General features: G+C 47.7%; 1 protein-coding gene across 1 annotated transcript; it reads left to right on the plus strand.

Annotated features, from left to right (window-relative positions):
• The first annotated feature begins 2,092 nt into the window (after positions 1-2,092).
• Positions 2,093-31,369, plus strand: LOC130130729 (RING finger protein 150-like). Its single transcript, XM_056300521.1, has 6 exons — positions 2,093-2,663; positions 22,676-22,926; positions 27,341-27,495; positions 27,739-27,835; positions 29,302-29,569; positions 29,822-31,369. Exons 1-6 carry the CDS (start codon positions 2,210-2,212, stop codon positions 29,938-29,940), a joined length of 1,344 nt encoding a protein of 447 aa, XP_056156496.1. The 5' UTR covers positions 2,093-2,209; the 3' UTR covers positions 29,941-31,369.
• Positions 31,370-72,089: the final 40,720 nt, after the last annotated feature.

The following is a 72,089-nucleotide window of genomic DNA, read 5'->3' on the forward strand; positions in this document are numbered from 1 at the left end:
GCTCACTGCTCCTAGCCACACGGCTGGGATGGCTGAAATCCAGGGAGGGAATGTCATTGTATGTGTAGCATATATACAAAGGACAAATAAAGACTCTCCTATTCTGTTGCAATAAAAGTCCAGTTCACAAACACCAGCGCTAGCAGCCACATGCAGGTAGAGGGAAAACCAGCGTCTCCGGAGAGCTGATGGCCACTGACGCCCAGACTTCCCGGGGATCATGGCAGCAGTGACCCTAGCCAGCTGCAGGCATCGTCATGCCAGGCGTGCCCGTCAGCGGATGTTATGAGGGAGAACGTCACTTTGGCTGAACTGAGAGCGAAGCCATCGACGGATGACAGCTTGCCAGGCCGGACAGTTCTTGCGACACTTGATGACGTCACGGATGGCGTTGAGCCTGCCTACTGTGTTCTTGGCACAAAACCATTCCCATGATTTTCTGTTATCCAAACCGCTTATCCTGCTGTCAGGGTCGCGGGGATGCTGCACTCTATCCCGGCAGTCACTGGGCAGCGGGCAGGGAGACACCCTGGACAGGCCGCCAGTCCATCACTGTGATGGACTGGCGGCCTGTGACGGTCTGGCACAAAGCCACCGTTTATAATGTGCCACGTGGATAATTTCAATCAGAAGCAAAACGAGGGCAAATTGCACATGGCTGCAAAACCCTGTGGTTGTGTTTACACCGTAATGTCATTTGTGCAATATCGCTTGTGAATTGGACCTTGAGACGGGGCAGATAGTGGTTGCACGTGATGCACAATTCATGGTTGGCCACATTTCCTTGGCAACCTGCCGGCCAATACGGAGCCAGTTAGAAAGTCGAGACATCCGCACATAGAAACGGATGAAAGAGGAGAGGGAGTCAAGTCCATCTTACTTGTGTAGCCCAGTGTTTTTCAACCCAGTCCTCAAGGAACCCCTACCCTGCAGGTTTTCATTGTAACCCTGCATAGGTAGCCCTGCTTGTACTTGACCAATCATCTCGCAGCACTTAATTATGCAAGGTGTGCAACATCTGACAAAATTCATTGCTGATTGGTTGAATAACTACAAACAGGTACCTATTCAGGGTTGCAAAGAAAATCTGCAGGATAGGGGGTCCTCGAGGACTGGGTTGAGAAACACTGGTGTAGCCCAATATCACAAATGGCACATTTGCTTCCAGGGGCTTTACAGCAACACAACATCCTGCCCTTAGACCCCCCCTCACCGGGTAAGGAACACCTCCCTGAACCCTCAGCAGGGAGGGAAGAAGCAACAGAGGAGGGAGCTCACAGATAATTAGAATAGGTAAGTTAAGTTCTCTTTCAAATCAAACATCCCAAAACACGAGCGGAAAGGGTCGTTCGTGCCACCGCGTTTCTACCTTCGTTTTACTGGAGCGACGCTTCGCCGCGTCATGTGACCGGGTCATGTGACCAGGTCATGTGACGTGCTACTTCCGCACAGCACTAACGACGCATATTGCTGGGAATTCCTGGATACTCGTTGTTCACCTGCACGTTTCTGGAGTCATTTATTCGGATAAAGGGTAATGGATGACAGACACCACGACTGACTCCGTCTGCAACAAACTGGCCCCAATGTGGAACACTGGCCCTACCCGGGCCAGCCGGATGCCGGGCTTTTATGCTGGCTGTTCTCGGCCTTTTTGGGAGGACGGCGTCGTTCTGCCGCCAGGCCGCCAGGCGGCGCTGTCTCGGCGTGTCTGCCCCTCCCGGGTAGGCTGACTTCCCCCCCACACACACACACACACGCACAGCTCCGTCAAAACAAGCCGCTCCATCTGCTCCGCGTCGAGGGACGTGCGGCTCGTTCGACCAGACTACCGCGCGCGGCCCGTCCGCGAGGCTTCGACGCGCCGTCCGAGCGTCTCGAGCGGCGGGGGAGGTGCGCCGCGCCGCGCGGCGGGCGCTTGTTTTGTTCTCCCGGAGCGCCGGGAATGGGAACGGCTAACGCTAACGCGTCGTCCGCTGTGCCGCGGAGCCGAGGGGAGGCGGGCGGGAGGGAGTGAAAACACACGGGAGGGGGGGGGGGGGAAGAGGGCAGCGAGGGGGAGGAGGGGCGAGAAACCAGCAAACCTCGACGGGCGGCTGGTCCCGCATGGTGGGGTAGACGCGCCGCCGCCGCCAGGGCCACCAGGGCCGCAGCCGACGGGGACGGTTCCGTTAACCGAGCGGGGCGGGGAGAGGAGGGCGGGGGGATCATGGCTGCGTCGCTGACCGCGGCGTGCCGCAGCCTGGCCCTCTCGACGTGGCTCCTCTCCTTCTGCTTCGTGCACCTCCTGTGTCTGGACTTCACCGTGGCCGAGCGGGAGGAGTGGTACACCGCCTTCGTCAACATCACCTACGTGGACCCGGCCACCGCCGAGTTCCGCACCGAGAAGACGGAGTGCGGCCGCTACGGGGAGCACTCCCTGAAGCGGGACGCCCGCGGGGTGGTGGCCCTGCCCGCCGCCCCGCACGACAGGCAGGCGTGCGACGCGAACACGCGGTTCTCGGTGCCGGCTCCGGCCGGCCCGTGGATCGCCCTCATCGCCCAGGGGAACTGCACCTACAAGGACAAGATCCGCCACGCCGCCGGCCAGAACGCCTCCGCCGTCGTCATCTTCAACGTGGGCTCGACCAACGCCAACGACACCATCACCATGCCACATCCAGGTACCCAGCACTGACGAAAACACGCCTGATAAGATGGACGGACGGACGGATAGGCTGACAGACCGAGAACTGCATAGATAAATGGACTGACAGGTCAACAGACGCGTAGATGAACAGACAAGACAGCCAGATGGACAGATACAGATTCAGCCAGTGATGGCTAGACAGACAGATCAGTTGAACGATGGATAGACAGACAGATCAGCTGAAAGATGAACAGCCAGATAGACCAACTAAAAGATGGACAGCCAGACGGATCAGCTGAAAGATGGACAGCCAGATAGACCAACTAAAAGATGGACAGCCAGATAGATCAGCTGAAAGGTGGACAGACAGATAGATCAGCTGAAAGATGGACAGCCAGATAGATCAACTAAAAGATGGACAGACAGATAGATCAGCTGAAAGATGGACAGACACATAGATCAACTGAAAGATGGACAGACAATCAACTGAAAGATGGATAGACAGACAGATAATCAACTGAAAGATGGATAGACAGACAGATCAGCTGAAAGATGGACAACCAGATAGATCAACTAAAAGATGGACAGACAGAAAGATCAGCTGAAAGATGGACAGACAGAAAGATCAGCTGAAAGATGGACAGACAGAAAGATCAACTAAAAGATGGACAGACAGAAGGATCAGCTGAAAGATGGATAGACGCATAGATCAACTGAAAGATGGATAAACAGATCAGCTGAAAGATGGACAGACAGATCAGCTGAAAGATGGATAGAAACAGATCAACTGAAAGATGGACAGACAGATAGATCAGCTGAAAGATGGACAGACAGATCAGCTGAAAGATGGATAGAAACAGATCAACTGAAAGATGGATAAACAGATCAGCTGAAAGATGGATAGACAGATCAGCTGAAAGATGGATAAACAGATCAGCTGAAAGATGGACAGACATAGCTCAACTGAAAGATGGACAGACAGATAATCAACTGAAAGATGGACAGACAGAAAGATCAGCTGAAAGATGGACAGACAGAAAGATCAGCTGAAAGATGGACAGACAGAAAGATCACCTGAAAGATGGACAGACAGAAAGATCAGCTGAAAGATGGATAAACAGACACTGACAGATGAATCGATCAACAGCAAGACAGATAGACTGAAAGATGGAGAGATGAATAGATTGGCAGACTAGCAGATCAATAGATTGAGTAATGATAGATGGATGCATACATACAAACTCAGCCAGCCAGATAAGAGGATAGGTAGATAGATAGATGGATGACAGGTGAAACGACAACTGACAGATGAAAGTGCAGACCTACACTGATCAGCCAAAACATTAAAACCACTGACAGGTAAGTGAATAACGTGGATTATCTTGTTACCATGGCACCTGTCCAGGGGTGGGACATGTTAGGCAGCAGGTGAACAGTCAGTTCTGGAAGTCGATGTGTTGGAAGCAGGAAAAATGGGCAAGTGTAAGGCTCTGAGTGACTAAAGGCCAAACTGTGGTGGCTAGACGACTGGGTCAGAGCATCTCCAAAACGGCAGGTCTTGTGGGCTGTTCCTGGTATGCAGTGGTCAGTACCATCCAAAAGTGGTCCAGGAAATGACAACCGGTGAACCGTGACAGGGTCATGGGTGCTCAAGGCTCATTGATGTGTGTGGGGAGTGAAGGCTAGCCCGTCTGGTCCGATCCCACAGAAGAGCTGCTGTAGCTCACATTGCTGAAAACATTAATGCTGGTGCGTCCGGGTGGCGTGGCGGTCTGTTCCGTTACCTACCAACATGGAGATCGTCGGCTCGAATCCCAACGTTACCTCTGGCTTGGTCGGGCGTCCCTACAGACACAATTGGCCGTGTCTGCCGGTGGGAAGCTGGATGTGGGTATGTGTCCTGGTCGCTGCACTAGTGCCTCCTCTGGTCGGTCGAGGCGCCTGTTCGGGGGGAGGGGGAACTGGGGGGAATAGCGTGATCCTCCCCTGCGCTACGTCCCCCTGGTGAAACTCCTCACGATCAGGTGAAAAGAAGCGGCTGGCGACTCCACATGTATGGGAGGAGGCATGTGGTAGTCTGCAGCCCTCCCCGGATCAGCAGAGGGGGTGGAGCAGAGACCGGGAAGGCTCAGAAGAGTGGGGTAATTGGTCGAATACAATTGGGGAGAAGGGGGGGGGGGAGAAAAGGTGTCCATGATGACCCCTGTCCACCACCGAAAGCTCCTACAATGGACACGTGAGCACCAGAACTGGACCATGGAGCAGTGGAGGAAGGTGGTCTGGTCTGATGAATCACGTTTTCTTTTACATCATGTGGCTGGTCAGGTGTGTGTATGTCGTTTACCTGGGGAAGAGATGGCACCATTATGGGTAGAAGGCAAGCTGGTGGAGGCAGTGTGATGCTCTGGGCAATGTTCTGCTGGGATACCTTGGGTCCTGGCATTCATATGGATGTTACTTTGACCACGTACCACCTACCAACACATCACTGCAGACCAGGTACACCCCTTCATGGCAGCGGTATTCCCTGATGGCAGCGGTATTCCCTTCATGGCAGCGGTATTCCCTGATGGCAGTGGTATTCCCTGATGGCAGCGGTATTCCCTTCATGGCAGCGGTATTCCCTGATGGCAGTGGTATTCCCTTCATGGCAGTGGTATTCCCTGATAGCAGTGGTATTCCCTTCATGGCAGTGGTATTCCCTGATAGCAGTGGCCTCTTTCAGCAGGATAACGCTCCCTGCCACACTGCACACACTGTTCAGGAAGGGTTTGAGGAACGTGATGAAGAGTTCAAGGTGTTGCCTTGGCCTCCAAATTCCCCAGATCTCAATCTGATCCAGCATCTGTGGGATGTGCGGGAAAAACAAGTCTGGTCCAAGGAGGCCCCGCCTCGCAGCTTACAGGACTTAGAGGATCTGCTGCTAACGTCTTGGTGCCAGATACCAGAGGACACCTTCAGAGGTCTTGTGGAGTCCATGTCTTGACGGGTGAGAGCGGTTTTGGTGGCACAAGGGGGACCTGCACAGTATTAGGCAGGTGGTTTTAATGTTTTGGCTGATCGGTGTACCTAGATAGACCGACGGAGACATACATACATAGTGTCTTGTCTTCACGAGGAGCCCCTCATCTTGTAAGCTATGCAGAGACCCAACAGAGACGCAGGATAGTTCCAGTACAAAACCAGAATCATAAAAAACAGTAAACCGCCACCTGCTGGTGCCCACAGCAGCCCTGTAAAACAAAGCTCTGCCTCGGTTAGTGGAAACAACCCTTCACACTAGAGACGGCTCTGTAGGTTCACTGGCAGAAGGTCCAAAACGTCTTTTACAGCCGACTGGTTCACACCAGAGGGACTTCCCTCTGCCGTGAAGTGTTATTGATCCAGGACGGAATTGTTTGCTCCGCTGCAGGAACAAGTCACGGACATGTGTGATAGGATGTGATGACAGAAACCTTGACCCTTGTGTTGTCCACACATTCTGTAGCCGCCCTGGTCTCGAGGGTCATTTATGACCAGCCTTCCTTTAACCTCTAAATTAAAGCAATTTAATTTTAAACCCCAAATCTACTGGGGCGGCACGGTGGTTAGCACAGTTGCCTCACAGCAAGAAGGTCCTGGGTACGAGCCCCAGAGTAGTCCAACCTTGGGGGTCGTCCCAGGTCGTCCTCTGTGTGGAGTTGGCATGTTCTCCCCGTGTCTGCGTGGGTTTCCTCCGGGGGCTCCGGTTTCCTCCCACAGTCCAAAGACATGTAGGTCAGGTGAATCAGCCATACTAAATTGCCCCTAGGGGTGTGGGTGTGGGTGGTGGTGGTGGTGGGGGGGGGGCTGTGTGATGGTCTGGCGGCCTGTCCGGGGTGTCTCCCCACCTGCTGCCCAATGACTGCTGGGAGAGGCTCCAGCATCCCCGCGACCCTGAGAGTAGGATGAGCGGTTTGGATGATGGATGGCTGGGTGGATGGATGGATGGATGGATGGATGGATGGATGGATGGCTGGGTGGATGGATGGACCCTAAATCTATTTTGCATGAAGAACCAAGCTGTCTATCATCACAAACTGTGACTATCTGGAGTGTCCCTCTTCACAGTGCAGAAAGACTGCATTTAACCGGTGGACACCCCTCGTTTTTATAGGGTCACACGTGACCCAGCCATGCCTCAGCCCCCCAGTGGTGAACAGCTCTCATGGAATATGAGGAACAAGGGTGTTCCCCTCCTTCTAATGTTGGGGTGGGTCGTCGGTGTAGGAGAAGTCGTCCGGTTGAAAAAAAAGATCACGTGGCGTCTTTTCTCTGCTGGTAAACACTGTTGTGGGTCCCTCTGACCCAGAAGACGACAGAACGGGTGTTGTGAAAGTCAAAAATCCCCCCAAAACAGACATGGGTGGTGTTATCCCCGGACACCTGGTCGCGTGGTGGTGCGACGTTACAGACAGGAAGTGCGTTTGTGCAGAAGAGCCGTCAAGTGATGTTGATAAGGATAAGCTAGCGTTACGTGAAGATGTTCGTATTCAGACGGGTGCTGTGGTTTCCTGAAGTAACGCTGTGAGCGGCACCTCCGCCACAGAATGAAATAGAAAGGACCTGCAATGGCTACCCTGTCATAACAGAGTGTGTGTTTGTGTGTGTGCTATAACACAAGTCAAGCCCGGTTCATTACATTTGGGCCACGTCTGGCCCACACAACGGTTGCTGTAACCCAAGTTAGGCCCGGCTTATGACATTTGGGCCACGTCTGGCCCACACAACGGTTGCTGTAACCCAAGTTAGGCCCGGCTTATGACATTTGGGCCACGTCTGGCCCCCACAACAGTTGCTGTAACCCAAGTTAGGCCCGGCTTATGACATTTGGGCCGCGTCTGGCCCCCACAACAGTTGCTGTAACCCAAGTTAGGCCCGGCTTATGACATTTGGGCCCATCTGGCCCACAGAACAGTTGCTGTAACCCAAGTTAGGCCCGGCTTATGACATTTGGGCCACGTCTGGCCCACACAACAGTTGCTGTAACCCAAGTTAGGCCCGGCTTATGACATTTGGGCCACGTCTGGCCCACACAACAGTTGCTGTAACCCAAGTTAGGCCCGGCTTATGACATTTGGGCCACGTCTGGCCCACACAACGGTTGCTGTAACCCAAGTTAGGCCCGGCTTATGACATTTGGGCCACGTCTGGTCCACACAACGGTTGCTGTAACCCAAGTTAGGCCCGGCTTATGACATTTGGGCCACGTCTGGCCCACACAACGGTTGCTGTAACCCAAGTTAGGCCCGGCTTATGACATTTGGGCCACGTCTGGCCCACACAACAGTTGCTGTAACCCAAGTTAGGCCCGGCTTATGACATTTGGGCCACATCTGGCCCACACAACAGTTGCTGTAACCCAAGTTAGGCCCGGCTTATGACATTTGGGCCACGTCTGGCCCACACAACAGTTGCTGTAACCCAAGTTAGGCCCGGCTTATGACATTTGGGCCACGTCTGGCCCACACAACGGTTGCTGTAACCCAAGTTAGGCCCGGCTTATGACATTTGGGCCACGTCTGGCCCACACAACGGTTGCTGTAACCCAAGTTAGGCCCGGCTTATGACATTTGGGCCCATCTGGCCCACAGAACAGTTGCTGTAACCCAAGTTAGGCCCGGCTTATGACATTTGGGCCACGTCTGGCCCCCACAACAGTTGCTGTAACCCAAGTTAGGCCCAGCTTATGACATTTGGGCCCATCTGGCCCACAGAACAGTTGCTGTAACCCAAGTTAGGCCCGGCTTATGACATTTGGGCCACGTCTGGCCCACACAACAGTTGCTGTAACCCAAGTTAGGCCCGGCTTATGACATTTGGGCCCATCTGGCCCACAGAACAGTTGCTGTAACCCAAGTTAGGCCTGGCTTATGACATTTGGGCCACGTCTGGCCCACACAACAGTTGCTGTAACCCAAGTTAGGCCCGGCTTATGACATTTGGGCCACGTCTGGCCCACACAACAGTTGCTGTAACCCAAGTTAGGCCCGGCTTATGACATTTGGGCCGCGTCTGGCCCCCACAACAGTTGCTGTAACCCAAGTTAGGCCCGGCTTATGACATTTGGGCCCATCTGGCCCACAGAACAGTTGCTGTAACCCAAGTTAGGCCCGGCTTATGACATTTGGGCCACGTCTGGCCCACACAACAGTTGCTGTAACCCAAGTTAGGCCCGGCTTATGACATTTGGGCCACGTCTGGCCCACACAACAGTTGCTGTAACCCAAGTTAGGCCCGGCTTATGACATTTGGGCCACGTCTGGCCCACACAACGGTTGCTGTAACCCAAGTTAGGCCCGGCTTATGACATTTGGGCCACGTCTGGTCCACACAACGGTTGCTGTAACCCAAGTTAGGCCCGGCTTATGACATTTGGGCCACGTCTGGCCCACACAACGGTTGCTGTAACCCAAGTTAGGCCCGGCTTATGACATTTGGGCCACGTCTGGCCCACACAACAGTTGCTGTAACCCAAGTTAGGCCCGGCTTATGACATTTGGGCCACATCTGGCCCACACAACAGTTGCTGTAACCCAAGTTAGGCCCGGCTTATGACATTTGGGCCACGTCTGGCCCACACAACAGTTGCTGTAACCCAAGTTAGGCCCGGCTTATGACATTTGGGCCACGTCTGGCCCACACAACGGTTGCTGTAACCCAAGTTAGGCCCGGCTTATGACATTTGGGCCACGTCTGGCCCACACAACGGTTGCTGTAACCCAAGTTAGGCCCGGCTTATGACATTTGGGCCCATCTGGCCCACAGAACAGTTGCTGTAACCCAAGTTAGGCCCGGCTTATGACATTTGGGCCACGTCTGGCCCCCACAACAGTTGCTGTAACCCAAGTTAGGCCCAGCTTATGACATTTGGGCCCATCTGGCCCACAGAACAGTTGCTGTAACCCAAGTTAGGCCCGGCTTATGACATTTGGGCCACGTCTGGCCCACACAACAGTTGCTGTAACCCAAGTTAGGCCCGGCTTATGACATTTGGGCCCATCTGGCCCACAGAACAGTTGCTGTAACCCAAGTTAGGCCTGGCTTATGACATTTGGGCCACGTCTGGCCCACACAACAGTTGCTGTAACCCAAGTTAGGCCCGGCTTATGACATTTGGGCCACGTCTGGCCCACAGAACAGTTGCTGTAACCCAAGTTAGGCCTGGCTTACGACATTTGGGCCACGTCTGGCCCACACAACAGTTGCTGTAACCCAAGTTAGGCCCGGCTTACGACATTTGGGCCACGTCTGGCCCACAGAACAGTTGCTGTAACCCAAGTTAGGCCTGGCTTATGACATTTGGGCCACGTCTGGCCCACACAACAGTTGCTGTAACCCAAGTTAGGCCCGGCTTATGACATTTGGGCCACGTCTGGCCCACACAACGGTTGCTGTAACCCAAGTTAGGCCCGGCTTATGACATTTGGGCCACGTCTGGCCCACACAACGGTTGCTGTAACCCAAGTTAGGCCCGGCTTATGACATTTGGGCCACGTCTGGCCCACACAACGGTTGCTGTAACCCAAGTTAGGCCCGGCTTATGACATTTGGGCCACGTCTGGCCCACACAACAGTTGCTGTAACCCAAGTTAGGCCCGGCTTATGACATTTGGGCCACGTCTGGCCCACACAACAGTTGCTGTAACCCAAGTTAGGCCCGGCTTAGGACATTTGGGCCACGTCTGGCCCCCACAACAGTTGCTGTAACCCAAGTTAGGCCCAGCTTATGACATTTGGGCCCATCTGGCCCACAGAACAGTTGCTGTAACCCAAGTTAGGCCCGGCTTATGACATTTGGGCCACGTCTGGCCCCCACAACAGTTGCTGTAACCCAAGTTAGGCCCAGCTTATGACATTTGGGCCCATCTGGCCCACAGAACAGTTGCTGTAACCCAAGTTAGGCCCGGCTTATGACATTTGGGCCACGTCTGGCCCACACAACAGTTGCTGTAACCCAAGTTAGGCCCAGCTTATGACATTTGGGCCCATCTGGCCCACAGAACAGTTGCTGTAACCCAAGTTAGGCCTGGCTTATGACATTTGGGCCACGTCTGGCCCACACAACAGTTGCTGTAACCCAAGTTAGGCCCGGCTTATGACATTTGGGCCACGTCTGGCCCACACAACAGTTGCTGTAACCCAAGTTAGGCCCGGCTTATGACATTTGGGCCACGTCTGGCCCACACAACAGTTGCTGTAACCCAAGTTAGGCCCGGCTTAGGACATTTAGGCCACATCTGGCCCACAGAACAGTTGCTGTAACCCAAGTTAGGCCCGGCTTATGGCATTTGGGCCACGTCTGGCCCACACAACAGTTGCTGTAACCCAAGTTAGGCCCGGCTTACGACATTTGGGCCACGTCTGGACCACACAACAGTTGCTGTAACCCAAGTTAGGCCCGGCTTACGACATTTGGGCCACGTCTGGCCCACAGAACAGTTGCTGTAACCCAAGTTAGGCCTGGCTTACGACATTTGGGCCACGTCTGGCTTACGACATTTGGGCCACGTCTGGACCACACAACAGTTGCTGTAACCCAAGTTAGGCCCGGCTTACGACATTTGGGCCACGTCTGGCCCACAGAACAGTTGCTGTAACCCAAGTTAGGCCTGGCTTACGACATTTGGGCCACGTCTGGCCCACACAACAGTTGCTGTAACCCAAGTTAGGCCCGGCTTACGACATTTGGGCCACGTCTGGCCCACAGAACAGTTGCTGTAACCCAAGTTAGGCCTGGCTTATGACATTTGGGCCACGTCTGGCCCACACAACAGTTGCTGTAACCCAAGTTAGGCCCGGCTTATGACATTTGGGCCACGTCTGGCCCACACAACGGTTGCTGTAACCCAAGTTAGGCCCGGCTTATGACATTTGGGCCACGTCTGGCCCACACAACGGTTGCTGTAACCCAAGTTAGGCCCGGCTTATGACATTTGGGCCACGTCTGGCCCACACAACGGTTGCTGTAACCCAAGTTAGGCCCGGCTTATGACATTTGGGCCACGTCTGGCCCACACAACAGTTGCTGTAACCCAAGTTAGGCCCGGCTTATGACATTTGGGCCACGTCTGGCCCACACAACAGTTGCTGTAACCCAAGTTAGGCCCGGCTTAGGACATTTGGGCCACGTCTGGCCCCCACAACAGTTGCTGTAACCCAAGTTAGGCCCAGCTTATGACATTTGGGCCCATCTGGCCCACAGAACAGTTGCTGTAACCCAAGTTAGGCCCGGCTTATGACATTTGGGCCACGTCTGGCCCCCACAACAGTTGCTGTAACCCAAGTTAGGCCCAGCTTATGACATTTGGGCCCATCTGGCCCACAGAACAGTTGCTGTAACCCAAGTTAGGCCCGGCTTATGACATTTGGGCCACGTCTGGCCCACACAACAGTTGCTGTAACCCAAGTTAGGCCCAGCTTATGACATTTGGGCCCATCTGGCCCACAGAACAGTTGCTGTAACCCAAGTTAGGCCTGGCTTATGACATTTGGGCCACGTCTGGCCCACACAACAGTTGCTGTAACCCAAGTTAGGCCCGGCTTATGACATTTGGGCCACGTCTGGCCCACACAACAGTTGCTGTAACCCAAGTTAGGCCCGGCTTATGACATTTGGGCCACGTCTGGCCCACACAACAGTTGCTGTAACCCAAGTTAGGCCCGGCTTAGGACATTTAGGCCACATCTGGCCCACAGAACAGTTGCTGTAACCCAAGTTAGGCCCGGCTTATGGCATTTGGGCCACGTCTGGCCCACACAACAGTTGCTGTAACCCAAGTTAGGCCCGGCTTACGACATTTGGGCCACGTCTGGACCACACAACAGTTGCTGTAACCCAAGTTAGGCCCGGTTTATGACATTTGGGCCACGTCTGGCCCACACAACAGTTGCTGTAACCCAAGTTAGGCCCGGCTTAGGACATTTAGGCCACATCTGGCCCACAGAACAGTTGCTGTAACCCAAGTTAGGCCCGGCTTATGGCATTTGGGCCACGTCTGGCCCACACAACAGTTGCTGTAACCCAAGTTAGGCCCGGCTTACGACATTTGGGCCACGTCTGGACCACACAACAGTTGCTGTAACCCAAGTTAGGCCCGGCTTATGACATTTGGGCCACGTCTGGCCCCCACAACAGTTGCTGTAACCCAAGTTAGGCCCGGCTTATGACATTTGGGCCACGTCTGGACCACACAACAGTTGCTGTAACCCAAGTTAGGCCCGGCTTATGACATTTGGGCCCATCTGGCCCACAGAACAGTTGCTGTAACCCAAGTTAGGCCCGGCTTATGACATTTGGGCCACATCTGGCCCACACAACAGTTGCTGTAACCCAAGTTAGGCCCGGCTTATGACATTTGGGCCACGTCTGGCCCACACAAGAGTTGCCAGTGCCGTAACTGAGCCGTAGGTACCAAAAGTGGCCCGGATTAGGCCCACATGTGTCTGCTATGTGGGATGGCGTCTCTCCCTCCCCGTATTATGAAACCGTGGACGAAGCACATGCGAAGCTCACGAGCGGAGACGAGGGCGGTGTGATGAAGCCCACGGGGAGAAGAGGAAGATGCCTCAGCTCGTGAGCTGCGGGAGAGGCTCATCCACGGTGTTGCAACGCGGGGAGGGAGGCCATCTTTATTCTGGACCACGGTCCCGATGAGCTGAGGGGGAGGAGCAGTGTGTGTCTGCTTAAGGAGAACTGTTGTGTTTGTGATGCCGGGCTACACAAATAAAACTGACTTGACTCCCAGGACGATGAGCAGTACGAGCCGTTCTACTACACTACACAGAGTTATCCTACTACACTACACACTACACTACACAGAGTTATCCTACTACACTACACACTACACTACACAGAGTTATCCTACTACACTACACACTACACTACACAGAGTTATCCTACTACACTACACACTACACTACACAGAGTTATCCTACTACACTACACACTACACTACACAGAGTTATTCTACTACACTACACACTACACTACACAGAGTTATCCTACTACACTACACACTACACTACACAGAGTTATCCTACTACACTACACTACTACACTACACAGAGTTATCCTACTACACTACACACTACACTACACAGAGTTATTCTACTACACTACACAGAGTTATCCTACTACACTACACACTACACTACACAGAGTTATCCTACTACACTACACAGAGTTATCCTACTACACTACACTACACAGAGTTATCCTACTACACTACACAGAGTTATCCTACTACACTACACACTACACTACACAGAGTTATTCTACTACACTACACACTACACTACACGGAGTTATCCTACTACACTACACAGAGTTATCCTACTACACTACACACTACACTACACGGAGTTATCCTACTACACTACACACTACACTACACACTACACTACACACTACACTACACAGAGTTATCCTACTACACTACACACTACACTACACGGAGTTATCCTACTACACTACACAGAGTTATCCTACTACACTACACACTACACTACACAGAGTTATCCTACTACACTACACAGAGTTATTCTACTACACTACACACTACACTACACAGAGTTATCCTACTACACTACACAGAGTTATTCTACTACACTACACACTACACTACACAGAGTTATCCTACTACACTACACAGAGTTATTCTACTACACTACACACTACACTACACAGAGTTATTCTACTACACTACACACTACACTACACAGAGTTATCCTACTACACTACACAGAGTTATTCTACTACACTACACACTACACTACACGGAGTTATCCTACTACACTACACAGAGTTATCCTACTACACTACACACTACACTACACGGAGTTATCCTACTACACTACACACTACACTACACAGAGTTATCCTACTACACTACACACTACACTACACAGAGTTATCCTACTACACTACACACTACACTACACAGAGTTATCCTGCTACACTACACACTACACTACACAGAGTTATCCTACTACACTACACACTACACTACACAGAGTTATCCTACTACACTACACACTACACTACACGGAGTTATCCTACTACACTACACAGAGTTATCCTACTACACTACACACTACACTACACAGAGTTATCCTACTACACTACACACTACACTACACAGAGTTATCCTACTACACTACACGGAGTTATTGTACTACACTACATGGAGTATTCTACTACACTATGTGGAGTTATTGTACTACACTACACAGAGTTATCCTACTACACTACACAGAGTTATTGTACTACACTACATGGAGTATTCTACTACACTATGTGGAGTTATTGTACTACTCTACATGGAGTATTGTACAAACCCCAATTCCAGTGAAGTTGGGACGTTGTGTAAAAGGTGAATAAAAACAGAATACGATGATTTGCAAATCTTTTCACACCTATATTCAGTTGAATACAGACAAGATATTTAATGTTCAAACTGATAAACTTTATTGTTTTTTTGCAAATATTCACTCATTGTGAATTTGATGCCTGCAACACGTTCCAAAGAAGCTGGGACAGGGGCAACAACAGACTGGGAAAGTTGAGGAATGCTCAGAAAACACCTGTCTGGAACATTCCACAGGTGAACAGGTTAACTGGAAACAGGGTAGTGTCCTGATTGGGTAAAAAAGGAGCATCCCCGAAAGGCTCAGTCGTTCACAAGCAAGGATGGGGCGAGGTTCACCACTTTGGGAACAACTGTGTGAGCAAATAGTCCAACAGTTTAAGAACAACGTTCCTCAACATACAACTGCAAGGAATTTAGGGATTTCATCATCTCCAGTCCATAATATCATCACAAGATTCAGAGAATCCCGAGAAATCTCTGCACGTAAGCGGCAAGGCCCAAAACCAACACTGAATGCCCCTGACCTTCGACCCCTCAGGCCGCACTGCATTAAAAACCCACATCATTGTGTAAAGGATATTACCAGGTGGGCTCAGGAGCACTTGGGAAAACCATCGTCAGTTAACACAGTTGGTCGCTACATCTACAAGTGCAGGTTAAAACTCTACCATGCAAAGCCAAAGCCAGATATCAACACCACCCAGAAACACCACCCGCCGGCTTCTCTGGCCCGAGCTCATCTGAGATGGACTGACCCAAAGTGGACAAGTGTGCTGTGGTCTGACGAGTCCACATTTCACATTGTTTCTGGAAATCATGGACGTGGTGTCCTCCGGGCTAAAGAGGAAAAGGACCATCCAGATTGTTATCAGCACAAAGTCCAAAAGCCAGCATCTGTGATGGTATGGGGGGGTGTTAGGGCCCATGGCATCATGGGTAACTTGCACATCTGTGAAGGCACCATTAATGCTGAAAGGTACATACAGGTTTTGGAGCAACATATGCTGATGTCTTTTTCAGGGACGTCCCTGCTTATGTCAGCAAGACAATGCCAAGCCACATTCTGCAGGTGGTCCACCAGCGGGGCTTCGTAGTAAAAGAGAGGGGGTACTGGACTGGCCTGCTTTCAGTCCAGACCGGTCTCCCATTGGACATGTGTGGTGCATTATGAAGCACAAAATACGACAACGGAGACCCCGGACTGGTGAGCAACTGAAGTCGTACATCAGCAAGGATGGGAAAGAATTCCACCTACAAAGCTTCAACAAGTAGTGTCCTCAGTTCCCAAACGCTTACTGGGTGGTGTTAAAAGGAAAGGTGGTGTAACACAGTGGTGAACATGCCCCTGTCCCACCTGCTCTGGAACGTGTTGCAGCATCACATTCACAATGAGGGAATATTTGAAAAAAAAACAATAAAGTTTATCAGTGTGAACATTAAACATCTGGTCTTTGTAGTGGATTCAGCTGAACAGAGGTGGGAAAGGATTTGCAGATCATTGTGTTCTGTTTTTATTCACCTTTTACACCACGTCCCCACTTCACTGGGACTGGGGTTTGTACTACACTACATGGAGTATTGTACTACCCCACATGGAGTATTGTACTACACTACATGGAGTATTGTACTACCCTACATGGAGTATTGTACTACACTACATGGAGTATTGTACTACCCCACATGGAGTATTGTACTACACTACATGGAGTATTGTACTACCCCACATGGAGTATTGTACTACACTACATGTAGTATTGTACTACCCCACATGGAGTATTGTACTACACTACATGTAGTATTATACTACCCTACATGGAGTATTGTACTACCCTACATGGAGTTGTTCTACTACACTACATGGAGTATTGTACTACCCCACATGGAGTATTGTACTACACTACATGGAGTATTGTACTACCCCACATGGAGTATTGTACTACACTACATGGAGTATTGTACTACCCCACATGGAGTATTGTACTACACTACATGGAGTATTGTACTACCCCACATGGAGTATTGTACTACACTACATGTAGTATTATACTACCCTACATGGAGTTGTTCTACTACACTACATGGAGTATTGTACTACACTACATGGAGTTGTTCTACTACACTACATGGAGTATTGTACTACCCCACATGGAGTATTGTACTTCACTACATGGAGTATTGTACTCCCCTACATGGAGTATTGTACTACACTACATGGAGTATTGTACTACACTACATGGAGTATTGTACTACAGATGATCTGTTCATATTGAAAGTCTCACTTTGTGCAGCTTTCAGCTGTTCTCTGTACAAACGCACAACATTTTCTGTGTGTGTGTGTGTTTGTGTGTGTGTGTTTGTGTGTGTGTGTGTTTGTGTGTGTGTGTGTGTGTTTGTGTGTGTGTGAGAGATGGGGAAGGTGAGCGAGTGGGAGAAAGCTAAACATTGATTCCAAGAGTGTATTTTTAGTGAGTGACTGCTCAATCAGTGTGTGTGTGTGTGTGTGTGTGTTTTAGTGAGAGTGTATTAGTGTGTGTGTGTTACTGTATTAGTGTGTGTTTTAGTGAGTGTGTGTGTGTGTGGGGGGGGGGGTTGACAGTTCAGCACTAGCACCAGGAGTTTTGCAAATCTTGTTGCCACGCACAAACACACACACACACACACTCACACTAACACACAAACACACACTAACGCTCACTAACACACAAACACACACACACACACACACACAATAACACGCACTCACTAGCACTCTGTCTCTCTACATGTGTCTTGTCTACGTACTGTGAGTACGGGAGAGTCAGACCAGGTCTGGGTCCAGTATGTGGATACGGGAGAGTCAGACCAGGTCTGGGTTCGGTATGTGGATACGGGAGAGTCAGACCAGGTCTGGGTTCGGTATGTGGTTACGGGAGAGTCAGACCAGGTCTGGGTTCGGTATGTGGATACGGGAGAGTCAGACCAGGTCTGGGTTCAGTATGTGGTTACGGGAGAGTCAGACCAGGTCTGGGTTCAGTATGTGGATACGGGAGAGTCAGACCAGGTCTGGGTTCAGTATGTGGTTACGGGAGAGTCAGACCAGGTCTGGGTTCGGTATGTGGATACGGGAGAGTCAGACCAGGTCTGGGTCCAGTATGTGGATACGGGAGAGTCAGACCAGGTCTGGGTTCAGTATGTGGATACGGGAGAGTCAGACCAGGTCTGGGTCCGGTATGTGGATACGGGAGAGTCAGACCAGGTCTGGGTTCGGTATGTGGATACGGGAGAGTCAGACCAGGTCTGGGTTCGGTATGTGGATACGGGAGAGTCAGACCAGGTCTGGGTTCGGTATGTGGATACGGGAGAGTCAGACCAGGTCTGGGTCCGGTATGTGGATACGGGAGAGTCAGACCAGGTCTGGGTTTGGTATGTGGATACGGGAGAGTCAGACCAGGTCTGGGTTCGGTATGTGGATACGGGAGTGTCAGACCAGGTCTGGGTTCGGTATGTGGATACGGGAGTGTCAGACCAGGTCTGGGTTCGGTATGTGGATACGGGAGAGTCAGACCAGGTCTGGGTCCGGTATGTGGATACGGGAGAGTCAGACCAGGTCTGGGTCCGGTATGTGGTTACGGGAGAGTCAGACCAGGGCTGGGTCCGGTATGTGGATACGGGAGAGTCAGACCAGGTCTGGGTTCGGTATGTGGATACGGGAGAGTCAGACCAGGGCTGGGTTCGGTATGTGGATACGGGAGAGTCAGACCAGGTCTGGGTTCGGTATGTGGATACGGGAGAGTCAGACCAGGGCTGGGTTCGGTATGTGGATACGGGAGAGTCAGACCAGGTCTGGGTTCGGTATGTGGATACGGGAGAGTCAGACCAGGTCTGGGTTCGGTATGTGGATACGGGAGAGTCAGACCAGGTCTGGGTCCGGTATGTGGATACGGGAGAGTCAGACCAGGTCTGGGTCCGGTATGTGGATACGGGAGAGTCAGACCAGGTCTGGGTCCGGTATGTGGATACGGGAGAGTCAGACCAGGTCTGGGTTCGGTAGAGTCAGACCAGGTCTGGGTTCGGTATGTGGATACGGGAGAGTCAGACCAGGTCTGGGTTCAGTATGTGGATACGGGAGAGTCAGACCAGGTCTGGGTTCAGTATGTGAGTACGGGAGAGTCAGACCAGGTCTGGGTTCAGTTTGCTGACTGTGTTTCTTAACGAAGAGGATCAGCAGGTGTTTCTACTCGGTGTGAACGTTGCACCAGCTTCCTGTCAGGACGTGACACCGATCCCCACGCCGCCTCACATGTGCTGTGGTAAACAGGAAGTTCTGTTGAGGAACCGCTTGTTCCGCTTGTTTGCTTGTTCCGCTTGTTTGCTTGTTCCGCTTGTTTGCTTGGTTTGGGTTTGTCTCCTGCGTAGAAGACCAGCGGACCTGGAACCAGGTCGGGATTAAAATGTTGCTGATGTTCAGAATAAAGCTTCTTCTGGCTGGAGACGGGACGCCGGCGTGTTGGCCGGGTGTTTGGTGGCCAGGTTAGCTGTGGCTAGATGGAGAGCACGTTCTTCGTCATCATCCTCATCCTCATCATCATCTGCATCCTGTGGGAAACCAGGAAACTTGTGGAAGTCCGTGTTTCATGAAATTCTTTGTTTTGAAGGTTTTTTCCATTCCTTTATTTTTGTGCAACCACCCTGAAAACGACCAGTTACAACCGGTTTTCCCCAGCTGCTCCTGGGACTCTTCCTGGGGTAGGCTTTCCGCTTCCGGTGTAGGAAGATGACGGTGCAAAGTCACGTTCACAGCGGCCCCACCCAGTACCGGTGTAGGAAGATGGCGGTGCAAAGTCACGTTTGCGGCGGCGACGGCGGGAGGGGGGGGAGGCTGCAGACTACCACGTGCCTCCTCCGATACACGTGGAGTCACCAGCCGCTTCTTTTCACCTGACAGTGAGGAGTTTCACCAGGGGGACGTAGCGCGTGGGAGGATCACGCTATTCCCCCCAGTTCCCCCTCCCCACTGAACAGGCGCCCCAGCCGACCAGAGGAGGCGCTAGTGCAGCGACCAGGACACATACCCACATCTGGCTTCCCACCTGCAGACACGGCTAATTGTGTCTGTAGGGACGCCCGACCAAGCCGGAGGTAACACGGGGATTCAAACCGCCGATCCCTGTGTTGGTAGGCAGTGGGGTAGACCGCCATGCCACCTGCACATTTTGGTGCTATTTTGGGGGCTATAAGAGGGTTGAGAGTAACACTTGTGAATATAACATTCAAATAAAAACAACATGGTGTCTGCAGCACCAAATATAATGCACTGCATAAAGCCTGCAGTCGTCGCTCATCATTGACATGGGTGACGTGGGTGACATGGGTGATGCGGGTGACGCGGGTGACATGGGTGATGTGGGTGACGCGGGTGATGTGGGTGACATGGGTGATGCGGGTGACGCGGGTGATGTGGGTGACATGGGTGATGTGGGTGACGCGGGTGATGTGGGTGACGCGGGTGACGTGGGTGACATGGGTGATGTGGGTGACGCGGGTGATGTGGGTGACGCGGGTTACGTGGGTGACATGGGTGATGTGGGTGACGCGGGTGGCCAGGCTTGTAGCTTTGACTGACATGACGTGTGCTGCGAGCTTGTTGGTGAGCGGTGGCGAGGTTTCTTTTGTTTGGTTCTGTGATTTCTACACGGATTTGTTGTTCACAGTCTAGCGTGATCAGTGTAGCATGATCAGTGTAGCATGATCAGTGTAGCATGATCAGTGTAGCGTGATCAGTGTAGCGTGATCAGTGTAGCTTGATCAGTGTAGTGTGATCAGTGTAGCATGATCAGTGTAGCGTGATCAGTGTAGCATGATCAGTGTAGCATGATCAGTGTAGCGTGATCAGTGTAGCGAGATCAGTGTAGCTTGATCAGTGTAGCTTGATCAGTGTAGCTTGATCAGTGTAGCGTGATCAGTGTAGCATGATCAGTGTAGCTTGATCAGTGTAGCGTGATCAGTGTGGTGTGATCACTAGCATGATCAGTGTGGTGTGATCACTAGCATGATCAGTGTAGCGTGATCAGTGTAGCGTGATCACTGTGGCGTGATCAGTGTAGCGTGATCACTGTGGCGTGATCAGTGTAGCATGATCAGTGTAGCTTGATCAGTGTAGTGTGATCACTGTGGTGTGATCAGTGTAGCGTGATCACTGTGGCGTGATCAGTGTAGCATGATCAGTGTAGCTTGATCAGTGTAGTGTGATCACTGTGGTGTGATCAGTGTAGCGTGATCACTGTAGCGTGATCACTGTGGCGTGATCAGTGTAGCGTGATCACTGTGGCGTGATCAGTGTAGCGTGATCACTATGGCGTGATCAGTGTAGCGTGATCAGTGTAGCATGATCAGTGTAGCTTGATCAGTGTAGCATGATCAGTGTAGCATGATCAGTGTAGCATGATCAGTGTAGCATGATCAGTGTAGCATGATCAGTGTAGCATGATCAATATGGGAGAAAAAGAAGGTGTGTCCCCTGCACGTGTTGATGGTGACTTCACTGTCCTTTTAGATTCTGATGCAGGACACGTAGTACTTCTTTACATCACTGTGTGTGTGTGTGTGTTTGTGTGTGTGTGTGTTGAGATTAATGTGGTTATGCCTTATTTTTATCCCAATCTCAAAAATGTGTGTGTGTGTGTGTGTGTGTGTGTGTGTGTGTACTGGCAGTCAGGCTACAGTCACAAGGCTAACCTGAATTTATTTTTTTCTTTTGAAAAACATTTCTGTGTTATCACACACACACACACACACACTCACTCACTCACACACACACACACACACACTCACTCACTCACTCACTCACTCACTCACTCACTCACTCACTCACTCACTCACTCACACACACACATTCACTCACTCACTCACACACACACACTCACTCACTCACTCACACACACAAACACTCACACACACACACACACACACACACACACTCACTCACTCACTCACTCACTCACACACACACACACACACACACACACACACACTCACTCACTCACTCACACACACACACACACACACACACACACACACACACAGTCTCCAGACTCATAGCAGAATATCGTAGCAGCAGCAGAGAATCACATTCTGGTGAAATCAACTTGGCTAACTCTCCAGCTGTCTGATGAGCTGCTTGTAGATTCCAGGTTGTAGATTCCAGGTTGTAGATTCCAGATATAGGTTCCAGTTGTAGATTCCAGATGTAGATTGCAGGTTGTAGATTCCAGTCTTAAATATCAGATGTAGACTCCAGATATAGGTTCCAGTTGTAGATTCCAGGTTGTAGATTCCAGATGCTGCTGGGTTTCCACTCTAAAGCCGCGGGTTTGTCCGCAGGTCCTGAAGCCTGACATTTACAGGCAGCCACAGCTTAGTGACTTTATTCCTTGTTGGAGGGCAGAGGTCAGGCTTCAGAGTTGTAAGTTTAAAACGTTTTACAATCAGAAATTTTAGGGATCTTAGAAACGTTTTATTTTCTCACAGCACTTTAATTTTTTTTTTGGTTGTGAAATCAACCCCAGCAGACTTCCCTGCCTCACCTGTAGAGATGTCTCCAGATTCCACTCACTGAACCTTGGACACGTTTCGTAGATGTGAACGACTGGATGTAAGTTATGCTCGTGTGTCCTCTCAGGTACCGGGGAGGTGGTGGCCATCATGATCCCAGAGCCCAAAGGCCGTGAGGTCGTGTCCCTGCTGGACCGGAACGTGACAGTTACCATGACGATCAGCATCGGGACGCGGAACCTGCAGAAGTATGTGAGCCGGACCTCCGTGGTGTTTGTGTCCATCTCCTTCATCGTCCTCATGATCATCTCCCTCGCCTGGCTCGTCTTCTACTACATCCAGAGGTTCAGATACGCCAACGCACGAGACCGAAACCAGGTACCACAACACCAGCATACACTCAGAATCAGAAACACTCCCACAGCAGTGCAACACAAAGACAAGAACACATATATCCAAACTAACACATATATCTAAACTAACACACATATCCAAACTAACACATAATATATCTAAACTAACACATATATCTAAACTAACACACATATCCAAACTAACACATATATCTAAACTAACACATATATCTAAACTAACACATATATCTAAACTAACACATACATCCAAACTAACACATATATCTAAACTAACACATACATCCAAACTAACACATATATCCAAACTAACACATATATCCAAACTAACACATATATCTAAACTAACACATATATCCAAACTAACACATATATCTAAACTAACACATATATCCAAACTAACACATATATCTAAACTAACACATATATCTAAACTAACACATATATCTAAACTAACACATATATCTAAACTAACACATATATCCAAACTAACACATATATCTAAACTAACACATATATCTAAACTAACACATATATCTAAACTAACACACATATATCCAAACTAACACATATATCTAAACTAACACATATATCTAAACTAACACATATATCTAAACTAACACATATATCTAAACTAACACATATATCTAAACTAACACACATATATCCAAACTAACACATATCAAAACTAACACACATACCCAAACTAACACATAGATCCAAACTAACACATATATCCAAACCAACACATAGATCCAAACTAACACATATATCTTAACTAACACATATATCTAAACTAACACATATATCCAAACTAACACATATATCCAAACTAACACATACATCAAAACTAACACATATATCCAAACTAACACATATATCCAAACTAACACATATATCTAAACTAACACATATATCCAAACTAACACATACATCAAAACTAACACATATATCCAAACTAACACATATATCCAAACTAACACATATATCTAAACTAACACATATATCCAAACTAACTCATATATCTAAACTAACACATATATCAAAACTAACACATATATCCAAACTAACTCATATATCTAAACTAACACATATATCCAAACTAACACATATATCTAAACTAACACATATATCCAAACTAACACATAGATCCAAACTAACCTATATATCCAAACTAACACATAGATCCAAACTAACACATATATCCAAACTAACACATATATCCAAACTAACACATATATCTAAACTAACACATATATCTAAACTAACACATATATCTAAACTAACACATATATCCAAACTAACACATATATCTAAACTAACACATATATCTAAACTAACACATATATCCAAACTAACACATGGATCCAAACTAAACAAAAAAGAAATCACTGTCCAGGAGAACGAACACCAGCCAGGATGACTGTCGGAACTGCCGGTCTGCATGGGCTAGCAGTTAGCTTAGCCTGCCCCGCTTCCGCGTCGTGTCAGACCGCCCTCAGTGTTTCCTCTTCGGGTGCAGCTCCGGTCGGGACTGTGGTCTTTGAGCTCACGGGATGCAGCAGACTAAGCTCCCTCCAATGCCAGCTCTCCCAGCCAGACACCTTCGACACACCTCCCCGCACTTCACACGATGACACTATAAACATAGTCAAGGCTAGGCAAGGCCGCTGCCAGACCACCCTCGGTGTTCTTGTAACTGCTGGTCTGTATGGGCTAGCAGTTAGCTTAGCCTGCCCCGCTTCGGTGTCCTGTCAGACCGCCCTCGGTGTTACCTCTGTGGACACAGCTCCAGGCAGGGCCCTGGTCCCTGGGCGTTGCCCACAGGACAAACCAGACCAAGCTCTCCCAGCTGATCCAGCGCCAGCTCCCCCGGCCATCAAACCAAGACAAACATAGATGCAGACGTGGACAAAGACACTGCATGGGCGGTGCTGGGTGAGGCCGCTGCAAACGTGAATTCACGCCGCCATCTTCCCACACTGGAGGCGGAAAAAAATATGAATTATGCACAATATTGGATTTTTCCCCCTTTTTTGTCCCAGTTGTACTTGGCCAATTACCCCACTCTTCCGAGCCGTCCCGGTCTCTGCTCCACCCCCTCTGCTGATCCGGGGAGGGCTGCAGACTACCACATGCCTTCTCCGATACATGTGGAGTCACCAGCCGCCTCTTTTCACCTGACAGTGAGGAGTTTCACCAGGGGGACGTAGCACGTGGGAGGATCACGCTATTCCCCCCGATCAGGCACCCTGACCGACTGGAGGAGACGCTATCGCAGCGACCAAGACACATACCCACATCTGGCGTCCCACCCGCAGACACGGCCAATTGTGTCTGTAGGGATGCCCGACCAAGCCGGAGGTAACACGGGGATTCAAACCGACGATGCCTGTGTTGGTAGGCAACGGAATAGACCGCCACACCGCTCGGCTGTACCGATATTGGATTTTCAATATGCGGATATTTTCAAACTCTTTAGCCAATCACCCATGCCGACACCGATATACACTCACTGGCTACTTTATTAGGTACACCTTGCTAGTACCGGGTTGGACCCCCTTTTGCCTTCAGAACTGCCTTAATCCTTCGTGGCATAGATTCAACAAGGTACTGGAAACATTCCTCAGAGAGTTTGGTCCATATTGACATGATAGCATCACGCAGTTGCTGCAGATTTGTCGGCTGCACATCCATGATGCGAATCTCCCGGTCCACCACATCCCAAAGGTGCTCTATTGGATTGAGATCTGGTGACTGTGGAGGCCATTTGAGTACAGTGAACTCATTGTCATGTTCAAGAAACCAGTCTGAGATGATTCGAGCTTTATGACATGGCACGTTATCCTGCTGGAAGTAGCCATCAGAAGATGGGAACACTGTGGTCATAAAGGGATGGACATGGTCAGCAACAATACTCAGGTAGGCTGTGGCGTTGACACGATGCTCAATTGGTACTAAGGGGCCCAAAGTGTGCCAAGAAAATATCCCCCACACCATTCCACCACCACCACCAGCCTGAACCGTTGATACAAGGCAGGATGGATCCATGCTTTCATGTTGTTGACGCCAAATTCTGACCCTACCATCCGAATGTCGCAGCAGAAATCGAGACTCATCAGACCAGGCAACGTTTTTCCAATCTTCTATTGTCCAATTTTGGTGAGCCTGTGCGAATTGTAGCCTCAGTTTCTTGTTCTTAGCTGACAGGAGAGGCACCCGGTGTGATCTTCTGCTGCTGTAGCCCATCTGCCTCAAGGTTCGACGTGTTGTGCGTTCAGAGATGCTCTTCTGCATACCTCGGTTGTAATGAGTGGTTATTTGAGTTACTGTTGCCTTTCTATCAGCTCGAACCAGTCTGGCCATTCTCCTCTGACCTCTGGCATCAACAAGGCATTTTCGCCCACAGAACTGCCGCTCACTGGATATTTTCTCTTTTTCGGACCATTCTCTGTAAACCCTAGAGATGGTTGTGCGTGAAAATCCCAGTAGATCAGCAGTTTCTGAAATACTCAGACCAGCCCGTCTGGCACCAACAACCATGCCACGTTCAAAGTCACTTAAATCACCTTTCTTCCCCATTCTGATGCTCAGTTTGAACTGCAGCAGATCGTCTTGACCATGTCTACATGCCTAAATGCATTGAGTTGTTGCCATGTGATTGGCTGATTAGAAATTTGCGTTAACGAGCAGTTGGACAGGTGTGCCTAATAAAGTGGCCGGTGAGTGTATACACGTCTTGTTTTTATTCCACTGGAGGGAACACCCGGTTTGTCCTGTGCTAGAACGAGCCCGGGGCTCTCGTTGTGATGGCCTGCTTGTTGTAGATACAGACTTAAATCATTTCCTCTGATTCCACCCTGAAGTCATCCTTTTACAAGCGTAGACATTCACTCACGGACAATAAGAGATCTCTAGAATCTGTAGAAATAAAGGATGGCCGGAGTCCAGGCTGCTGACAGGTCTTCGCTGGCGGCGTTTTGTTCTTGCCTTCTTTTCAGAAACTCTTGGTTGTGTTCAGGGTGACGGCTCTGAAGATGCATGATTAAGTTGGTAGTGTTAAAGCGGTTGGTTTTACCCTTCTCGCAGCACCGCTGCTCGACAGGCGTGGCGGCGGACAGCGCCGCTGCTCTACAGGCGTGGTGGACAGAAGTGTTGTTTTCTGTCTCAGATACTCTGAGATACTTCCACCCTGCCGACATGTTGGAGCTTGTTACTGCCGCTCTTCATAAACACTGAGGAAGTCGCCATCGCTGTGTGGGCGTAGTTATTACATCCATTACCTTATAGACCGTATTCACACACACACACACACACACACACACACACACACACACACACACACACACACACACACTTCTATATTCTAGTCTTCATCTGTCTCTCTGTCTCGCTCCCTCTCTCTCTGTCTCTCTGTCCAGCGTCGTCTTGGTGATGCAGCTAAAAAAGCCATCAGTAAGCTGCAGGTTCGGACCATCAGGAAGGGCGACCAGGAGACGGAGGCTGATTTTGACAACTGTGCCGTCTGTATTGAGGGCTACAAGCCCAACGATGTGGTCCGCATACTGCCCTGCAGGTACACACACACACACACTTCCAGTCCTCCATTAGCTGGCAGCTCTTCCGGATTCCAGCAGTGTCCAGGTGTTGTTCGACATGGTCATCTCTGATTGGCTCAGAGCGTCATCTTCGAGACATACTTCCTGTGTCATTGTTACGAATGGTGGACGCCTCTCCCACATGTCTGTATGGATATGATCACCTGACGAGTCACGGTAACCTCAGTGAATTAATTTAATCTGGTCACACTTCCTTCCAGGCACCTGTTCCATAAGAGCTGTGTGGATCCGTGGCTGTTGGACCATCGTACGTGCCCCATGTGCAAGATGAACATCTTGAAAGCCCTCGGCATCGCTGTGAGTGATCCAGAAATCAAACCTCGGGGTTTTATTTCTTTCTTTATTGTATTAAAGTTGTGTTACCGTGTGAAGTGTGAATCTCCGGACCCCGCAGACTGTAGTGTTGTGTGATGTGGACGTCTGCTGTCTGGTAGGACTTCACCAGGAAACATGACAGGATGCATGGTGTTTACCATCTTCATCATCAGGGCTGTCCCGCATACCTCTTTTTTTGGGCTGCGAATATTTGGCAGCAAGTATTTGAAGGTATTCGAAGCTTCGCTACGACGGTGGGAGGGTAGGGGGGGGGGTCTTGCCAAACTAGCTGTAAGTTTCATTCTGTGATATTGTGTTGGGGGTGGAAGAGATGAGAATCGGCATGCTGCCTTCGCATGGACTGGGGGATGTCGTTATTGTGGATGAGAGCAGGACGGTAAAATCGGACGATCTGGCAAATGAGGCCGAGAACGGCAGACATCGCTGCCGTCAAAAGTTAAAGTAGTTAAGTTAGCTGTTTTTTGTGTCTACACAAAGTAAGACACAGTGTTAATTATGTGTTGTGGGGGTGTGTGAATATTATTGAATATAACTGTATAAAACAAACGTAAAACAATTTTGTAAAATATAATTTATGTGATTTATAATTTATATGATTGTGAATCTGTGACGTTAGCTTCGGTGCTAATTAACCATGACGTTAGCATTGGTTCTAATTACCCATGACGTTAGCTTCGGTGCTAATTACCCATGACGTTAGCTTCGGTGCTAATTACCCATGACGTTAGCTTCGGTGCTAGTTACCCATGACGTTAGCTTCGGTGCTAATTACCCATGACGTTAGCTTCGGTGCTAATTACCCATGACGTTAGCTTCGGTGCTAATTACCCATGACGTTAGCTTCGGTGCTAATTAACCATGACGTTAGCATTGGTCCTAATTACCCATGACGTTAGCTTCGGTGCTAATTACCCATGACGTTAGCTTCGGTGCTAGTTACCCATGACGTTAGCTTCGGTGCTAATTACCCATGACGTTAGCTTCGGTGCTGTAGCGTTAGCGGACGGCGGCCTGACAGGATGCGTGAGGGCCGCGTCTCAGTACAACCACGGCAAAACTGCTGCGTCAAAGAGTTATGATATAGTAGTCTGTTTATTTGGAGTTGAACCCTCTCTCTCCCTGTCTGTCTGTCTCTCTCCCTGTCTGTCTCTCTCCCTGTCTGTCTGTCTCTCTCTCTCTCTCTCTCTCTCTCTCTCTCTCTCTCTCTCTCTCTCTCTCTCCCCGTCTGTCTCTCTCCCTGTCTGTCTCTCTCTCTCTGTCTGTCTCTCTCTCTGTCTCTCTCCCTCTCTCTCTCTCTCTCCCTCTCTCTCTCTCTCTCCCCCTCTCTCTCTCTTTCTCTCTCTCCCTGTCTGTCTGTCTGTCTGTCTGTCTCTCTCTCTCTCTCTCGCTCTCGCTCTGTCTCTCTCTGACTGTGTGTCACTCTCCAGTTGAATGCCGACTGTCTGGATGACCTTCCTCTGGACTACGACCTAGCACTGGGTGTGGCGGGGGTGGGGGGTGTCGGTGGTGTTGGGGTGGGGGCTCTGGCTCTGGAGGCCGTGGTGTCAGGGGCATCTAGTGACGGCACCCTGAGCGAGGGCAGCTCCTCTGTGGTCCTGGACCCGGGTGTCCGCCGAGTCGGGCTGCCGCAGGACTACCAGGACCCCGACACACTGAGAGACAGTCCTGTTACTGCCACTACAGACACACACACTGGTAAGACACACACACACACACACACACACACACACATTTGTTTAGACTCTCCCGGTAGTCATATAGACATATAGATAGTGAACTCCTGTCTCACCGTCAGGGGTTTTCAGAGTCTGAGACAGCAGGCTTCCGATCTGCCAAATCTGAGAAATAGAAATACACGATCACTCACTTCAACAACTCATAATTGATCACTCACTTCCTGTTTAACCTTTAACCCTTCAGAATACTTCCTGTGGCTATCTTCTCCAGGTGAACTCCAGCCTCTGGCCAGCAGTGCCTCGGTGGCGTCCCTGGTCATTGCCGTGGAAACGGGCCTGTCGGACGAGGAGGGGTCTGTTGAACCATCTCCAATAGGGGACAAGTCCTGAGAGGAGCCCAGCAGAACCCAGCCAGAACCACACCCACAACGGACCGGACCCAAAGATCCATGTAAACAGGGTGCCTAAGAATGACATGCTCGCTGGACAGGACTAAGGTTGACCCCAGCTAGAACCAGAATTACATTCTGGTGTCGACAATTTTTTTTTTCCCATTTACAGTAAACCAGAACCAAGGCGCCCAGCAGGGATTAAGTTTACCTTTCCTGGACCTTAGGAGGGTCAAAACTACCAGGAGCCCGATTTTATGAGACCACATGAGAACAAGGTTCAGATTGTAACAGGATGGGACGTTGTGGACGTGTGTGATACGTAGAACTGTGGTGGTTTTGAATCGGCACCAAACCAGAGCCAAACTGAACTTTGACCCAGGTAGATTAGAGTGGAACTATGACAGGAGTCTGGATTTTGATGAAGTTTACCTAAGTTTTCTAAGTAGGATGGACCTCCATCTTGCCAATAAGTTTCTAAATTAAAAATGGACCGGTGGGGAAACTCTGGCTAACCTATTTTTTTTCTCATTTTTTATGTCCACCTGGACCTGGGCTAGCCATTCAAGAATACCTAGTACATGTTAGCTTGCCTCTAACCTGGATTTAACCTTGAGTTTACTTGGGTCAGAACTGGAGTTTACCAGGAGTTTGACCCTGATCTGGCTGGGACCTAACGTCCTGTTTCCATCTACCTGTCCGTCAATTCCCTGGAAAGATTATTGCAGATGCACATTCATCTGGTCCGTCACGCAGGAAGTAGCTTGACCTGTTTACGTCTGAGGTTCTGCACCTCCCACTGGGTCTATGTGTCACACCTCATACCCACATCCAAATACTGAGATTGAAGAAACATCTTCATTTTGAGAATCACAGAAGTTGCGAGGATGCCTGATCCCTGAAAGATTTCACTTCCACCCGAACAGAATGGCTGGGATTTGAATCCAGAACCCCGGCATGAGAATACCTCCCTGCTTGCTTAAGTAGCAGACGTCACTCATTGGATGGGATTTTAAGACTGAGCTTCCGAAGTTGTTCCAGTCTGCCATCTTTCTCACTCTTCTAGTAAGTTCACTGGACCGGATAAAGTCTGAGTCTGTCCAACATAAAAGGTTACAAGGTCACCTGAAGCTGACTGATCCCACCAAGCAGAACTAGAGAGCAGGGGAGGTTTGGATCTATTACGTAGTGTGATTTACCTCCGTGGGTCATGTGCTGGAGCTGATTCAAGAGATCAGGGCCTGGATTTCTTGCTCTATTTGTATATTGGTACCTGTGCTGGTTGAGCACGGAATGGACCTGTCTCGGATATAACCTGGAATGTTGTATTACCTGGTTCTCCAGGTACAGCTGCAGGTTGACACATTGTACCTCGAGTGCAATCGCTCAAACCTGAGGAATTACGTTTCTGGTTATTATTATTATTATTATTATTATTATTATTATTACTTTAAGTTTGGTTTGGGATCTGTCTGATTGCGCACAGGGACAGTGTGTGATGTTGTCGGTGATGTTCCTTTCTTTACCAGAATAAGAGAAGAGGATCACATGGGACATGGTACTGACCTTTTTATAGAGGACTCTTACTTTGAAAGGACCTCACATTTGAAAGGAAACACGGGATGTAGTTTGCTACGTCATTCTTAAAGCAACCCTTTTATCATAAAACGTTTTTGCTCAGACTGTGAACAAGACTCTGAATGGGAATATAAGGTGACAAAGTACCAAGTATTACTACACAGTTTAACTGCAGTATTGGATAGCAACTACACAGTATTAAGGTTTATTTTTCTCTTCTCGGTTTGCCTGTCTGTGTAATTCAAGGATCCGTTATCTCGTAGGTCTGACAGTACTCGTGTTGCCTGTCCTCTCTTGTGTTTCTACGGTGGCAGGGTTCCTGTTTAGGTTTGGAGACCCGGGAAAATTTAGGTGATATGATTAGGGAACGTTTAGAGCCCTTAAAATGATAAAAAATATTAAATATACGGAAGGTCACTCCAACAAGGCTGCAAAACGCCTCATGAGATTGTGGCGGTCGATGCTCACGTGGTCCGGTCTGTTGTCAAAGTGGAGGCTAGAACACCGGCACCCTGCTGGCCAGCAGTAGCATAGTTTCTACCGGCACCCTGCTGGCCAACAGTAGCATAGTTTCTACTGTCACCCTGCTGGCCAACAGTAGCATAGTTTCTACTGTCACCCTGCTGGCCAACAGTAGCATAGTTTCTACCGGCACCCTGCTGGCCAGCAGTAGCATAGTTTCTACTGGCACCCTGCTGGCCAGCAGTAGCATAGTTTCTACTGCCACCCTGCTGGCCAACAGTAGCATAGTTTCAACTGCCACCCTGCTGGCCAGCAGTAGCATAGTTTCTACTGTCACCCTGCTGGCCAGCAGTAGCATAGTTTCTACTGCCACCCTGCTGGCCAACAGTAGCATAGTTTCTACTGCCACCCTGCTGGCCAACAGTAGCATAGTTTCTACTGCCACCCTGCTGGCCAACAGTAGCATAGTTTCTACTGCCACCCTGCTGGCCAGCAGTAGTATAGTTTCTACCGGCACCCTGCTGGCCAACAGGACCCGTGGCGGTCGTTGGTAACCCGGGCCTTGACCGATCTGGTATGGAAATCTGATTCATGATCCGCATAGTTGATTTGGCAAAGGTTTTATACTGGATGGCCTTCCTGACGCAACCCCCTGCCATTTCTCTGGGCTTGGGAAAGACACCAAGAATGCACTGGTTTGTGCGTCCGCAGTGAAGCTAGGACACAGAAAGAAAGCCAGTCAAGTTAAATTTTAACAAAAGCGATGCATGTTGGATGTGGAAAGGATGAAAGACTAACGTGCCATGTGTCAAACCAACCTGAGGGATTCTGGGTAAACATTTGGATCGAGCTAATCTGAGACCGGTTGTTGAATGCTGGGGTTGCTGTGCAGCAAGAGAGTCTCCGTGGTTAACGCCTTTCTGCAGCAAAACAGGAGACGGTGTTTTCTGTCTGTGTGCCAGCAGGAAGTTGGTTACACTGTCAGAAATATCCAGCGAGGAAGAGCTTACGTGGCGTCACGAGCTCTTCTTTTACTTTGTCTTCCAATATGGCAGCGTCGGTAACCGACCTCCGAACGTTCCCGGACAGGCCCCGTTGTTAGAAAAACCCCTCCTAGGAACCCTGTCTACAGCGTTACCCTCTGTCCTCCTTTTTTCTCTACCTGTCTGTCCGTCCGTCCGTTTGTCCGTCTGCCTGGCCGCAATTGTTGGTTTCCATAATAAAATGCTGCCTTTTTTTTTTTTTTGGACAGGCAGCTGTTTGGACAGTCCCGTTCTCTGTCAGACAATCAAGCGTTGGGTCTTTTTGACGCGCTGTGCCGGGTCCCTTTTCCTGACGTTCGGCAAACCCCGGAGTGTTTTCAGGCCTGCGGAGGCTGTCTCGTAGGGACCCTTTCCGAGGCGCCAGACCACGGCTACGGCCCTGTCAGTGTCCTTGAGCAAGACACTCGAGTCCTGTCAGCTTCAGGACTGCGGACAGGAGCCCCGGCTAGGTTAGATAACGAAGAGGTGTGTTTCCAGAAGGTCCAGTCCACCCTGCGTCTCGGCGGTAGGCTTGGGAAGAGCCGTCTGGGGTGCGTGTCCGGTGTTCACGGTGCTGGGGGAGAGGTAGAGATCGTCGTCTATTTTGATACCAGAAGAGATGTTATTTTTGTAACAAAGATCGCCCCCTACAGCCCTGGAGTGTGGCTTCCCCCTCATCAGTGTGATTGGGTTCTGATCGTTGACGGGGCAGATTAAGCGTTATTTGTGTTCGTTGTATATACGTAGGTGCAACCCAGAACCGCAGAACATACAACCCAGAAGAAGAAGAGTAGGAACCACGTTAGGCCGTTCTAGTGTTTGCTCGAAACGTTTTTTACTTGAAGTAGATCTGACCGTTGGCGACGCTTCGGGAGGTAGAACCGTGTGTTTAACCTACAGAACCCGTCAATGCCAACACCTCTGCTTGGTTCTGATGTGAACCTGTCAAGACATCAGCAGAGGTCACAAAGCATATGAAATGTTGGGTCAAATAATCGTTCTCCTCACTGGAGAGAATGATCGGAACCAATACGAGTCGGCGGGTTTGCAGAAACCAGGATTTAGGATTGCAGCAGGGGAAGCTGGTTTTCTGACGTCACCGCAGCACTGTGTATGTGGGCCGAGGTGTGTCGGTGCTGCCCGCCTTGGTTCGTTTCAGCTCCCTGATCCGGAGCCGGAAGTCTCTCAGTCGTTTCCAGGTCCCTCTTGCCATGTTTCCCTAGTGTCCTTGTTTCCTTACCTCACAGCTCGGCATCAGGACCGGGAGCCAGTTCACTTTCAGTTCATTCAAGGTAAATAGAAATCCCCGGATAGACGTCGAGTCGTCCGACATGTTTGAACGACGAGCTGAGGTGGTTCTTAGTTGACCGGATACGCCGACTTTCAGGTGTCAGGTTGTTTCAGTGTTGGAAGGGTTTGGCCGAGCACCGCTCTCATTCCCGCCTGCTAGGGCTGTGCGATATGACTCTCTCTCTCTCTCTCTCTCTCTCTCTATATATATATATATATATATATATATATATTATGTATATCTGCGATAGCCACAGATACAAGCGGCTGAAATGAGTTTCCTCCGTAGGGGGTCTGGGCTCAGGCTTAGAGATAGGGTGAGGAGCTCGGACATCCGGAGGGAGCTCGGAGGAGAGCCGCTGCTCCTTTGTGCCAAAGGGAGCCGGTTGAGGTGGTTCGGGCATCTGATCAGGATGCCTCCTGGGCGCCTTCCTTTGGAGGGTTACCGACCCCGGGGTAGACCCAGAACTCGCTGGAGGGACTACATGTCCAATCTGGCCTGAGAACACCTTGGGATCCCCCAGGAGGAGCTGGAGGGCGTTGCTGGGGAGAGGGAGGTCTGGAGTGCCCTACTTGATGCCACCGTGACCTGACCCCGGAGAAGCGGCTGATGATGAATGGATGAATGAATATATATGGTGGCGCAGTGGTCAGCACGGTCACCTCACAGCAAGAAGGTCTTGGGTTCGAGCCCCGGGGTAGTCCAACCTTGGGGGTCGTCCCGGGTCGTCCTCTGTGTGGAGTTTGCATGTTCTCCCCGTGTCTGTGTGGGTTTCCTCCGGGGGCTCCGGTCTCCTCCCACAGTCCAAAGACCTGTAGGTCAGGTGACTCGGCTGTACTAGATTATCCCTAGGTATGAATTGTGTGTGTGTGTGTGTGGGGGTGTGGCCCTGTGATGGTCTGACAGCCTGTCCAGGGTGTCTCCCTGCCTGCCGCCCAATGACTGCTGGGATAGGCTCCAGCATCCCCGTGACTCAGAGCAGGATAGGCAGTTCAGATAATGGATGGATGGAGATATATATATATATATACACACACACACACATATATATATATACACACACACACACACATATATATATATATAGTGTGACGAGAGAACTAGGTCTGTTGTTTCATATTGTCCTCCATCGTTTATTTTGTGTGTCAGAAATCACACTCTTAACAACAACATTTGTCATCGTGTGGCGTCTGAGCATCGTTTGTGCGGATCACATTAGTAAATGGCTCTTCCTGACCTCTTCATTGCACGCACAGTAAGGTAGCTGGTGTAGTTGTCATCAACTCCCCTCTCCGCTCCGCCGAGCCCCGCCCGCGGTGAAGCGGAGAGGGGAGCAGAGGAGAAACTAACGCCGCCACAAACGACAGCAGAAGGCAGTAGAGACTGTGTTTATTCATGTTGTTGGCCTGATCTATGTGCACTCGTTTCCTCTCAGCTCGGCCCCGTCAGCGAGGACGGGGCTGCTCCTCTCAGCGAGGACGAGGCTGCTCCTCTCAGCCAGGACGGGGCTGCTCCTCTCAGCGAGGACGGGGCTGCTCCTCTCAGCGAGGACGGGGCTGCTCCTCTCAGCCAGGACGGGGCTGCTCCTCTCAGCGAGGATGAGGCTGCCCCCCTCAGCGAGGACGGGGCTGCTCCTCTCAGCCAGGACGAGGCTGCTCCTCTCAGCGAGGACGAGGCTGCTCCTCTCAGGGAGGACGGGGCTGCTCCTCTCAGCGAGGACGGGGCTGCTCCTCTCAGCCAGGACGAGGCTGCCCCCCTCAGCCAGGACGAGGCTGCTCCTCTCAGCCAGGACGAGGCTGCCCCCCTCAGCGAGGACGAGGCTGCTCCTCTCAGCCAGGACGAGGCTGCTCCTCTCAGCCAGGACGAGGCTGCCCCCCTCAGCCAGGACGAGGCTGCTCCTCTCAGCCAGGACGAGGCTGCTCCTCTCAGCCAGGACGAGGCTGCTCCTCTCAGGGAGGACGGGGCTGCCCCCCTCAGCGAGGACGGGGCTGCTCCTCCACACACACAGGGACACGGACCAGAAACTGTTTATTCACCGAGTTTAGAGAAATGGTGCGACGTCCTGGTATGTGTGGGTGTGGGGATTTGGGGTGACTGGTACCGGGTGTGGGTGTGGGGATTTGGGGTGACCAGTACCGGGTGTGGGTGTAGGGATTTGGGGTGACCGGTACCGGGTGTGGGTGTGGGTCGTATCGCACCGCCCTACCACGTCCACATTCACACCGCTGGACACATTCAGCGGGTTTCTCGCCCCGACCTGTTGAGTCTAAGGTGCCTCGGCCAAGGGCAGCCTGACAGACTTCAGCTGACCCGGGGACTCAGACCGGTGACTTTCAAGGCACACGGTGCACTTTGCCAACATGCCGGCCCCCCGCCCCTTCCCCTTCCTTCACAAGTAAAGGCCCCAGGCCGCTAGTTTGGTCCCATTTTCAAGGCTGTCCTGCTCCTCCCTCAGCGGGGCTCAACCCGCGGGGCAGGACCCGGAAGTCGAGCGTGAGAGTTTCCGTCGGGGTCGTTCTCAAAAAGAAAACTGGACCGACACCTCCTGGTGTTGCGCTCGGTAGCGGTAGAATGGGCCTGTGTTTTTCCAGTGCCGTCATTTCAGAGTGTTGTAAGGTTTTTGCGGGTCTCTGTAGTTCCAGACATAAACCAGTTCCAAGGTCCAGCGGGGGACAGCGCCCTCTTGTGTCTTCAGATTATCAAAGGGATTTTTGACCAACGACCTCATTTCAGACCGGCTACCAGGAAACCACAAGAACTAAAGCGCTTGTTTGTTTGTTTGTTTGTTTGTTTGTTTGTTTGTTTGTTTGTGGTCATTGTGTAGTGAAGGTGGCGGTTTCTGAGCGGAGTGAGGTCGCCCACCACCCACGGGAAGTGGGGAGCCTCCACAGAACCCGGCAGAACCACGTTCAACAACATGGACGCCCACCTGAACACGAGGCGGTTGGGTTGGCGCTGGTTGAAATTGATTATTTTTAAGATAGACGTTGAACCCGCAACCTGCTGGAGCCTGAGCGGCTCCTGTAGACAGGGCTGGTGTGTGGCTGCTGGTGTCGACGTCTGATTGGTTCTCTGTATTTCCTGGTCTTTCCCTTCTGCACCGCTGATTGGTTGTCTTGCCAGATGCTGTGTTCTGATTGGCCACCCAGCCTCCTGTGGTGATGCACTTTAATCAGGACTCTTTGGAAGGGTTGAGAAAAGTCCTGGTGACATCGTGCTGTCTCTTGACTCCTCCCCCGTCCCCTTCTACCTCTTCTCCTCCCCTGTGACATCGTGCTATCTCTTGACTCCTCCCCCGTCCCATTCTATCTCTTCTCCTCCCCTGGTGACATCGTGCTGTCTCTTGACTCCTCCCCCGTCCCATTCTATCTCTTCTCCCCTGTGGCATCGTGCTATCTCTTGACTCCTCCCCTGTCCCATTCTACTTCTTCTCCTCCCCTGTGACATCGTGCTGTCTCTTGACTCCTCCCCCGCCCCCTTCTACTTCTTCTCCTCCCCTGTGACATCGTGCTATCTCTTGACTACTCCCCTGTCCCCTTCTACCTCTTCTCCTCCCCTGTGACATCGTGCTATCTCTTGACTCCTCCCCCGGCCCATTCTACCTCTTCTCCTCCCGTGACATCGTGCTGTCTCTTGACTCCTCCCCCGTCCCCTTCTACCTCTTCTCCTCCCCTGTGACATCGTGCTATCTCTTGACTCCTCCCCCGTCCCATTCTACTTCTCCTCCCCTGTGACATCATGCTGTCTCTTGACTCCTCCCCCGTCCCATTCTACTTCTCCTCCCCTGTGACATCGTGCTGTCTCTTGACTCCTCCCCCATCCCATTCTACTTCTCCTCCCCTGTGACATCGTGCTATCTCTTGACTCCTCCCCCGTCCCATTCTACCTCTTCTCCCCTGTCTCCGACACTCCTGCTCTCCGCTCTGGCTTGATTTATCATCCTTTGTTGCTTGTCTGCTGCCTTGTATTGAGAGATAGAAGAGGAGGGCTTTCTGTTCTCCTTTTCTCCTCTAGTTTTTCATTTTTCTGTTCTATTGATCTTTGATTACCTTTGTTTCTTCTCTCTCCCGTTCTCCTCTTTCCCTCTTCCCTCTTCATCTCTGTTCACAACCTTCTTTTGCTCTCATCAAGCCCTGCTCTCCTCCCTTCTCGCCCTCTCCTTGCTTTCTTCTCTCCCACGATTCGGTGAAATGACTAAAGAGCTCAGTGAGGTCAGGGGTCACCAAACAGAGCTCTAGAAAGCCCCCCCCCCCCCCAGGATTGTGGAAATTTAAAATCCCACCACGATGCTGAACCCGTTTTTCATTCAGATCTCGCCGTTGACCAGCGAGTTCTGCTGGATTCCAGACGGTCCAGAGAACTCCTTCATGACCAGCAGCCCAGCTTCCCTCGCATGTGTTTTCTGTGTGAGTCTACCGTTCAGGCTTATGAGGTCAGGAGAGGACTGAGAGCATTGTGGGAAATTTAAAAAAAAGCCTTTTATTTTTCTTCATATAGTCCACTGGTTCCCAGTCAGGTCCTCAGGTCCCGGCAGTACTGCTGGTTTTCTGTCCCACCAGTTCCCTACATTCAGCTGTTGCTGTTGTTCGGCCTCCAGGCAGGTTTCACGCCTCGGCAACAGGAGTTGCATGCCAGAGTAGAAACCCAGCAGTGCTGTTGGAACCTGAGGACCTGATTGAGAACTGCTGGGACAGACCCTTCCAGATTTTAAGGGATGAGAGATGATACAACGCGTCCATAGCCGTGAAAACTGAAGCGCTGATATGACGACCGAGGTGTTTTTATGCTGACGACGTGGACTTTCATGGAGCGGGTGTTTTTATGACTGTCACGCACACACACCCACACACACACACACACATGTAAATACAAAACGCCATGTTCTTTGTGTTTCAAATGTTGCACGTTGTGTTTTGATGCAGGACAGAGTTTCAATAAAACTTTATTGACAAGTTTTTTTTCCTGGTCTGCTTTTTCTAAAGCGACGTATGCAGGACATTGGAGATACTGATAAATTAACTCTAATAAATTAGCTCTTAATAAATTAGCTCTAATAAACTAACTCTTATTAAATTAGCTCTTAATAAATTAACTAATGAACTAGCTCTTAAGAAATTAGGTCTTAAGAAATTAGCTCGAATAAATTAGGTCGAATACATTAGCTCTTAAGAAATTAACTCTTAATAAATTAGCTCTTAATAAATTAACTAATAAACCAACTTAATAAATTAGGTCTTAAGAAATTAGCTCTTAATAAATTAGCTTTAATAAATTAGGTCTTAAGAAATTAGCTCGAATAAATTAGCTCTTAATAAATTAGCTCGAATACATTAGCTCTTAATAAATTAACTCTTAATAAATGAGCTCTAATAAATTAACTCTTAATAAATTAACTTAATAAATTAGCTCTTAATAAATTAACTAATAAACTAACTTAATAAATTAGGTCTTAAGAAATTAACTAATAAATTAGCTCGAATAAATTAGCTCTAATAAATGAGCTCTTAATAAATGAGCTCGAATAAATTAGCTCTTAATAAATGAGCTCTTATAAATGAGCTCTAATTAATGAACTGTAATAATGAGAAGCTAATAAGGAGAAGGCCTTGAGGGCTGCCTGGAGGAAGCTCGTCATTTCCCTTCCGGCTTCTCACGCGCTCCTTATCCCGCACCCACACAGAGTTCACATCCAGGGAGACGCGTTTCCGCTCTGAGGCGCTGAACCAGGTGAAGTCCCATCATGCTCGGCGTGTGACGTCGACGTCTTGGCTGCTGGTTGTATTCCCAGCCGTGGTGGGCTGAAGAGCGCGCATGAAAAACCTGCATGTTTCAGAATAAACACAAACGGGGTCCTGCAGCTGGAGATGAGCCGGGGGTCAAGGTGAGTAACTCTGAAGTTTTCATCTCAAGGAAGCCGGAACTCCGGGGTTTCACCAGCACCCGGAGGTTTTGCTGCTAAGTGGAAACATAAATTAATAATCAATCAATCTTATACAGCGCTTCTCTAGTACTCGAAGTCGCTTTACCATAAATGGAGCGAAACAAGGCGACAGATGAACATAACACAGACATACAGGGGTGGATGGGAAGGGGGGGCAGACATACAGGGGTGGATGGGAAGGGGGGGCAGACATACAGGGGTGGATGGGAAGGGGGGGGCAGACATACAGGGGTGGATGGGAAGGGGGGGCACACATACAGGGGTGGATGGGAAGGGGGGGGCAGACATACAGGGGTGGATGGGAAGGGGGGCAAACATACAGGGGTGGATGGGGAGGGGGGCACACATACAGGGGTGGATGGGAAGGGGGGCAGACATACAGGGGTGGATGGGAAGGGGGCAGACATACAAGGGTGGATGGGAAGGGGGGGCAGACATACAAGGGTGGATGGGAAGGGGGGGCAGACATACAGGGGTGGATGGGGAGGGGGGGCAGACATACAGGGGTGGATGGGAAGGGGGGCAGACATACAGGGGTGGATGGGAAGGGGGCAGACATACAGGGGTGGATGGGGGGGGCAGACATACAGGGGTGGATGGGAAGGGGGGGCAGACATACAGGGGTGGATGGGGAGGGGGGCCAGACATACAGGGGTGGATGGGAAGGGGGGCAGACATACAGGGGTGGATGGGAAGGGGGGGCAGACATACAGGGGTGTATGGGAAGGGGGGGCAGACATACAAGGGTGGATGGGAAGGGGTGGCAGACATACAGGGGTGGATGGGAAGGGGGGGCAGACATACAGGGGTGGATGGGAAGGGGGGGCAGACATACAGGGGTGGATGGGAAGGGGGGGCACACATACAGGGGTGGATGGGAAGGGGGGGGCAGACATACAGGGGTGGATGGGAAGGGGGGGCAGACATACAGGGGTGGATGGGAAGGGGGGGCACACATACAGGGGTGGATGGGAAGGGGGGGCAGACATACAGGGGTGGATGGGAAGGGGGGGCAGACATACAGGGGTGGATGGGAAGGGGGGGCAGACATACAAGGGTGGATGGGAAGGGGGGGCAGACATACAAGGGTGGATGGGAAGGGGGGGCAGACATACAGGGGTGGGCAGACATACAAGGGTGGATGGGAAGGGGGGGCAGACATACAGGGGTGGATGGGAAGGGGGGTTATGAGAGGGAGAAGCGGCAGCCACACAGATATAAAGGGAAAGAAAAAACAAACCTCATACATCACATAAACCCCAGATGGCGCTTTCCTCTTTTGTCTCTCATGCGTCACTTTTTTGAGTCCTAGCGCCCTGTGTATTATTTACAATCACAGCACATTACTCTATTACCTGACTTAGCCTAACGCAGCTATTTTGGGACTGAAACATGTGTAGCATCACTTCAAACCGTGATGCATCTCGGGTAGTGATGCTGATGCTTGTTCCACAGTAAATGCTCCCTGACAGGACTTCTTGTTTGCAAAGTCGTTTATTAGATCTTTACAGTCCACTTGTTCTGCTAATCGGCGTTCAGTTGAGAGTAGCGTCAGGCTGTTCAGTTGAGAGTAGGGCCAGGCTGTTCAGTTGGGAGTAGTGCCAGGCTGTTCAGTTGGGAGTAGCACCAGGCTGTTCAGTTGGGAGTAGTGCCATGGCTGTTCAGTTGGGAGTAGTGCCAGGCTGTTCAGTTGAGAGTAGGGCCAGGCTGTTCAGTTGAGAGTAGCGCCAGGCTGTTCAGTTGAGAGTAGCGCCAGGCTGTTCAGTTGGGAGTAGCGCCAGGCTGTTCAGTTGGGAGTAGCGCCAGGCTATTCAGTTGATAGTAGCGCCAGGCTGTTCAGTTGGGAGTAGCACCAGGTTGTTCAGTTGAGAGTAGTGCCAGGCTGTTCAGTTGATAGTAGCGCCAAGCTGTTCAGTTGATAGTAGCGCCAAGCTGTTCAGTTGATAGTAGTGCCAGGCTGTTCAGTTGAGAGTAGCGCCAGGCTGTTCAGCTTCTCCCGGGACACCGCTGATCTGATCTGATCTGCGCTCGTGCTTGTATCAGCAGTCCCTCGCGACAGGCCTAGATGAGCTGAATTGAGAGATGCTTGTGAGGGGCGGACTAAACCATTTTGCACCTTTTGTAAGGGGAGAGAGGGGTCTCAGTGAAGGGAGAGAGGGGTCTCAGCGAGGGGAGAGAGGGGCCTCAGAGAGCCTCCACTACTTTCTTTTAAGTCCCTGAACAGATGTATTGAGCCAGTTTTAACTGAAGTTATGACACTAATTAGTTGGAAATAAAAATTTGTAAACCAAAACAAACTTTTAATTCCAGGCTTCCCGAACTCCCCCCCTCTTCTGGGCCATGGTAGCCCCCCCCACTACAACGCCGCTGCATTAGACACGTGAACAGAAGTTGAACACGAGAACGAGTTGAGTCCCTGTCTGCCTCAGTAAGACCTGAGTCAGGACAGGAGGTGGACCACCGTCAGACGTCTTACCTGCAGCTCTCACCGGGCGAAAGGAAAGGAGGACCGAGAGAGAGAGAGAAGTTGGTATGGTAATGGTTTGTCTCTTTCTTCCAGATGTTCCAGATGTTCTCGTTGTGCTGCTCTTTCAGCCACGACACATGAAGCTCCACCACAAAGCGTGTTAACACAACTCCGGGTCTCCACAGGTGCGGGAACTCCACTGAAGGGACGTCACACGCGCTAAGCATGATGGGAAGTTACCTGGATCATTATCTTGCAGAGCACACCTGTGTGGAAACAGCTGGTTGGGTTATAATGTCCCGTAGTCATGTGGCTGCACGACCACATTCCTGCGGACGGCGGCAGCGTTTGACTCCTCGAACCCGGAGCTTGCACACATGCTGAGGATAGAATCAGAGAGACAGTGAATGACACGTGTCCATTTTATCCTTTACTTTTAGCTGCGTCCATTTCAATTCATGGTCAGCTGTTAAAACTCTGAAAGGTTTTGAGGTGTTTAAGGTGAAACCTGCCTCCTGTTCTCCTCTCTGGACTCGGCAAACATGTCTCAACAGGAAGCTGGCCCCGACACACACACACACACACACACACACACAGACACACACACACACACACACACAGATGAGTGTAAAGATGTGGACGAAAGGTTACTTACTTTGCCTGGTGTGTCCTCTTACACGGTGTGTCCACAGGGGGCAGCACCTGCCTGCTGAATTTACCGAGGGAGACAGAGACAGACAGACAGGCAGAGAGAGAGAGGAAAGAGACAGAGGGAGACTTCTGCTCTCTCTTCACAACCACATCACTCCTTTCTCTCTCTCTCTCTCTCTCTCTCTCTCTCTCTCTCTCTCTCTCTCTCTCTCTCTCTCTCTCTCTCTCTCTCTCTCTCTCTCTCTCTCTCTCTCTCTTCTCTCTCTCTTCTCTCTCTCTCTCTTCTCTCTCTCTCTTCTCTCTCTTTTCTCTCTCTCTCTCTCTCTCTCTCTCTCTTCTCTCTTCTCTCTCTCTCTCTTCTCTCTCTCTTCTCTCTCTCTCTCTTCTCTCTCTCTCTTCTCTCTCTCTCTCTCTTTTCTGTCTCTCTCTCTCTCTCTCTCTCTCTCTCTCTTCTCTCTTCTCTCTCTCTCTCTTCTCTCTCTTCTCTCTCTCTCTCTTCTCTCTCTCTCTTCTCTCTCTCTCTCTCTCTTTTCTGTCTCTCTCTCTCTCTCTCTCTTCTCTCTTCTCTCTCTTCTCTCTCTCTCTCTCTCCCTCACACGCGTGCAGGTTAGGAAGTGCATGCTATATTAACACACATTCATTTTGGACAGTCTAGGCCGGAACACGCGCTAAGTACGCGCGCGCGCGGCGCACAGATGAGTATGAAAATAAGGAAGAAACGTTAAAACGCTTTATCTGGTGTCCTCTTGCACCGCATGTCCACAGGGGGGCAGCACCTGGAACAGGTCTCAAATAGCTTTATACGCCCATTTCACGCCGCGGCCATCTTGGATTAAAAAAACCCAAGTGGTGGGAACTTAGCCGCGCCCCCTTCTTACTCAATCGGAAATCAATGCAGCCGGGGCCAGCAGCAGCAGCAGCAGCAGCAAGCATGGTTTGGACTACCAACCTCGAGCACCTACCGTCATTTACCACCTTGACGTTAGTTGAGCGTGTCGTCTGCGTGCCTCTTTGCAGTGGCTCGCGTCCTCATTAAATTCTATCCTCGCGTGCGTCGCGTAGGCCAATGGAGACGCTGTAGGTTAATGTAAGTAGCCAGCCGTCTAGCTAGTTTCCTACAGACAGGCCGTGTCAACGGGTGGGACGCACTGATCTAAAAAAGAAGAAGAAGACTGGATCGAGCAACTCGCGATATGAAGTGAAGCCGGCACGGGCGACTTGGCGGCCATCTTAGGTAGACCAAGAAGCCATCAAGTTGCCAGCTAAAATGTTGAGTTGCGGCGCATACCAGCGCTCTAACCGCACAGGGTCGAAAAAAAGTAGCAGTTCAGATAATATAACATTTCACAAGTGAGTACCCTTTTCTATTGGACTCTTGCCTTCAAGATGCCGCAGCAACTGCTGTGTTAAGATGCCTTGATTTGTCAACATGTTTTTCCCGAGCCGGCTCCTCAGACGGGCGCGTGACAGAAGGACACGGAGCGTGCCGCTCGCGAGGGAGAGAGCAGTGCGTGCTGGCCTCATCAGGCCGTGGGTCGCCATCGCTGCAACACGCTAGCTCGCTACCTGAGAGAATGACAGTATGCTAGGCTACTTTACGATCACCTATATGTGCAAGCAAGACTATTACACTTCCCAAGGAGTCTGTTGTTTGTAAGCAACAGAGTCTCATATTCTCATGTTCTGCATCATGATCTTACATTTACATCTAGAAGTTGTGTCAGCTGTTTCTGCAGCTTCTTGCCAGCTAGCTTTGCAGTTCATTCCTTGCCAAGATGATGCAGTAGTATCTTTCATTAATTACAGGATTACTTTTATAAGATTAAAAACATGATTATCCCTGACAGCAGTGTAACCGGTTACTTTCTTGCCCGGTGCGGGATTCGATACCGGGTGTACTGCACCACAAGGCTAAAGGGTCAGACCCGTTAGCTAGGGACTAACGTGTCTTATTAGTAGTTTACAGTCGTCACCCTCCCCGGAAGCGCGCCCTCGCGCTTTGTTATTCTCGCGCTCCGAAGAGACTTCTGAGGATCTGCACACTTCCGGATCCCGCCGCTGCCACCAAAGTAACCGGTTATTTTCTTGCCCGGTGCGGGATTCGATACGGGGTGTACTGCACCACAAGGCGACGTCACTAACCGCTCGGCTAAAGGGCCAGACCCGTTAGCTAGCTACGGGCTAACGTGTCTTATTACTAGTTTACAGCAGTGTCGAACGTGTGAGGAGCCAGCTCGGGATTTTTTTTGACAAATCAAGGCATCTTAAATCAGCAGTTGCTATGGCATCTTGAATGCAAGAGTCCAATAAAAAAGGGTACTCGCTTGTGAAATGTTATATTATCTGAACTGCCACTTTTTTTCGACCCTGTGCGGTTAGAGCGCTGGTATGCTCCGCAAGTCGGCATTTTAGCTGGCAATTCTAATGCAGTTTGATGGCTTCTTGCTCCACCTAAGATGGCGCCGATCAAGTTCAACTGGCCTTCATAAATTGGTGGCACGGGAATTATGGGTTGCACGAGCCACTCTTCTTTTTTTTTTTTTTGAGATCAGTGGTGGGAAGCCGGATGTGGGTATGTGTCCTGGTCGCTGCACTAGCGCCTCCTCTGGTCGGTCGGGGCGCTCCCCGGGTCGGCAGAGAGGGGATGGAGCGGCGACCAGGACGGCTCTAAAAAAGTGCGTGATAGTTGGCCGGATACAGCTGAACTTTCGCAAAGCCCCGCCCCCCTTAGTTACTGTTGCTATGCCCATCAAGCTTCTCAGAACCATCCAGGAAGTAGCCGGAAAACCCCAAAACATGAAGGAAACTAAGTGATGTATTTGGAGTAACTCATCCTGAATATCATCCCGTGAAAGGTAGGAGGGGTCACAGTATGCAGGAGGGACACATTCAGAATATTAAAAGGAAAACTGACTTGCGTGGACTCCGGGCTGCCGGGGGCGACTGTAATGGAGGGTAAAGCTTACCGGTCGCATCAGAGATGAGAAACCCCATCAACTAATCCTGAAGCACACTTGGGACCAGTTGTGCTCTTGCCCTGCAGGGTAAGTTACATATTTCAGCTGTTATTGGTATATTTTAATAATCCATTGTCAACATCACCATATTATAGTGTTGACTTTGGCCAAGGTTCGCCATGGTGTTCTTTTATCCAGGCTGTATGGGCTCCTGGGGGTCGCAGGGCGGCCAGGGAACAGCCCCAAACGAGATGCCTCCGCGGGCGGGATGGCTTTTCTGAACGGCCGGTCCCCGACCTGGAGCTCCCAGAGGGGGAGAAACGTTTAAAATAGGCTGGATATGGGGAGGTCAGACTGGCCAGAGACCATCCCAGCCGACCCTCCCCGCGGGTCTTGATGCTCTGAAATGAAAGGTGGAGCCTGGCTAACCTGTGACTAGCATAACAAAGCTATGTTAGCGGGCTAGCTAGCATTAGCTATCATTACATGAGGTATCTCTGGACACAGACTAAGCTGGTTACGTTCATCAGGTACATTAATAATGGTATTTTGTTAGTCAGTAACACGTTGATATGTTGATAATGGTAATAATCACTGTGTGGGTAAAAGTAACAGTAATAATACGTTAGCTGTATTAGCTATCAATATTAGCTAGTAGCAAGCTTAGCTTGGAGCAGACAGGTATTTTTGGTGGTTTTGGGTGGATTAAGCTGGCCATGGGGTCTGCTATACTGCCAAATCCATTGCCGACATTGTGCTTCTTGTGTTCTGGGTTTTGGGAAGGGAGAGAAAATGACACCCGTCCAAACTTTTCAGAGATCTAGTATCCGATCTGCAGATCCCATAGGCACACCGTCCCAGCATTTTGCTGTCTGTTGGAAAGCTTGACGGACCTCCCTCACATAGAAACCGTTGCTAAGGTAGGATTGGACAAGCACCGTTCTGGGGCGGTGCTTCATGAAAGGTAAATTGTGGAGGAAAAAGGGGGAATATAAAAAAAAGCTAGTTTAATACACTGTACTTTCTTCAGAGTTTCTGAATTAGACTGTCTACGGATGGATGCTAACGTTAGCTAGTTTCTATTTTTCTTTTTTTTGCTTTAAGTTACAGTTTAGCTTCCTACGTTACCTAGCTAAAGCTAACGTTTTTCCTACCTTACGTTACCTAGCTAGACAGATGGATAGATAGATAGATAGATAGATAGATAGATAGATAGATGGGTAGATAGATGGATGGGTAGATGGATAGATATATTGGTAGATGGGTGGATGATAGATAGATGTATAGATAGATGGGTAGATAGATATATAGATAGATGATAGATAGATAGATACTAGATAGATAGGTAGATGGGTAGATAGATATATAGGTAGATAGATAGATAGATATATGGGTAGATGGACAATGCATTGTTTTTAATTTGTTTTGTCTCATTTCATTCAGATCTGCTATATGAAAACAAACTCATGGTTACCATGGATACAACAGCTGTCTGTCACTGCCACCTGAGGTGTGTGTGTGTGTGTGTGTGTGTGTGTGTGTGTGTGTGTGTGTGTGAGAGAGAGAGAGAGAGACAGACAGAGAAAGAGAGAGATTTGAGAGAGAGGAGAGACATTCAGTTGGTTTCTTAATGAATCTTTGAATGAACATTTCAAAAAGGAATTAGGAAGTGATATTAAATGGTCAAAAAAGGAGGACAGAATGGGAAAATGTCTGTCTGTCTGTCTGTCTGTCTGTCTAGCAAAACAGTCTTTCTCTCTCCTTCCATTTACTTATTTATTCATAAACATGTTCACGCTCCTCCCAGCTGGCTCGTGAGGGGATGCCGGTGTAACGGAGCTCGCGCTCTGTCGGCGGGACGGACGGAAAGAACAACAGGGATATCGACCAGCCTCGAATCCACTGACTGACCGTCGGTACGTATGATGAGAGAGAGAGACGGAGGGACAGAGAGAGAGAGAGAGAGAGAGACAGAGGGACAGAGAGAGAGAGAGAGAGAGACAGAGGGACAGAGAGAGAGAGAGAGAGAGACAGAGGGACAGAGAGAGAGAGAGAGACAGCGAGGATGGGAGTGAAAGAGAGAGATGATGATGAGAGCGGATGGGGAGATGATGGGTAAATGATGGGTAGGTGATGGATTGATGATGGGTAGGTGATGGGTTGATGATGGGTAGATGATGGGTAGATGATGGGTATATGATGGGTAGATGATGGGTATATGATGGGTAGATGATGGGTAGATGATGGGTAGATGATGGGTAGATGATGGGTAGATGATGGGTAGATGATGGGTAAATGATGGGTAGGTGATGGGTAAATGATGGGTAGGTGATGGATTGATGATGGGTAGGTGATGGATTGATGATGGGTAGATGATGGGTAGATGATGGGTAGATGATGGGTAGATGATGGGTATATGATGGGTAGATGATGGGTAGATGATGGGTATATGATGGGTAGATGATGGGTAGATGATGGGTAGATGATGGGTAGGTGATGGGTAGATGATGGGTAGATGATGGGTAGATGATGGGTAGATGATGGGTAGATGATGGGTAGATGATGGGTAGATGATGGGTAGGTGATGGATTGATGATGGGTAGATGATGGGTAGGTGATGGATTGATGATGGGTAGATGATGGGTATATGATGGGTAGATGATGGGTAGGTGATGGGTAAATGATGGGTAGGTGATGGGTAAATGATGGGTAGGTGATGGATTGATGATGGGTAGGTGATGGGTAGATGATGGGTAGATGATGGGTAGGTGATGGGTAAATGATGGGTAGGTGATGGGTATATGATGGGTAGATGATGGGTAAATGATGGGTAGGTGATGGGTAGATGATGGGTAGATGATGGGTAGGTGATGGGTAGGTGATGGGTAGATGATGGGTAGATGATGGGTAGATGACGGGTATATTATGGGTAGATGATGGGTAGATGATGGGTAGGTGATGGATTGATGATGGGTAGATGATGGGTATATGATGGGTAGATGATGGGTAGATGATGGGTAGATGATGGGTAGGTGATGGATAGATGATGGGTAGATGATGGGTAGGTGATGGATTGATGATGGGTAGATGATGGGTAGATGATGGGTATATGATGGGTAGATGATAGGTAGGTGATGGGTAAATGATGGGTAGGTGATGGGTAGATGATGGGTAAATGATGGGTAGGTGATGGGTAGATGATGGGTAGATGATGGGTAGGTGATGGGTAGATGATGGGTAGATGATGGGTAGGTGATGGATTGATGATGGGTAGATGATGGGTATATGATGGGTAGATGATGGGTAGGTGACTGGTAAATGATGGGTAGGTGATGGGTATATGATGGGTAGATGATGGGTAAATGATGGGTAGATGATGGGTAGATGATGGGTAAATGATGGGTAGATAATGGGAAGGTGATGGGTAAATGGTGGGTAAATGATGGGTAGGTGATAGGTAGGTGATGGGTAAATGGTGGGTAAATGATGGGTAAATGATAGGTAGGTGATGGGTAAATGATGGGTAGGTGATGGGTAGATCATAGGTAGGTGATGGGTAAATGATGGGTAAATGATGGGTAGATAATGGGAAGGTGATGGGTAGATGATGGGTAGAAAACGGGTAGATGATGGGTAGAAAACGGGTAGATGGATATAGATGTGTGTCGTTTCTGATGTTGGAGGTTTCCTCATCCTGTGTCGGGATGAGGAATCAGTAAGATGTGATGTGATGTCACAGTTGTGATGGTTGGAGATGAATGACACAGCAGATGGAGGGATGTTTTCTTTCCTGTTTTGTAAGTTGGGATAATAAAAAGGAAAAATGTAGCATAAAAAATGTTTATGATGCCTTCTTTCATGGAAACTGGGAGGCTATGTATCATTATGTATTCTACTATGTATTATAGTATAATACATAATGATATGTATACTATGTATTATAGCATAATACATAATATGTATACTATGTATTATAGTAGAATACATAATGATATGTATACTATGTACTGTAGTATAATACATAATGATATGTATACTATGTATTATAGTATAATACATAATGATATGTATACTATGTATTATAGTATAATACATAATGATATGTATACTATGTATTATAGCATAATACATAATGATATGTATACTATGTATTATAGCATAATACATAATATGTATACTATGTATTATAGCATAATACATAATAATATGTATACTATGCATTATAGTAGAATACATAATATGTATACTATGTATTATATCATAATACATAATGATATGTATACTATGTATTATAGCACAATACATAATGTACTATGTATATGTAGTTCAGTTTTTCATGTGTATTTTCCTTTTTTATGTTGTATAATATTTAATGGCAGATTATGGTGATTTTTAGTTCTGTATGTTTACTTATATCGATGCATAATATATGAAAATATTTGAATAAATTAACTGGTAAGGTTCTCTTGAACTGTTACAGGTAGTTTTACAAGCTAAGTGCATTAATCTTTCCTGGCTTCTTCAGGCATCAGGTGACGCGTTGCCTGGAGTTCTGCTGGATAGTCGTCATCATCATCATCATCATCATCATCATCATCATCATGGAGACCTCCTCTCATGGCTCCAAACAGAAGAGGCAGGTCACTGCTGACACCCAGTCAGAAGGCCTGCTTCTTGAGGAGGCGGGGTTTGTTGACTCCCATGGCAACTCCAAACACAACGCCCAGTTGGGGGCGGAGCCAGACTTTAACCTCAACCTCACCCTGACGTCACCTAGCAACCCGCGCGCCGCCACCGACAACAGGAGGTTTCATCTGGGCGCCACCACTTCCTGGAACAGAAAGGATGATGGGAACAAAGGAAGTGGGAAACTTGGGGCGAGAAGGGCAGTCGCCACGGAGACCATGAAGCCGTCACACACTGTGACGACATCAACAATGGTCATGACATCACCTAGGGAGAGAGAGGATCCGTTGCAGAGGAACAAAATCCCATCGCTGTCTTGCTCACCCAATGCCGAGGAGAGGAGGGTAGGCGAACTAAAATCCTCAAATCCCAAACCAAAACCACACGCACACTCACTTATCAGCACAAGTCCAAAACCACACACACACACTTCAACCACAGTTAAAAAACAAGTAAATCGAACCGAGGCTGTCAGCATCCTCGGCCCCAAAACCAACAACACACCCAAAACCGAACCAGCTGTGAGCCTGAAAGTTCAGGTGAACCGAGGAGAAAACGGCCAAAGAGGAAACACCAGAGTTTTAAGTTCTGAGGCAGAGTCCCTACGAACACTACATCCCCCTGTTCCCCCCAAAACACACCAGCAGAAATCTGCTTTAGACCCAATCAGCTCCAAGACACAACACATTAACCTCGGTCCAGATGCTCCCAAGACAACCGATACCGAAAAATCCACCTCTGAACTCCCGGTTCATGGCACAGAGGCCCAAACCCCAAAACTCAACCGGCCAAACACTGTGACTAAGTCTTACAAGCAGGAGGGCTATTTATCCCAAAACCAACGTCTGGCTGAATCGTCCATGGGTCTGAAGCAAAGATCTGGATGTCCAAACTCTAAAGCCGTGATGGGATCCGCACTCAAAACAAATTCTAAATCAGGATCTGATTCCAAATCTAGTTCTGATTCCAAAGTCATTTCCAGTTTTGAATCCGGTCAGGTCCGGTCCAACTGCAGACCTGTTTGGACAGGCGGATCTCTCCCTGATACTACCTCCCTGCGAGTCGGTCTGGATGGGTTCAAAGACGATGGTCCAAAACCAGGTCTGGATGTGAAAACTTGTTCTGAATCAAAGTTCACTCCAGTGGGGGAGTCTCCCTCCCCGTCCATTTCTCCCAGAACCAGAGCAGCTGCCCAGACTCCTGATTTTGGTTCTGGTACACCAAACCATAGGAGTCCCAGCCCATTACAAGGTAATTGATTCACTTCTTTTTAATACTAGCATTTAACTGTCTTGACCTTTTTATTTTTTTCACCACCTTTTTATCTATAGATGGTGTTTTTTGTTCAGACTTTTTCTCCACCTTTAATTTATTTTTTGTTTATGCTTTATGACACATACTTCATTTTATCCAGTGGGATTTTTGGTTTTAAAAGATTTATTTAAAAAATAAATGTATTCTTTATTCTGGTGTAAGGCACGTTGGAATATTTGTTATTAGAAGTGCCATACAAATAATGTGCTTTGAATTGGCACTGTTATGCTTCCTCATTCTTATTTTTCCCTATTATTATTATTATTATTTATTCACTTATTATTATTATCATCATTATTTTTGTTATTCACTTATCATTATTACTCACTTATTATTATTGTTTTTATTATTCACTTATTATTATTCACTTATTATTATATTCAGTTATTTTATTATTATTATTCACTTGTTATTATTATTGTTATTGTTATTATTCACTTATTATCATTATTATTCAGTTATTATTATTCAGTTATTATAATCATTATTATTATTCACTTATTATTGCTATTATTGTTATTCACTTGTTGTTATTGTTATTATTATTAGTCACTTATTATTATTATCATTATTATTATTGGTATTATTATTCACTTATTATTATTATTATTACTCAGTTATTATTGTTATTATTCACTTGTTAATATTGTTATACAGTTATTATTGTTATTATTATTATTCACTTAATATTGTTATCATTATTATTCAATTATTATGCACTTGTTATTATTGTTATCATTATTATTATTCACTTATTATTATTATTATTATTCACTTAGTATTATTATTCGCTTGTTATTGTTATTATTATCATTCACTTATTGGTGTTATTATTGTTATTCACGTATTGTTGTTATGATTATGATTATTCGCTTGTATGTGTTGTGATTATTTTCAGTTGGTTCTGTCAATTTGAGATGCAATATAGAAACTAATTCATTTTCTAATGATCGAGCATTCAGTCCCAGCTGTCTCTAAACAGCTGATGAGCTTGTTGATAAGTGACGATGACTCTGATGTAAATAAGATAGAGAATAGTAGATGAAGGATGAAGAGGAAACATAGGAGGTAAATCTGCTTGGTAGTAAACGGTCTTATTTCAAGGTCAACAGAGAATTACAAAACAACAACACAAGTAAAGAAACAAGTATTATTCCTTGAAGATGTCTGTGAATGTTCTCATTCATCCAGGTCATGGTTCTCCAAAGGAGTTGAATCAAGTGCAACTGGACTTGGTATATATCCGTGAAGACGTGTCGCCTCTCATCCAAGAGGCTTCCTCAGTTTGTGCCTTTCTGACTAGACCAAGCTAGTCTGACTGGACCAAGCTAGTCTGACTGGCTGGTGACGAGACTCATTGCACTTGATTCAGCTCCTTTGGATATTCCTTGAAGAGAGTATTATTGCTTAAAGATGGTCAGCTGCTACCTTTAACAGATTCACAAATATAAATTTAGCATTATTTCAGAAAGTTTGGATAAAGCAGTGAGCGACCACACCAGAGAGACTTTGGACATTTTCATAGTGTTAGACTGGCGGCTAACGTTAGCTTCCTCTTTTCTGGTCTAGGCAGTCCGTTGGCCACCTCCAGCCCCAAAACCACAACCGCCGTTGTCATGACAACCAGAGGCAGAACAACGTCAGGGGGACCGTTGCTGGGATCTGTCGCTGTGGAAACAAACCCCAGCAGTGCATCCCATAGTATGAATAATCTGACTAGGGGTCTGACCTTTGACTCCATCAGCAGGCCGATGGTGAAAACGGCTGTTGCTGAGGGAGACGACGTGAAACTCACCGATCCCAAAATGGCGGCACCTGGCGCACCAGACGTTTCCCACAGGGCCATGTGGGGGGGAGATGTGAGTCACCATGGTAACGGCAGTTCCGGGTGGTCAGTGGGGGATATTAGGCCGAGTGAAAACTGTCACCCGGGAGACACAAATGCCACCGCTGGTGGCGGCCGGTACAGGGCAACACCGCCAGAGGGCAGAAAACAGGATAAAAAAGAGGAAAGGAGTAAACGGAAGGATTGTCTGGAGAGTTCTCCCTCCCTCCTCCAGTGCTCCAGGAGCGTCAGAGAGGCAGGGACGATGACCGACCTTTGCGAGCGGCCTGGACGGTCTGAGGTGGAGCGGCACGATGTGGGCGTCCAGGTGAAGGTGGAGGTGTCGGAGTGCTCGGCCTCGACCAGCCCTAGCCTGGAAAAAAACACACACACTCCAACCAATAGTCTCTACCTGGGGGGGCTAACCACCTCCCTGCTTGGCTCGCCTGGTTGTCAGTCAAGTAGCTTGACTTCCCCGACAGTCCCTGCGCTTTACTGCGTCCCCATTGGCCAGCCGCCTTTCCAGCACATCTGCAAGATTGACATTGAGATGTGTAGCCAATCGCTGCTCCCCCCTGCCGTGACGGACAGAGCCAGCTCCCTCCCAGCCTCTCTGCGTACATTTAGCTTTGAACGGAGCCCCGCCTTCAGCTCAGATCCCCACCCACAACCGACGCACAACAGAGACGTCAGCACTGAGAGCATCTGGGAGGAAGAGGAGGAGGAAGTGCAGGAGGAGGGACCGGCAGAGAGACAAACTGATGGACAGGTGAGCCGAGATGCAAAGGATGGAGAGCGGGATGGAGATCGTGGGGGTGAGGATGAGGATAAGGAGGGGCAGCAGGAGGTGGAGAAGCCACGGGAGGTGGCGTGGGATGAGCAGGGGATGACGTGGGAGGTGTATGGCGCTGCAGTGGACCTGGAGGCGCTGGGCAGCACCATCCAGTCCCACCTCCAGTCCAAAATCCAAGAGCAGGAGCAACGCATTGGAACACTGCGGCGCTCCGAGGATGACCGCCGGGGAGCGAGGAAGAGGAGGAGGAAGAGGAGGGTGGGAATTCTGGGGTGCTGCAGGAAGACTCCTGATGTGGCGGACTGAGATAGACGCCGGGGGATGAATTCCCAAGCACACCCACTGTGAAAATTCCAGCTCCCATCATGCATCATGTTGACTTGTCCGGTGCAGCCAGGACGACGAAATGCGGACTTGTGTTGCTGTCAGCAATGAAATTCTCAAAAAAGAAAACAAGGTAACAATATTTAAAAAGACAAATGTTTTAATTAAAAGTATACTGTAGGATCAAAATTCTCAAAGGTAATAAATAATAAGGATAGTAATAATGAGGATGGTGATGATAGTAATAGTCTCTTACTGTACATACAAACACAGTGTGGACGCACATTTGTAATCATGTGATGGTAACAAGTCATTAATAACAATAATGAGGCAGATGATCAACATCAACGCGTGAACATTACAGACACGTCCATGCTGGACATGTAGCGGTGATGAATTACTGGCATGTAACTGCATGTGAGGCGAGACACATATAACCCATTACACAACACACTACACTCCTTACACAAAGAAGATTTAACGTGCTTCACTTCCTTCGTCCAAAGCAAATGTAAAACACTTGTGTTTCACTTGTAGATCCTCTACACCAGTGGTTCTCAACCTTTTGGGGGTCCTGGACCCCCTGCGTGTTTTTGATCTACCCTGAGGACCCCTCCACCTGATTTTGGGGGAGGGGGGTTGCAGTTTGATAGAAACAGTAGAAACTGCATTTTAAATTGCATTATAGCATTTATTCACTCTTTGGGGCAAAGATAAGAGCTTTCAGTTGTAACTTAGATATAGTTAACAAAACAGAATTCTTATGCAGTAACTTTCAGATATATGTAACAAAACAGAATATGTATTCAGTAACTTTCAGATATATGTAACAACACAGAATATGTATTCAGTAACTTTCAGATATATGTAACAACAGAATATGTATTCAGTAACTTTCAGATATATGTAACAACACAGAATATGTATTCAGTAACTTTCAGGTATATGTAACAAAACAGAATATGTATTCAGTAACTTTCAGATATATGTAACAACACAGAATATGTATTCAGTAACTTTCAGATATATGTAACAAGACAGAATATGTATTCAGTAACTTTCAGATATATGTAACAACACAGAATATGTATTCAGTAACTTTCAGATATATGTAACAAAACAGAATATGGATTCAGTAACTTTCAGATATATGTAACAAAACAGAATATGTATTCAGTAACTTTCAGATATATGTAACAAAACAGAATATGGATTCAGTAACTTTCAGATATATGTAACAAAACAGAATATGGATTCAGTAACTTTCAGATATATGTAACAAAACAGAATATGTATTCAGTAACTTTCAGATATATGTAACAACACAGAATATGTATTCAGTAACTTTCAGATATATGTAACAAAACAGAATATGTATTCAGTAACTTTCAGATATATGTAACAACACAGAATATGTATTCAGTAACTTTCAGATATATGTAACAAAACAGAATATGGATTCAGTAACTTTCAGATATATGTAACAACAGAATATGTATTCAGTAACTTTCAGATATATGTAACAAAACAGAATATGTATTCAGTAACTTTCAGATATATGTAACAAAACAGAATATGTATTCAGTAACTTTCAGATATATGTAACAAAACAGAATATGTATTCAGTAACTTTCAGATATATGTAACAAAACAGAATATGTATTCAGTAACTTTCAGATATATGTAACAACACAGAATATGTATTCAGTAACTTTCAGATATATGTAACAAAACAGAATATGTATTCAGTAACTTTCAGATATATGTAACAAAACAGAATATGTATTCAGTAACTTTCAGATATATGTAACAACACAGAATTCTTATGCAGTAACTTTTAACAATGCGAACGGGAGCGAGATCTCTTATTAAAATACAATAAATTACACTTGTGAAACAGATGTAATTAGAGAAAACAGTCCTGTTACCCTTTATAGATTAGGTAGATAAAGGTCTCAGTCACATTTGAGTAAAATAATCCTATTTCTATAAATGTCATAGGATCTTTTTTTGTAAATATATTTTATTTTCACGGACCCCTTGCAATTACACCACGGACCACTAGGGGTCCGCGGACCCCAGGTTGAGAAACACTGCTCTACACCTTCCTCTAAAACACGCACGCACAGACGCACGCAACTAGGGAGGTCAGAGGTCATGGGTCATCCGGCAGTGGTGCAGTGTGTGAGTGCAAAGCCACAGAGACGTGCAGCACACGGCTTCCTAGTTACTGGAGGTTACTGATGAGGGAACCAAGTATATGACATGTTAATTTGATGAGTAATTACATCCTTTACTCTCCCCACGGGACGCATGACGAAAGCCACAGGGGAAGAAGCCTCGGAGTCACGATTCTGGCTTTTAAGAGTTGTTGCCCTTAACCTGCCCCCCAAGCGCCGTACTTTCCTCCCACAAACCATCAACACCTAAAACGACCCGAGTCCCGAGTCAGACACGCTTTTAAAAAACACGGATAATGAAAGATCCGAGGGCCGGGTCAGGTCACATGACCAGATTCAGCCAATGAGGGTGTCGCGGGGTTTTGTCAACGGTTCAAAATGGCGGAGCCCATTGCCGACCGACCGGTCGTTACTCAGACCCCTAAAAAAACCAACTGAACACGAAAGAGAGAAAGAAAGAACAGGCGGGAAACCAAGTAGACTATCGAGTCATTACAAGAGGCGACGATTGTGTGACGAAGAGGAAGATGGGCTGACTGATCGTTTCAACCCCGCGGAAACCAAAGACGGACGGGATTCCTTCCTCTGTGCCCTTGGGCGCGTGAACCCGTAAGCAGGAGGAGGCCGCGCCACACCGGAGGAGGTGCTGGGTGTAAAGGCCGAGGGAGGGCAACGCTGCGGAGCAGAAAGGCTGCCGTCAAGCGTTGCCCGCCTTGCTGGGCGTCGCCAACCGGAGAGGCCTCAGTCAGGGCTGCTCTCACCAAGACAGGTGAGTGTAGCAGTGCTACGCTAACATTCTGTACTCGTCATAAAATTAACCTAATTATTCCAATACGTTCTTCCGTAGCTACATAAAACAATTATAGTGTAAACTACTAATAAGACCGGGTCTGACCCTTTAGCCGAGCGGTTAGTGACGTCGCCTTGTGGTGCAGTACCAGACCGGTCGCCTCTTTACGTGTGTATGGACACGCTTCTGCGAGTCACTTATACGTGTTCATTGACACGTATCTCACAGATGCCGCTAGGGGCGCCCGGTAGCCTACTAGGTGTGTCATGACCATGGTCATGGCGCAATAGAATGTCAAAAATATTGAACGAAGATGGCGGAGCGAATGTTCCTGACTGCTGTCTTTGCCAACTTCTCCCAGAAAGTGCAGCTGTTTAACCTCTTCAGTGACGTCTGTCACCGCTTTAGAGTGACATACACGCTCCCGATGTCCCTTTTTATGACAGTTGTTGCACTTCCTGTTCATTGCAGGACACTTCCGCTCATCGGTGTGCTGCGTCTTGCCGCACCTCCCGCATTCATGTACTATGTTGGTTGCAGGACTGCTGCCACCATGACGCTGTCCGCCCTTTTTGTTGCGCCCCCAGTGGCCAGAATACGGGATTGCGGCCCCAGTGGCAACTAATACGTGTCCATATACACGTATTTCGGTCTCGCAAAAACGTGTCCTCTGACGCGTACGTATTGTGATGTAGTGTAGTGTAGTGCAGTACACCCCGTATCGAATCCCGCACCGGGCAAGAAAATAACCGGTTACATTGGTGGCAGCGGCGGGATCCGGAAGTGTGCAGACCCTCAGAAGTCTCTTCGGAGCGCGGGAAGAACAAAGCACGAGGGCGCGCTTCCGGGGAGGGTGACGACTGTAAACTAGTAATAAGACACGTTAGTCCCTAGCTAACGGGTCTGACCCTTTACCCGAGCGGTTAGTGACGTCGCTCTGTGGTGCAGTACACTCCGTATCGAATCCCGCACCGGGCAAGAAAATAACCGGTTCCATTGGTGGCAGCGGTGGGACCCGGAAGTGTGCAGATCCTCAGAAGTCTCTTCGGAGCGCGGGAAGAACAAAGCGCGAGGGCGCGCTTCCGGGGAGGGTGACGACTGTAAACTACCAGTAAGACCCGTTAGTCCCTAGCTAACGGGTCTGACCCTTTAGCCGAGCGGTTAGTGATGTCGCCTTGTGGTGCAGTACACTCCGTATCGAATCCCGCACCGGGCAAGAAAATAACCGGCTAGATTAATGTGTCTTATTAGTGGTTTACAATAGGATTAAAATATCTGCTGTAGATCAAAAGTAACACCAATTCAAAAAGTCTTATTTTCAGCTGCCTAAAATGTCAGTTGAGGAAATGTGTAAAGAAAGTGACCTTAGCTTGGCTGGGTAGTTTTTACAACCGTTTTCATCAATAAACCCAATTAGAACTTTTGCAGGGGCGCTACTAAACAGAAAAGCATCCAAAGGGCAACGTACAATGCCTGAAAGTTTTGAAATCCTTATTCAACACTGCGGCGATTTGATGCCTTCCATCAAAGTTTTCTTGTATGTTGATTGTCTACATTAAAGCTGGACTAATGACGAGCGGAACATTTGTTCTATTCATTGTCTCAATTTGTTTGTACTCGACTGATATTGAAAATAACTTCACGCTGATACCAATGTTGACTTCAGCGCAATTAAATTACGATATCTCTATATCATAGATAAACCTACAAAGTAGGAGATGAGTATTATAATTTCCTCAGTGTATTTTCTCAGGGCGCCCTCCAGTAGATAAGAGGGGCCAACATGATAATCGACCCCACAAATTGAGGCCAGACGTGACAGAGGCTGTCATCGAGCATATAGCATCTTTTCGAGGCAGGAAGTCCCACTATTCCCTTGGGACAGCTCGGAAAGTGTCCCCGCCCGAGCAGTTAAATATTAGTAAAATGCACAAAGTGTTCACGAGAGCGCACCCTGATGGCATGTGTGTTTCCTACGAAAGCTATCGCGCAATATTCAACACAAAATGATCTAATGTCATAAGATAATTTTACATTTATATTACATTTGTGTGTTTGTAACGTGTGATTCAAATCTTTCTGCTGTCATGTTTGAGTTCTGTTTCCTACTAAGTACACTAAATAAAGGAGTACAGTGGAAAACCGATCAAAGGCCGAATGACATGTAACATCAAACAACCGTGACTAAAGTATCTGATATTTATCCAGTAACCTTCATTTTTTTTAAATTTCATAGCTAACATGTTCTGGAAACACTGTGGATATTAAATCAAACCATAATTTTTATGTGAAGTCTGTGAGAGCGTTTTGAATCGTTAAAATTGATTTTCTCAAAACAAAAAGTGACTGCGATCGTTTTTCTCCTGTGGCCTTACCACATGATGAATACATTAACCACATGATGAATACATTAACCACACGATGAATACATTAACCACATGATGAGTACATTAACCACACTATGAATACATTAACCACACTATGAGTACGTTAACCACATGATGAATACGTTAACCACATGATGACTACATTAACCACATGAATACATTAACCACACTATGAATACGTTAACCACATGATGAATACGTTAACCACATGATGACTACATTAACCACATGATGGATACGTTAACCACATGATGACTACATTAACCACATGATGAATACATTAACCATGATGAATACTTTAACCAGATGATACCAGTGGAGGGTTGGAACTGAAGGGCCTGTCTCATGGATTCAGCTCCTGATGAGGTTTGGACCTGCCATGTTTTGGTGTGAAGAGGACGATGAAAGCCCAGATTTGCTGAAATGCATCCTTATTTGACACATCCATGGTACATTTAGGCCTACAAACAACTCACTTACAGCAACAGAAACCCTGACAGGATCAGAGTCAGAGTGCCAGGCCAGTTCGACGCATCAGTAAACAATTGGGGTGCGTTCAACCATTTAAAACATTTGGTGTACATTAAACTGCGCACACCAGACACTTCCTATATAGATTTCGGCCTTAATACTCACACTGTATGTTCTGTTTGATATCGAGTTTACATTAGCCTGTACAGCACTTAGTAGATAGAGAATGCATGTTTCCCCTCTCCTTGCCTTGGTGTGCTCCAATTATCAGGGCATCACACTGCTCAGCCTCACTGGAAGCTCCGACCGATTGTCGAACCTCGGATCCAGGAGGAACAATGCGGATTCCGTCCTGGCCGTGGAACAACGGACCAACTCTTTATCCTCGCAGAAGTGCTGAGGGGGGCATGGGAGTTTGACCAGCCAGTCTACATGTGTTTTGTGGACTTGGAGAAGGCTTATGACCATGTACCCTGGGACACTCTGTGGGGGGGGGGGGGTACTGCAGGAGTATGGGGTACCGGGGCAGTTGCTACAAGCCATCCAGACCTTGTATAACCAAAGTGAGAGCTGTGTCCACATTCTCGGCACAAATTCAAACACGTTTCCGCTGGGTATCAGACTCCGCCAAGGTTGTCCCTTGTCTCCGATTCTGTTTGTGATATTCATGGACAGGATCTCAAGGAGCAGCCAAGGTGAGGAGTGTGTCCGTTTCGGGAACCTCGAAATTGCATCTCTGCTCTTTGCAGATGATGTGGTTTTGTTGGCTTCATCAGAACACGACCTCCAGCGCACTGGGGCGGTTTGCAGCTGAGTGTGAAATGGCCGGGATGAGAGTCAGCACCTCCAAGTCTGAGGCCGTGGTTCTCTACCGGAAAATGGTGGATGCTCCCTCCGGGTTGGGGATGAGTTGTTGCCTCAAGACAAGTGAAGGAGTTCAAGTATCTTGGGGTCTTGTTCACGAGAATGGAGCGGGAGATGGACTGGTGGATTGGTGCAGCATCAACAGTAATGCGGATGTTGGACCATTGTGGTGAAGAGGGAGCTGAGCTGGAAGGCAAAGCTCTCTATTTACCAGTCAGTCTTCGTTCCAACCTTCACCTATGGTCATGAGCTTTGGGTAGTGACCGAAAGGGTGAGGTGACTGATACAAGCGGCTGAAATGAGTTTCCACCGTAGGGTGTCTGGGCTCAGCCTTAGAGATAGGGTGAGGAGCTCGGACATCTGGAGGGAGCTCGGAGTAGAGCCGTTGCTCCTCGCATCGAAAGGAGCCGGTTGAGGTGGTCCAGGCATCTGAATAGGATGCCTCCTGGGCGCCTTCCTTTGGAGGTTTTCTGGGCACGTCCAACTGGGAGGAGACCCCGGGTTAGACCCAGAACTCACTGGAGGGAGTAGTCAAGTCAAGTCAAGTCAAGTCAAGTCAAGGGCCAAGTCAAGTCAAGTCAATTTCATTTGTATAGCCCAGTATCACAAATTACTAATTTGCCTCAAGGGGCTTTACAGCAACACAACATCCTGTCCTTAGACCCTCACATCAGATAAGGAACAACTCCCTAAAAAAACAACAACTTTTTAACAGGGAGAAAAAATAGGAAGAAACCCCAGGGAGAGCAACAGAGGAGGGATCTCTCTCCCAAGACGGACCGGTCCCCCAGGAGGAGCTGGAGGGCGTTACTCGGGAGAGGGACGTCTGGAGTGCCTTACTTAGCTTGCTGCTACGACGATGACATTTTATATATATATATATATATATATATATATATATATATATATATATATATATATATATATATATATATATATATATATATATATATATATATATATATACTACCGTTCAAAAGTTTGGGATCACCCAAACAATTTTGTGTTTTCCATGAAAAGTCACACTTATTCACCACCATATGTTGTGAAATGAATAGAAAATAGAGTCAAGACATTGACAAGGTTAGAAATAATGATTTGTATTTGAAATAAGATTTTTTTTACATCAAACTTTGCTTTCGTCAAAGAATCCTCCATTTGCAGCAATTACAGCATTGCAGACCTTTGGCATTCTAGCTGTTAATTTGTTGAGGTAATCTGGAGAAATTGCACCCCACGCTTCCAGAAGCAGCTCCCACAAGTTGGATTGGTTGGATGGGCACTTCTTTGAGCAGATTGAGTTTCTGGAGCATCACATTTGTGGGGTCAATTAAACGCTCAAAATGGCCAGAAAAAGAGAACTTTCATCTGAAACTCGACAGTCTATTCTTGTTCTTAGAAATGAAGGCTATTCCATGCGAGAAATTGCTAAGAAATTGAAGATTTCCTACACCGGTGTGTACTACTCCCTTCAGAGGACAGCACAAACAGGCTCTAACCAGAGTAGAAAAAGAAGTGGGAGGCCGCGTTGCACAACTGAGCAAGAAGATAAGTACATTAGAGTCTCTAGTTTGAGAAACAGACGCCTCACAGGTCCCCAACTGGCATCTTCATTAAATAGTACCTGTTAGAGCCTGTTTGTGCTGTCCTCTGAAGGGAGTAGTACACACCGGTGTAGGAAATCTTCAATTTCTTAGCAATTTCTCGCATGGAATAGCCTTCATTTCTAAGAACAAGAATAGACTGTCGAGTTTCAGATGAAAGTTCTCTTTTTCTGGCCATTTTGAGCGTTTAATTGACCCTACAAATGTGATGCTCCAGAAACTCAATCTGCTCAAAGAAGTGCCCATCCAACCAATCCAACTTGTGGGAGCTGCTTCTGGAAGCGTGGGGTCCAATTTCTCCAGATTACCTCAACAAATTAACAGCTAGAATGCCAAAGGTCTGCAATGCTGTAATTGCTGCAAATGGAGGATTCTTTGACGAAAGCAAAGTTTGATGTAAAAAAAATCTTATTTCAAATACAAATCATTATTTCTAAACTTGTCAATGTCTTGACTCTATTTTCTATTCATTTCACAACATATGGTGGTGAATAAGTGTGACTTTTCATGGAAAACACGAAATTGTTTGGGTGATCCCAAATTTTTGAACGGTAGTGTATATATATATATATATGTGTGTGTGTGTGTGTGTGTGTGTATGTGTGTGTTCACCAATCGATTGTCTAAAACTATAGATGTTTCCTTTGTGGATTGTATCAGTATTTGTGTTTAAGAATATATGCCTAAGTATTTCTATAGATGATAGCTAATATTGTCAGTAATAGTAGATACCTGTAAAGCAACTGAAGTAGCTCAGTTTTGGGCAGCATCATCCCTCTGACAGCTACCAACAGTCTCTAATGTGTCTTTATTCATGCTCAATAATCCGGGTCAGGAAATCACAGAAAGGTGAGTCAGTTCATCTGGACACGGCGTTTATTGAGAGCCTCTCAATAAACGCCGTGTCCAGATGAACTGGCTCACGTATTTCTGAGTCTCGTACTCTCACTTTTACTACAACAGACAACCTCCGGTACAGCTGCTACTACTTTTTTTTACTTGTAACACTGCCAAAACTACTTTGCGATACTGCTAAATCTGACTTGTGCTAATAAGTAATACTGCTGACACTGTCTTTCTGCCCAGATGTTACACATGACACACTAAACAGCTGTAGCACAACGCACAGGGACACACACAGGCTGGATGTAATAAGTTATGAGAGCGTTCTGGCTCGGACCGTCAGCCCACGCTGTGTTTCTGTTGGTTTCTGTTTGTAGGATGTGCTGCTGTTTTTCACCCAGACTCTGTTCTGTTTGATGAAGTAGACATGACCCGGTCAAACAGAACATACTGCTTTCTCTCTCTCTCTCTCTCTCTCTCTCTCTCTCTCTCTCTCTCTCTGCTTTCTCTCTCTCTCTCTCTCTCTCTCTCCTCTCTCTCTCTCTCTCTCTCTCTCTCTCTCTCTCTCTCTCTCTGCTTTCTCTCCTCTCTCTCTCTCTCTCTCTCTCTCCCCCCCCTCCTGTCCTTTGTTGGTTAATATTTCATCCACTTCCCTTTCCCTGAAACGTCCCAGAATCCCTCAGAGCACTTATGAGCACCGACAGAGCAGGGGGAGAACACACACACACACACACACATACTGAGTTTACTTACATTTTTACCTCGCTTGACTACAACATGTTGTAAAGAATATATATATAATATATATATATAATTCTATATATATATATTGTAAAGAATATCTTTGATAAACTCAGAATATCTTCTGATGTCAAACCTCAAACCTTTATTCTGTCGAACATATTGTTCTCTTCTGTCTTTCTGTCTCTCTTGTCTCTCTCTCTTTCTGTCTCTCTTTCCGTCTGTCTTTTTCCGTCTCCCTCTTTCGGTCTCTTCCTTTTTGTCTCTCTCTGTCTCTCTTTCTGTCTCTCATTTAATGTTTGCGGTTGCCCTGGAAGTACACGTTGGACTACATATGCATAGTAATAGGTCATCTCTCTCTCTCTCTCTCTCTCTCTCTCTCTCTCTCTCTCTCTCTCTCTCTCTCTCTCTCTCTCTCTCTCTCTCTCTCTCTCTCTCTCTCTGTCTTTCTCTCATATCACACACACTTTCTTCTTTGTGTCCTGTTCCATGTTATTTCCCAGCATTCCTCTGAATACAGTTTCCCCTTCATTTATCCTCTTTCCCTCTTTTTATCCATCTCTCTACCCTTCACTTTCTTTTCCTTTGTTCACTCAGGTTCTTGCACTCTGCCTCTGCCTCTCTCTTCCTCCTCTTCCCTCCTCTCTCTCTCGCTCCTTGTGTTGCTGGTGGGATGTTGGACCGTTTGTGTGAATTATTCAGAAACATTAAAGTCACACGCGTGTTAACAACAGAAGCTCTCAGACATCTTTTATTCAGCTTGCTGGGCGTTCGCCGCAGAGCGTGTTTATTCCAGCCCGCTGCACATCTCCTTAGAAGAAAGTAAAATCGTGCCTGAAATTCATGGATCAGCATAATTCCCAGTTCTCCCAGTTCTCTCTTAGTGTGTTTCATGTTTCAGCTGGATGTTATTGAAGTTTCATTGTGTAACATAAATAGTGTTCAAGTTCAACTTTATTGTCATGTGTAGAATACAATGAAAGTCTTGTGCTCTATCCAGTAAAAGTCTGTGGCTTACACTCCTAATGCTATACAAGCTAGCTACCTCGGATATGGGTGAGAGTAACGTGAATAGAGTTATACCGGCTTGGACGTCACCCGGGTCAACAAGGTCCGCATCAGGTGTTGGTGAACCAGGGCAACCTGATGAGAAATGGGCTACTGGAACAAGACATTCATGGACAAGGGCCGAGAAGCTGAATTAATCGAATGCTACTGTAACAGCAGACCCCTGGAGGGGCTATGTGAAGTGAATGTGGGAACGGGGACCAGTAGGAGACCTACTTCCACACTGACTCAGAAGCAGCTAGTGGCTCAATGCTCAGATATCAATAGAAGGAGGCTACTGTCACGACTTGAGATGGAGAGGCGCCAACAAGATGACCATACAGCTTCTGGGTGTGAACACAGCCTTATGCAACATCTCAACTGCCACCATAACAGAGACCAATGAGCTTGTATGTGCCACTGCAACCATTATCCCGGAGATGCTTGGGTACAGGATTAAAAACACAGGTCACCAATAGTACCCTCCATGGAAGAGAAGCCTGGAAGCCAAGATCAAAGCAGCATGGTGAGGTGTTAGCCAGTTAACAGAGGTGGAGAATGGTGCGAAGAAAGACAGGCCCTGGTTGAAGAAGTACAGCAAGATGTCCATAACCGAGGCCCTGAAAACTGCCAAAGTCTCACAGCTCTGGCCACCAGGCTGAAGAGATACACTAGAAAAGTAGAAGCCAAAAGCGTAAATGGACTGTTCCCCACAGAACCATCCAAAGTGTAGTCCCAGCTGCAGAGTAACAAGGGAAAAACATCAGACCTGCCCAGAGCAGAGGCTGAGCGATACTGGAAGGATATATGGGGAAAGGAGGCAACACCAATGCACAGTGGCTGGTGGGCCAAAGAGCAGACCACAGCTCTATCCCAGAACAAGAACCAGTTATCATCACAGTAGCCGACATCCAACGACGTCTCGGACATAAAGAGCTGGATTGCACCAGGCCCTGACATGACTCACGCGGCATCATGCCTACTGGTCGAAGAAGCTAACGGCACTACATGAATGCCTGGCGACACAGATGAAACCATCCGCTAACATCGGAATCTCGCCCCGACTGGCTAACACAGGGGAGAACAATACTGATCATGAAGGAACCCCACAAGGGTACAACACCTTCAAAGTACCGGCTGATAACCTGCCTCTCCACAGCGTGGAAGTTCCTGTCAGGCATCATAGCAGCTAAGCTGAATGGGCACATGAGTCAATACATGAGCGAAACCCAGAAAGGAATTGGGAACAACACCAGAGGGTCAAAGCATCAGCTACTGGTTGATAGAGCAGTCACTCAAGACTCTAAGATCAGACAGACCACACTGAGCACAGCTTGGGTTGACTACAAGAAAGCCTGGACAGTTCAATGCCCCACAGCTGGTTACTGGACTGTTTGGCACTAGACAAAGCCAACAGCCCGGTAGCCTTAATCAAGAACTCAATACAGCAGTGGAAAGCAACACTAGAGGCCAACTCAAAGACAGTCACACAGGTAACCATCAAATGTGGCATATATACTACCGTCTCTGCTGCTGTTCTGCATAGGCCTGAACCCCCTCAGTCAGATCATCACAAAGAGTGGATATGGATACAGGTTCAGAAGTGGAGTTACCGTCAGCCACCTCCTATACATGGGTGACATCAAGCTGTGACATTGACTCGCTGATCCGCCTCACCAGGATCTACAAGCGATGACATCGGGACGCCATTCAGGCTGGACAAGTGCGGTCGAACGGTGGCCAAAAGAGGAATGGGTGTTGAGCACTGAAGGGGCTGAATTACCAGATGGCAGGATAAAGGACATACAAGACAGTTACAAGTACCTGGGTATTCAACAGGCAGATGGAATACTCCTGCTTGTACCCCTGAGCCAGGCACTGGAGAGAAGAGCTGGAGTTGGTCCCCGGGTGCTGCAGCCGCCCACTGCTCGTATACAGTAGGACGGGTTACATGTAGAGAACAAACCTTGGCGTAACTATACAACGCCAAGATAAAGTGGCTTTCGTTCTCTCCATTAGTTTTAATGGTGGGCTGTGACTCTGAACCATGTCTTTGATGTAAGAACTGGAGTTATATGTTCTCCTGGATTCTGAATTGGTTCTGAATAATGACTACTGCAAACTGTTCTCTTCTCTCACATGTCTTCTCTCTGTCTGAACGACGTCTTCTTCTCTCTCTTTTCCAGTGTGTGAATGGTGTCATGCGAGTCTCTCTTGTGTGCACGTGCAGTCGGTCCTCCTCCCAGGTCTCTGTGGTGGCCGTGGTCACCACCTGGACGCTGCTTGGCATTCCCCTCATTACATTTTCTTTATATACATACATACATACATACATACATACACACACACATATATATATGTATATATATATATCTTTTACATGGTGATGCTGGTCACGTGGCTTGGGTCCTGGGCTGTTCCGGTGGCGTCTGGACACTGCTTGGCGCCCTGCGCATCATATTTTTCATGCGTTTTATAAGTCCATTATAATTGTGTTTATCTTTTTTCAGTGTTGTGTTGTGTATATTGTGTAAACACAACATCATTGCACGTTGTCCGTCTAGGGAGAGAGAGCCTCCCCTGTTGCTCTCCCTGAGCTTTCTTTCTATTTTTTCTCCTGTTAAAGGTTTTTTTTTAGGGAGTTGTTCCTCATCTGATGAGAGGGTCTAAGGACAGGATGTTGTGTTGCTGTTAAATTGACTTGACTTGACTTGAACTCGTGTTTAAAATCCTGTCTAACTGAAGCCCACTCAGACCTGCAGCATATAACGTGAACCTGCGGCGGGCTGCAGGCCAGTGTCATCAGAGAGTCTGTAGGTGGCGCCAGAGAACGGGACCTTTCACCTCCACGTGCATTTAATACTTCACTGTGTCAACATGTTCCTGTTAATTATTCATCTTCCAGAGCTTTGTGTTTTAGACAACAGCCACAGATATTGGTGCCGTACTTATTTTGGAAACTAATTCCCTGTCGTTTGTGTCGTTAGTAAATGGAGCCGAGGTGAGGGACAAAATCATCACCCACACTTGTATCAGACGTCATATGTTGGAATAACTTGTATTACCATTGGAATTATTATTATTGTTGTTGTTGTCATTTTTATTATAATTATTATTTTTATTATGTTATTATTTTTATTATAATATTGCTATTATTTTCATTGTTATTTTTATTACCGTTATTATTATTTGTATTGTTGTTTTTATTATCATTAGTTATTATTTTCATTGTTATCTTTACATCATCATTATTATTATTGTTATTTTTATTACCGTTATTATTATTTGTATTGTTGTTTTTATTATCCTTAGTTATTATTTTCATTGTTATCTTTATATCATCATTATTATTTTCATTGTTATTTTTATTATTATTTTTATTACCGTTATTATTTGTATTGTTATTTTTATTATCCTTAGTTATTATTTTCATTGTTATCATTATATCATCATTATTATTATTGTTATTATTTTCATTATTTTTATTATTATTTTTATTACCGTTATTATTATTTTAATTGTTATTTTTATTATTATTTTATTGTTGTTATTTTTATTACCGTTATTATTATTTGTATTGTTGTTTTTATTATCCTTAGTTATTATTTTCATTGTTATCTTTATATCATCATTATTATTATTGTTATTATTTTCATTGTTATTTTTATTATTTTTATTACCATTATTATTATTTGTATTGTTGTTTTTATTATCCTTAGTTATTATTTTCATTATCTTTATATCATCATTATTATTTTCATTGTTATTTTTATTATTATTATTACCGTTATTATTATTTGTATTGTTATTTTTATTATCCTTAGTTATTATTTTTATTGTTATCGTTATATCATCATTATTATTATTGTTATTATTTTCATTGTTATTTTTATTGTTATTTTTATTACCGTTATTATTATTTTCATTATTTTTATTATTATTATTTTATTGTTGTTATTTTTATTACCGTTATTATTATTTGTATTGTTATTTTTATTATCCTTAGTTATTATTTTCATTGTTATCTTTATATCATCATTATTATTAGTGTTATTATTTTCATTGTTATTTTTATTATTATTTTTATTACCGTTATTATTTTCATTATTTTTATTATTATTTTATTGTTGTTATTTTTATTACCGTTATTATTATTTGTATTGTTATTTTTATTATCCTTAGTTATTATTTTCATTGTTATCTTTATATCATCATTATTATTATTATTATTTTCATTGTTATTTTTATTATTATTTTTATTACCGTTATTATTATTTGTATTGTTGTTTTTATTATCCCTAGTTATTATTTGCATTGTTATCTTTATATCATCATTATTATTATTGTTATTAATTTCATTGTTGTTATTTTATGATCATCATCATCATCATCATCATCATTGTTGTTGTTGTTCTAGTGAGGAGACGGGGGGCTGTGACTGGGTCTGGTTTCCATGTCGGGGATCTGACTTGTGTGGAACTCGGTGTTTATAGGCGCGTGTTCGTGCGTGCCTGCGCGCGCGTGTGTCCGTGCGGGTTGGCCCTGCCGACAAGCGCGTGCCTGCCTGCGTGCGTGTACGTGGGTTGTGTGTGTGTGTGTGTGTCTGTGTGTGTGTGTGTGGTCCCTGTCCGTGCCTCGTGTCTGCTGATCAGTCGGCCTGCGATCTGCTTTATTTCCAAGATGTTAAGACGTGTTTCCGAGCGTCCGAGCGCCGGAAGTGGAGAAGGTGAGACGGGAAACACGCGCCCGTCTGTTCCTCATTAAGCCGTCTGCGCTTACATGTGTCTATTCTTAACACGGGAAATCACAATTCTCCTGTTTGTGTCGAGTTAAAAGTTCATCTTTTATTGTGTGTTGGACCGCAACGTTGCGGCGTGACACGTTGTGTTGTGACGTGTGGTTATTCTAGTAGAGCCTCGTGTGTTGTGTTTCCACTCGCTCCTCCATGCGCGTTACAGTATGTTTCCCCCGCCCATACGCCGTACAACCCTCCGGAGCTTCAACTTGAGAGGGGGGGGCGGAGAGAGGGAGGGAGGGGGAGAGAGGGGAGGGAGGAGAGAAGGGGGAAGAGACAGAGAGACAGAGGGAGAGGGAGAGAGAAGGGGGGAAGAGACAGAGAGACAGAGCGAGAGGGAGAGAGGGGAGGGAGGAGAGAGAGGGGGAGAGGGGGGAGACAGAAAGAGGGAGAGAGAAGGGGAAGAGACAGAGGGAGAGGGGAGAGAGGGGGGGAGGGGGGAGACAGCGAGACAGAGAGGGAGGGAAAGAGGGAGAGAGAAGGGGGAAGAGACAGCGAGAGGAGCGAGAGAGAAAGGGAGGGAGGGGGAGAGAGAGAGGAGGGAAAGAGGGAGAGAGAAGGGGGAAGAGAGAGATAGAGCTAGAGGGAGAGAGGGGAGGGAGGAGAGAGGGGGAGACAGCGAGACAGAGAGAGGGAGGGAAAGGGAGTGAGAAGGGGGAAGAGACAGAGCGAGAGGAGCGAGAGAAAAAGGGAGGGAGGGGGAGAGAGAGAGGAGGGAAAGAGGGAGAGAGAAGGGGGGAAGAGACAAAGATAGAGCGAGAGAGGGGAGGGAGGGGGAGAGGGGGGAGACAGAGAGAGGGAGGGAAAGAGGGAGAGAGAAGGGGGAAGAGACAGAGCGAGAGGAGAGAGAGCGAGGGGGAGGGAGGGGGGAGAGAGAGGAGGGAAAGGGAGAGAGAAGGGGGAAGAGACAGAGATAGAGCTAGAGGGAGAGGGAGAGAGGGGAGGGAGGAGAGAGAGGGGGAGAGGGGGGAGACAGAGAGAGGGAGGGAAAGAGGGAGTGAGAAGGGGGAAGAGACAGAGCGAGAGGAGGAGAGAGAGAAAGGGAGGGAGGGGGAGAGAGAGGAGGGAAAGAGGGAGAGAGAAGGAGGGAAGAGACAGAGAGACAGAGCGAAAGGGA

Source organism: Lampris incognitus, chromosome 20, assembly GCF_029633865.1.
Source record: "Lampris incognitus isolate fLamInc1 chromosome 20, fLamInc1.hap2, whole genome shotgun sequence".
Classification (NCBI taxonomy): Eukaryota; Metazoa; Chordata; class Actinopteri; order Lampriformes; family Lampridae; genus Lampris; species Lampris incognitus.

What these genes read in the sequence shown, in the direction of transcription:
- LOC130130729 (XM_056300521.1), top strand. Translation starts at nt 2,210, where the DNA reads ATGGCTGCGTCGCTGACCGCGGCGTGCCGCAGCCTGGCCCTCTCGACG. An exon ending in ACGCACGAGACCGAAACCAG is followed by an intron (nt 22,927 to 27,340) that starts GTACCACAACAC and finishes CTCTCTGTCCAG; the next exon opens with CGTCGTCTTGGTGATGCAGC. An exon ending in TGAAAGCCCTCGGCATCGCT is followed by an intron (nt 27,836 to 29,301) that starts GTGAGTGATCCA and finishes GTCACTCTCCAG; the next exon opens with TTGAATGCCGACTGTCTGGA.